Source organism: Puma concolor, chromosome A1 (genome assembly GCF_028749965.1).
Source record: "Puma concolor isolate L17-30 chromosome A1, mPumCon1.1.hap2, whole genome shotgun sequence".
NCBI classification, from domain to species: Eukaryota; Metazoa; Chordata; class Mammalia; order Carnivora; family Felidae; genus Puma; species Puma concolor.
Window position 1 is genome coordinate 204554746 of NC_141667.1, and position 72089 is coordinate 204626834.

At 35.9% G+C, this 72089-nt stretch overlaps 1 long non-coding RNA gene across 1 annotated transcript; it reads left to right on the forward strand.

The window, feature by feature from the left end:
* Positions 1-6259: 6259 nt before the first annotated feature.
* LOC147584721 (uncharacterized) lies at positions 6260-44694 on the forward strand. Its single transcript, XR_015255918.1, has 3 exons — positions 6260-6537; positions 11522-11605; positions 44606-44694. It is a non-coding gene; the product is annotated as an uncharacterized LOC147584721 (long non-coding RNA).
* Positions 44695-72089: the final 27395 nt, after the last annotated feature.

A 72089-nucleotide genomic window follows, 5' to 3' on the forward strand; every position in this document is an offset into this window, starting at 1 on the left:
AAAATCAGGCATGGAGACTTAGATAAAATGAGAAGGCAAATTTATCCCAAATGAAAGAATAGGACAAGGCCATGGCCAGAGATCTAAGTGAATAGATATAATTAACATATCTGATAGAGAATTTAAAGCAAATAATCATAAGGACACTCACTGAACTTAAGAAAATGGTGGGAGACATGAGTGAAACCTTTAACACAAAGATAAGAAATAACACAGCAGAGAAAAGGGCTCAATAAATGAAGTGAGAAACACTCTTAATGGAATGAACAGCAGGCTGGAAGAAACAGACGAAGGAATTAATGACCTAGAAGACACAGTGATGGAAAGTAATCAAGCAGAACAAAAGAGAGAAAAGAACTACGCAAAATGAGAATAGATTTAGGGAATTCAGTGACTCCATCAAACATAATAATATCTGTATTACAGGAGTCCCAGAAAAAGGAGAAGAGAGAGAAAAGGGGCCAGGAAATTTATTTGTGGAAATAATAGCTGAAAACTTTCCTAATCTGGGTAAGGAAACATATATGCAGATTTACAAGGCACAGAGAACACCCAAGAAATCAATAAAAGCAGATCCAACCAAGTTGTTGTAATTAAACTGGCAAAATACAGTGATAAAAAAAAATGTAAGGCCTCAAGACAAAATAAGTCAATAACATATAAGGGAAAACCCTGCTACCAGCGGATTTTTCAGCAGAAATTTTCCAAGCCAGAAAGGAATGCCATGACCTATACAAAGTGCTGAATAAGAAAAATTTGCAGCCCAGAATACTCTATCCAGCAAGGTTATCATTCAAAATATCATTCAAAATGGGAGAGACAAAGAGTTTCCCAGTGAAGTCACAACTAAAGAAGTTCATAACCACTCAACCAGACAAGCAAGAAATATTAAAAGAGACTGTGAGTGGAAAGGAAGAACCAAACGTGAAAGTATGAAAGTAGGAAACACAAAAGGAGTAAAAATTAATATTTCTTTAAAAAAGCAGTCAAAGAATTCACAAAATAAAAGGATGCAGTTTTGACAACATATACCTAAAATGTGGACAGGAGAGGAGTAGGGAATCAATTTAAATGTAAACAACCATGAACTTAATACAAACTGCTATATGCAGAAGAAGGTAGACACAAACCTAATGTTTGGTTTATATCAAAAGCCACAAATAAAGTGTAAAGAATAAAGAGAAAGAAATCCCAAATATATCACTAAATAAAATCAGCAAACCATAAAAGACCAGAAAAGATCCAGAAACAAGACAAGTAATAAAATGGCACTAAATACATTTCTATCAATAGTTACTTTGAATGTAAATGGACAAAACACTCCAATAAAAAGACATAGGATGTTAGAATGGATAACAAAAATAACAATCATTTATGTTTCCTACAAAATACCCATTTTAGACCTAAAGATACCCACAGCCTGAAAGTGAGGGGTTATAAAAACATTTATCATGCAAATAGATGTCAAAAGAAAACCAAATTAGCAATACTTATATTGGACAAAATAGACTTGAAAAGAAGAAGAAACAAATGTCCAAAGAAGGACACTACATAATAATAAAGGGGGAAATGCAATAAGAATATATGACAATATTAAGTATTTATGCACCCAACACAAAGCACCCAAATACATAAAAGAGTTAGTAAAAAACGGAAGGAACTAATTGATAATACAATAATAATAGGGGACTTTAAAACCCAACTTAAGATCATCTAAAGAGAAAATGAACAAAGAAACAAAGGTTTTTAATGACACACTGGAACAGATGGATTTAATAGACCTATACAGAACATTTAATTGTAAAAGAGAAGAATATACATTCTTTTTAAGTGCACATGGAATATTCACCAGAAGAGATCACATACTAGCCCACAAAATAAGCCTCAACAAAATCAAGATGAAATTCATACCATGCATCTTTTCTGACCACAATGCTATGAAACTAAAAGTCAAGCACAAAAAAACAAAACAAAAGAAAAAATCTGTAAAGACCATAAATACATATAAGTTAAATAACATGCTACTAAACAATGAATGGATCAACCAGGAAATAAAAGAATAAATTAAAAAGTCCATGGAAATGAGTGAAAATGAAAACACAACATTCCAAAACCATTGGGACGCAGAAAAGCAGTTCTAAAAGGGAAGTAGCAATACAAACCTACCTCAAGAATCTAGAAAAATCTCAAATAACCTAACCTTACACCTAAATCATCTAGAAAAAGAACAGCAAACAAAACCTAAAACCAGCAGAAGGAAGGGAATGATAAAGAATACATCAGAAAGAAATGAAATAGAAACTAAAACAAACAAACAACCAATAGAACACATCAGTGAAATCAGGAGCAGGGTCTTTTAAAAAAAAATCAATAAAATCGTGGCATCTGGGTGGCTCACTCTGTTGAGCATCCAACTCTTGATTTCAGCTCAGGTCATGATCCTAGGGTTGTGAGGTTGAGTCCTGTGTCAGGCTCCATGCTCAGCAAGGAGCCTACTTAAGATTCTCTCTCCCTCCCTCTGCCCCTTTCCCCCTCTCTCTCTAAAATAAAAAGATTTACTCTAAAAATTTTTCAATAAAATTGATAACCCCTACTCAAACTTATCAAGCAAAAAAAAAAAAAAAAAAAAAAAAGAGAAAGGATTCAAACACATAAAATCACAAATGATAGAGGAGAAATAACAACCAAAACCATAGAAATACAAACTGTTATAAGAGAATATTAAAGGGGTGCCTGGGTGGCTCAGTCGGTTAAGCAGCTGACTTCAGCCCAGGTCATGATCTCATGGTTCATGAGTTCAAGCCCCGTGTCAGGCTCTGCGTTGACAGCCCAGAGCCTGGAGCCTGCTTCAGATTCTGTCTCTCTTTCTCTCTCTCTCTGACCCTCCCTGGCTCACACTCTGTCTCTGCCTCTCAAAACTGAATAAATGTTAAAACAAAATTTTATAAGAGAATATTATGAAAAACTATATGCCAATAAGTTGAACAATCTAAAAACAATGTATAAATTCCTAGAAACATATATACTACCAACATTGAAACTTCCTAGAAACATATATACTACCAACATTGAAACAGGAATAGAAATTTCAAACATACTAATAACCAGTAAAGAAATGGAATCAGTAAACAAAAGACTCCCCAAAAAACAAAGGTCTAGGAACAGATGGCTTCACAGGAAAATTCTACTGAACATTTAAAGAATTAACCTATTCTTCTCAAACTATTCCAAAAAAATAGAAAAGAAAAGTAAACTTCCAAATTCATTCCATGAGGACAGCATTACCCTGATAGCAAAACCAGACAAAGACATCAATAAAAGAGACCTACAGGCCCATATCTCTGATGACTATAGAAGCAAAAATCCTCCATAAATACTAGCAAACCAAATCCAACAATACATTTAAAAAATCGTTCTTTGGATCACCTGGGTGGCTTAGTTGGTTAGGCATCTGACTCTTAGTTTCAGCTCAGGTCATGAGGTCACAGTTTGAGTTCGAGCCCCACAACGGGGTCCGTACTGACAGTGTGGAGCCTGTTTGGGATTCTCTCTGTCTCCCTCCCTCTCTGCCCTGCCCTGATGACACTCTCTCTCAAAATAAATAAGTTTAATTAATTAATTAATTAAAAATATTCACCATGATCAAGAGGGATTTATTCCTAGATTGCAAGGGTGGTTGAATATTCGCATTTCAATCAATGTGATACATCATATCAATAACAGAAAGGATAAGAACCATATGATCCCCTCAAAAGATGAAGAAAAAGCATCTGACAAAGGGAGCATACTTCAACATAATAAAGACTGTTTACAAAAAGTGCATTGCTAACATCTTCCTAAAAAAACTGAGAGATTTTCCCCTAAGGTCAGGAAAAAGACAAGGATGTCCACTGTCACCAATTTTATTCAACATAGTACTGGAAGTCCTAGTCAGAGCAATCAAACAACAAAAAAGACCTTAAAAGCATCCAAATTGATAAGGAAAAAGTTAAACCTTCACTATTTACAGATGACGTGGTACTACATACGGAAAACCCAAAAGACTCCACCAAAAAAACTGCTAGAACTGATAAATTCAGTAAAATCTCAGGGTGCAAAATCAATACATGGAAATCTGTTGCAGTATAATAATAAATAATCATCAAACAGCAGAAAGAGAAGTTAAGAAAACTCTTGCACCAAAAATAATAAGATACCTAGGAATAAACTCAGCCAAACAGGTGCAAGACCTATACTCTGAAAACTATAAAACAATGATGAAAAATATTGAAGACAACCCAAAGAAATGGAAAGACCCTCCACACTCACGGATCAGAAGAACAAATATTGTTAAAATGTCTGTACTACACAATGTGATCCACACATTTAATGCAATCCTCATCAAAATACCAACATTTTTCATAGAACTAGAACAATCTCAAAATTTATATGGAATCACAAAAGACCTCAAATAACTAAAGCAATCTTGAAAAAGAAAAGCAAAGCTGGAGGCAACATAATTCCACTCTTTAAGTTATATTACAAAGCTGTATTAATCAAAACACTACTGGCACAAGAATAGACACATAGATCAATGGAGCAGAACAGAAAATCCAGAAATAAATCCATAACACATGGCCAATTAATCTTGGACAAAGCAGGAAAGAATATCCAATGGGGGGGAAAAAAACAATCTCTTCAAAAAAATGGTGTTAGGAAAACTGGACAGTGACATGGAGAAGAATGAAGCTGGACCACTTCCTTACACCAACACAAAAATAAATTCAAAATGGATTAAAGATCTAAAAGTGAGACATGAAACCATAAAAAATCCTAGAAGAAAACACAGGCAGTGACTTCTTTGACATAGGCCATAAACTGTTTTCTAGATATGTCTCCTGAAGCAAGGGAAACAATAGCAAAAATAAATTGCTGGGACTACATCAAAATAAAAAGCTTCTACACAGTGAACTAAACAATCAACTAAATTAAAAGGTAACCTATGGAATGGGAGAAGATATTTGCAAATAACAACTCCGATAAAGGATTGGTATCCAAAATATTCAGATACAATTCAACACCTAAAAAATGAATAATCTGATTAAAAGTGGGCAGAAGACATGAACAGACATTCCTGAAAAGAAGACCTCCAGATGTCCAATAGACACATGAAAAGATGCCCAACATCACTGATCATCAGGGAAACACAAATCAAAAGTACAAGATACCGCACACCTGTCAAAATGGCTAAAATCAACAACATGAGAAGCAACAGATGTTGACAAAGATGTGCAGAAAAAGGAACCTTCGTACATCATTGGTGGGAATGCAAACTGGCGCACTTGCTATGGAAAACAGTATGGAGATTCCTCATATAGTTAAAAATAGGGACGCCTGGGTGGCTTAGTCCATTAAGCATCTGAAACTTGACTTCGGCTCAGGTCATGATCTCCTGGTTCATGGGATTTAGCTCTGCAGTGGGCTCTGTGCTGACAGTGTGCAGACTGCTTAGGATTCTCCCCTCTCTCTCTGCCTCTCCCTTAATAGCTCACATGTATTCATGCACATGTAGTGTCTCTCTCTCTCAAAATAAATAAACACTTTTTAAAAAAAATTAAAAATAGAACTACCCTGTGATGCAACAATCACACTACTGGGTATTTACCCAGAGAATATAAAAACACTAACTCAAAGGGATATATGCACCACTCTGCTTATAGCAGCATTGTTTACAATAGCCAAATTATGGAAACATCCCAAGCATCCATCATAAAAAGAATGAAATCTTGCCATTTTCTAGGACATGGATAGAGATAGAGAGTATAATGCTAAGCAAAGTAAGTCAGAGAAAGACAAATACCGTATGATTTCACTCACTTGGAATTTAAGAAACAAAACAAATGAGCAAAGGGAAAAGAGACAGACAAGAGGAGAGAGACAAATCAAGAAACAGATTCTTGATTATAAAGAACAAACTGTTTGCCAAACTGGTAACAACTGTTACCAAAGGGGAGGTATGTGGGTGGATGGGTTAAGTAGGTGATGGACAGTAAGGAGTCCAGTGAGGGACATCAAATAGCTATATTCTGGGTTAGGAGATTATAGAGAACACATTGCAAAGCAGAAAACTGCTTTCTGGTCTTGCTGAAAACAGTAGTCATGGTTCACTTACCTAGTTAATGTATACCTAGGGGGCTTTGCTTATCTAGTTAATGTATATCTAGGGGTTAGGTCCTGCCTATGCTCAGAAATTCCTTAGACCATGTTATCGCATGGAATATTTTACCCTGTCTCGTTTTTCTGCACGTATCTATGCATTCTTACTGGCACGTAGCCCACTGAATATTGCGCAATGTTGCCCTAAATGTATGCTCAACAAATACAGGAGCTTGAGAGCAGCTCTGGGAGACTGAGCTCACCTTCTCATCTAGAGAAGACTGCCTTCTCACCTCCCTTGACTTGCATGGAGTCTTGAGTAACACTTACTGCCATCCCTGCCTTTGCTGGACAAAGCTGAAAGCCGAACCCACAGTGCAGTTGTCATGAGCTGAGCACTAGGTAATGTATAGAATCGTTAAATCACTATATTGTACAGCTGATACTAACAGTATGTTAACTAACTGGAATTAAAATAAAAGATTTTTTTAAAAAAAAGAGTGCACGTAAGTGTGTGTTTCAGTGATTTCTGATTTAAATCTGGTAGAGAAAATTTTTACTAATAGAGCTCAATTTCCTTTAACACCTTATTTGCTAATATTGGCATATGTATTATGTCTACTTATTTATGTTATATATCCAACAAGATTTTTATATTCTTATTTTTAAACAAACATATGTCATTTAAAGAAATTAATAGAAGAAAACATGCATATATACACGTGCTTGTGTGTGCGTTTGTGTGTAGGTTTGTGTGTGTGTGTGTACTAACAAATTATAACTTCTGGGGTTGTTCTTTCCTTCCCATAGATCACTGTTACCATCTACTTTACTTCTGACTTTCATAGTTTGTATAATACAAGGCTGATAAAACTGTATTATTTCCATTTTTATTTATCTTTAAATGTATTAATTTAATTTTATTTCTGAAGGATAGTTTCACTGGATATAGAATCCTTTGATAGCAGCTTTGTTCATTTGTTTGTTTTGCTTGTTATTTTCCTTTCAATTTGTCATTCAATTGTCTTCATACTTTTTTTTTTTTTTTTGGTCATAATCAGATGTTTATCATGCTGTTGTTTCCCAATAAGGGATGTGTTGCTTTTCTTTTGGTTCTTCCATAATTTTGTCTTTATACTTTGCTATCATCAACTTGATAGATAATATAGTATGTGTGTGTGTGTGTGTGTGTGTGTGTGTAAAATTAAAAAGTATGTATGTATATGTGTGTTTTGTGTGATTATCCTACTTGAGCTTCTTGGATGTATAAGTAATGATTTTTTCTCATTTGAGAAATTTGACATGTTTTCAAATATTTTACTTCTAGCTTCTTTCTCTTCTTCCAGATTCCATTTTAATATGTGACAGAATTCATTCATAGCATATCATAGGTTTCAGGTCAGTCAAAATAAAATTTCCTTTTCCTGGGGCGCCTGGGTGGCGCAGTCGGTTAAGCGTCCGACTTCAGCCAGGTCACGATCTCGCGGTCCGTGAGTTCGAGCCCCGCATCGGGCTCTGGGCAGATGGCTCAGAGCCTGGAGCCTGTTTCCGATTCTGTGTCTCCCTCTCTCTCTGCCCCTCCCCCGTTCATGCTCTGTCTCTCTCTGTCCCAAAAATAAATAGAAGTTGAAAAAAAAATTAAAAAAAAAATTTCCTTTTCCTGGTGTCTACTTAAATTTTCAGGCTCACTTTGCCACAAATTACCTTTCCTTATTTTTTTTCAATATAGCTTTACTGAATGTATCTAAGTTTTTGAAAAACTGCTCTACTTTTCTCACCATCTACTCTTTGAAAGAGCTACTACTTCTTTATAAAATATTCATCCCCAACTTCCTTCACTAAAATAATAAGTATTTATCCTTAATGTGTCAGCTTAATCACTCATATCTCCAATGAAGCCATAGTTGTCTGTCAAAACCATCCAAAGTAAAAGAAGCCCAAAATTTCAGACAAAGTTTATCCTAACTTATGAAAAAAATACACTTGTGCATTCATAGAAGGTTCTAATTTTTTAAAATGTCCAATAGCTCAAAGTTAGATTCCTAGTGCTTAAATAACAGATACTAGCTCAAAATTTTTGAGAGGAAAAAAAAGTACTTCGTCAAAATTCTCAGTTACATTGACTTTCCTAGTTTTTGTTGTGTAAATTAAAAACCATATATCTAAACCAAGATGATTCACTACTGAGATATCTGTCATGTTCAAGGGACAAGATACAAATAGACCACTGTGATATTTCCATTTTGATCAACCTTAAAGACATTCAACTCACGATTCTTGCTTCTAGATAAAGTATTCTGCTGGAACTCCTGAAGTTTGAAAATATCAGTATGGGGACAGTGTGGTGACAGCAAAGATTTTAGTCATTTTGAAAAGTATTATAGATAAGCATGTTGACATAAACATGTGAACTATATATATTTTGATATATATGTAGTATATATCAAAAGTAAAATCATAGTATAGCAAAAAGATCTTAGAAGAATATATTAAAGTATATTAATATCAGAAAGTAAACACATAAACAGCATAGCATAGAGATCACTTCCTGAAATAGAGTGATTTAACTCCAATGACTAACAAAAGAAAATTCTTTGCCAATTTTTTATTGATGCCACGATTATTATGGATTAAGCAAATGTTCTTTCACTGAAAGCCATACTTTATATCTGAAATAGTTGTTAAAGTTTATCTTAATTTGGAAGCTTAAGTATAAAAAAAGTGACTGCTATAAACTGAAATACACCTCTGCAGAACACTGTTACAGTCATCTCTTAAAACATCAATATTAACATGGGGGATTCAAAGATGTATATATTTTCATTATAATATAGAAAATAAATAAAATAGGGGAACCTGGATAGCTCAGTCAGCTGAGCATCTGACTCTTGATTTCGGCTTAGGTCATGATCTCACAGTTCGTGGGATCGAGCCCCGCATGGGCTCTGTGCTGACAGCACAAGCCTGCTTGAGATTCTCTCTCTCCCTCTCTCTCTGCCCTTCCGCCTCCTCAAAATAAATAAACTTAAAAAAAATAAATAAATAAATAAAATATAATCTTCTATTGATTAAAAAGATTTAGCCAAAGCATATTCTAATTATTAATCTTCTTTTCCTGTGTTCGATATTAATTTTAATAAAGTGATGGACTATTCCTTCTATGAGTGTGTCTCAGGAAGAAAAAATTCAAAAGAGCTAAATAAATAAGTATCCCTAATTTACAATTTAAATAGGAAAATTCTATCTTACCTACAAGTGCTATAGCACAGTAGAACACCATAAAATGGTTGAACTAACTCAGACATTGGGGCTACTGCTTTATTCCATCAAGTCTAGAAAGGTGGAACTTGAGACTCAATTTTATTGCTGTGGTTCTAAATGTAATGATGAAGATAACAAAACTAATCCAAGGTCGAGGATGAACAATTAACATTATCTCCATTGTGAATGATGTCTATCCTTAGTGGAAGGCAATGTCTTGAAGTAATTTCTTTTTTTTTTTTTTTTACTCTAAATTAAAGGTGGTAAGACATGGTAAAATTGGGATTCTATTTCCATTTCATCTTTTTTTTCCCTCATGCATTTATCCAACTGGCCTCTTGTACTGTTTCAGTACAAGGATAATTTGCTTGAATCATTGTGGTGAGCCAAGGAGAATGAAAATAGGTAGATAAATATAACTAGCCCCAAAGTCATTTTGTAACATTGTCACTCTGGTCAATTTCAAAAATTTAAGGCAAAGAATCGGGTCATTCAGGATAATGGACAATGTTAGAGGTCCCTTAAAATTTAGGAGAGCACCCATTTAATATTAAGAATAAAGTCAAGTCACTAAAATCTGGATAAAATTTCAGCTAAGATATGTACTAAGTGTAGTAGACAGAATGACTGAAAAATGTCTACATGCTGATCCCTGGAACCTACGAATATGTAGTGTTACATGGTAAAAAGGATTTTGCAAATGTAGTTAAGTTTACACACTTAAAAAATTTTTTTTATGTTTATTCATTTTTAAAAGACACAGAGAGACAGAGCACAAGCAGGGGTGGGGCGGAGAGAGAGGGGGACAGAATCTGAAGCAGGCTCCAGGCTCCGAGCTGCCAGCACAGAGCCTGACGCAGGGCTTGAACTCACAAACCGTGAGATCATGACCTGAGCCGAAGTCAGACGCTCAACCACTGAGGCACCCAGACGCCCCAAGTTTACATACTTTAAAATAGGGAGATTATTCTGCATTACCCATCATTCAGGCTGGCCCAATCTAATCACATTAAGTCTTTAAAAGCAGAGAACTTTTTTGACTGGGGTCAGAAAGAGGTAGCAAGAGAAGTCAGAGATATTTCATGTAAAGAGTGAGAAGGACTCAATCCACCAATTTTGGTTTGAAAATGGATGAGGCAATATGATGAGGAATGCCTTAAGAATTCGAGAAAGGCTTCTAGCTTATAGACCTCAAAGAATTGAAACTTCAGTCCTACAACTGCAAGGAGCTGAATTTGGACCATAATCTCAATGAATTTGGACGCAGATGCAGCCCCAAAGCTTCCCAAAAAGAACACAGCTCTCTTAACACTTTGATTTCATCCTTGTGAAACGGCAAGCAGAGGACCCAGCTTGTCGCTGTCTACCCTTGTTTTGTGTCCCATGAACTGAGATAACAAACGGGTGTTATTTCAAGCCACATGAGTTGTGAAATTTGTTATATCGCCAATAGAAAACGAATATGTTAACATAATAAACTCTTCATAATAGATTCCTGAACTTTAATTTGTACTTTTGTAATAAAGATATTAATATGCTGATCTAAATAAAATGGGAAAGATACTAATCTAAAATATTTAGCAATATAAGTATCCTGTAATATATCTGTCCAATATACAAAACTTCATTTAAATATATTTTCCTGTATCATTAGATCTACTACATAAATCTGAGTATAAACTAGCTATAAAATAATAACAATCATGAGCTACCACAGTCAAAGGAATAAATATCTAATGGTGTAGCTAGGACATGCTTGATGATGTTGAATGGAATGCTTCCTAACCTTTGCATTTCTGTTAAATGAGGCTTTCTTCCCTATCAGGAAGCTATCATCCCTTTGAAGACAAGAGGAAGACACACTCAACATTCTGAAATAAGTGACACTGCATGGATGAGATAATTACCAAATTGAGGGTAAAGCCAGGAACACAGTCATATTAACAAAATCATCCTCTAACAATAAAGAACGTTTGCCATTTTGTGAGGACCATTACCAAAATCAAACTTGCTTTATTAGCAAAAATGCCAAAAATACTTATGTACTTCAACTGTGAACACATGGTTCAACAGAAATCGACAATGTGGAACTTGGCATTGATAAAAATATCTTTTTGCCAAACAGATGTACAAGACATGAAGAAAAACAGCTGCTAAGCCAAACAAGTGAAAAGAAAAATTGAGGTCAGAAAATAAAATGAATTTTCAGGTAGGCATATTTTTGTTTTTCTCTAAAGGTAGTAGACAGAAAATAGTTCCTGAAGCAAACTCTACATCTTTTAAAGATTACATCGAATGCTTTTAAGTAAGTTCTATAGTAAAAAAAAAAAAAAGTATAATAAAAATTCCATAGTAATGTTGTTTATATTAAAAACAATCTTTTTGTTGGTTTCATAAAATTTTGAATTAGGGAATCTCCTAAGTGTTACATTGAAGTCTCAAGCCCAGATTCTTTTATTCAGATAAGGAAGGTGCTCTACAGAATCTTATTCTATTAAGCCTTAGTTCTTCTTTTTATTACATCAAATATTAAAATGCCTTTAGGGGCACCTGGGTGGCTCCGTCGGTTAAGTGTCCGACTTAGCTCAGGTCATGATCTCACAGTTCATGAGTTCTAGCCCTGCATCAGGCTCCGTGCTGACAGCTTAGAGCTTGAAGCCTGCTTCAGATTCTGTGTCTCCCTCTCCCTCTCTCTCTCTCTGTCCCTCTCCCACTTCTGCTCTCTCTCTCTCAAAAGTAAATAAACATTTAAAATAAATTTAAAAAAATAAAATGCCTTTAAAAATCCCATATAATGTTGACACCGATATTTGAACTTGATGGCTTTTTTTAATGCTTTCAAAATTGTATTGCCTCCATTTGAGGACAAATGTTTAAAAACTTTGAACCTGTTAAAAATACCTAATATGTATGAAAATTTTTTCTTCAATATGTTATATAGCTTTAAACAATGTTGGTGAAGAGATTTTATTAAGATACAGACTAAAAAATTTTAGGTCAGAAAGTAGGCACACGTCTACAAAACATATATATCTCTAATATTTAACTTGGAGAAAACATTTTCAGCTATAAATACTGAGTAGCCCAAAGATTAACACTAAATTCTCCAACATTCAAAAGGCTTTTTCAAACACATTATTAACAGGCCAACTAGAGGCTACATGTAGTCTTTGATAGTGTGAAAGGATAAGTTGACAATTACCCATTTTTGCTACCAGAAGGACTGACATCAGGTCTTATGGAAAGCAGGCTTTCAATAAATATCATTTTATTCATATAAAAATTATTCTTGCTAAGCATATCTTATTATGAAATATAATTCAAGGAAATACCAGAAGAAATAGAAACACTAATGTCAAACCCTCCCTTCCTTTTTTAACTACTTTATAGAGGTATGATTGCTATACATACATAGGATTATCATACAAAGCTGTACATATTTAATGTATAAAACTTAATGAGTTTGGAGATAAGTATATATCCATGAAACCATTATTACAATCCATGCCATAAACATATCTATCACCTCCAAAAGTTTCCGTCCAACTTCTTAGTTATTATCACTATATTATTTTATAAGACCCCTTGGGGTGCCTAGGTGGCTCAGTCAGTTAAACCTCTGACACTTGGTTTTGGCTCAGGTCATGATCTCCTGGTTCATGGGATGGAGCCCCACATTGAGCTGCTTGCTGACAAAGCAGAGCCTGCTTGGGATTCTCTCTCTCTTGGTCTCTCTCTGTCCCTCCCTCCCCCATGCTCCCGCTTTGGCTCTCAAAAATAAACTTAAAAAAAAAAAAAAGAACCTTAACATAAGATCTACCCACTTAGCAAAATTTTAAGTATACAATTCAATATAGTTGGTTTTTTCTTAACTATTTATTTATTTATTGATGTTTATTTTTGAGCGAGAGGGAGAAAGCACAAGTGGGGGAGGTGGGGAGGGGATCAGAAGATCTGAAGTGGGCTTTGTGCTGACAGCAGAGAGCCCGATGCAGGGCTCAAACTCAGGAACTGAACCATGAGATCACAAACTGGGCTGAAGCCGGACACTTAGCCAACTGAGTAATTCAGGCACCTGCTAATTGTTTGTTTTGTTTTTTTAATGTTTATTTATTTGGGGGGGGAGGAGCAACAGGAGATGTAACGAGAGAATCCCAGGCAGGCTTCATGCTGTCGGCACAGAGACCAACAGGGGGCTCAATCTCACAAACCATGAGATCATGACCTGAGCCAATATTGAGAGTCAGATGCTTAACCAACTGAGCCACCCAGGTGCCCCTACAATTCAGTATAGTTAACTCTAAGCATTATGCTAGAACAGTAAATTTCTAGGCCTTTTCCATTTGCATAAGTGAAACTTTGTACCCTTTGACTAAAGCCACTCTTTGTTCCCCACCCTTCAGCAACTGACAGCTACCATTTTACTCTCTGTTTCTATGAATTGGACTGTTTTGGATTCCTCATCTAAGAGGTATCATGTAGTATCCTGCTGTATGTAACTTCTTTCGGTTTTCATAATGACCTCCAGGCTCCTCCAAGTTGTGGCATATAGCAGGACTTCCTTTTTCTTTATGGCTAGATAACATTTCATATCACCTTTTCTTCATTTGTCCATCATTGGAAATTTAGATTGCTTAGCTGTTATGAATAATGCTGCACTGAACATGGGAGTACAGATATTTCTTAGAGATTCTGATTTCACTTCCATTACATATGTATTCAAATGTGGGATTGCAGGGTCACATGATAGTTCTATTTTTAATTTTTTGAGGAAGCTCCATGCCATTTTCCATAGGGGCTGCGTTGATTTACATCCTCACAGCATATAAGGGTTCCAATTTCTCCAAATCTTTACCAACACAGTTATCTTTTGTTTTTTCAACACTAACCATCCTAATAAGTGTGATCTAATATCTCATTATGATTTTGATTTGCATTTATTTCCCTGATGATTAATGATGTTGACCACTTTTTCAAATTGTTAGCCACTTGATGTTTTCTTTGGAGAAATGTGTATTTAAGTCTTTGTTCATGTTTTAATCAGGTTTTTGGTCTTTTTTTTTTTTTTTTTGCTATTAGTTTGTATGAGTTCCTTGTGTATTTTTTAGATAAATTTTTATCAGGTATGTGATTTGCAAGTATTTTCTGTTTTTTTTTTATATTTGTTCTTCCTCTCATTATTCAAACCTTCTTCCTCACCATTTCCTCGTATACATATTTCACATATTAGAATGTTTACTGCAATATGACTGCCCTTTATTCCATGCTAATGAAATCAGTAAAACTTTCAACCTGAATATTTTTGCTTCATTAATATGCACATAATGATTTTTGCCACATTTTTCCTGATGAGAAATATCAGGTGTTCAATCAATTTAAAAATAATTTTGAATTTTAAAAATTATTTTACATATTTTCATTGATAAATTTTTAATTTTTAAATGTAATTTAGAAAAATACATGAAGTTTCCTATCAGGAGATTTATATTGTGATTTGAATTCTGCTCTAATAAAATTATACAAATTTGGTGTAGGAATGAAATCTTTTAAATTTCTAGGTTATTGGCTCAGTCTGTTGAGCATCCAACTTCAGCTCAGGTCATGGTCTCACAGTCCGTGGTTTTGATTCCTGTGTCGGGCTCTGTGCTGACAGCTGAGAGCCTGGAGTCTGCTTCGGATTCTGTGTCTCCCTCTTCTGCCCTGTTCACTGCTTGCGCTCTGTCTCTCTCTCTCAAAAATAAATAAAAATTTTTATTTTATTATTTATTAAAAATTAATAAATCTCTAGGCTATTCTTTCAAATGTAAAAACACTTAAATTCATTTTTTAAGTCATATTTCTATTTTAGCATTTTTGAGGATCAAAAATTAAATCACTACCTATATTTCAGCCTTCTATAGGTTTCTTTGATTTGAAAAGCTTTTAAATTTTCATTCAGAATGATAGACGAATTCAGCATTTCCTTGCATTAATTTTCATTAAATAAAGCTCTATTTTCTTCTTATGTAAAAAGAAATTATAGCTTTCCTCCTCTAAAAAAATAATTAAAAAATTTTTTTTATTTCCCTGCCTTCCACTCAACTAACTATGGATGATATAACACAGCAATTCAGGGGTAATTCTATTCATTCTTCTTAGAAAGTATACTGGGAGGTCAATATTTTTATGCCAGTCAGGTCTGCTTTGTGGTTAGCATCTTGGATTGTCATCGCTAGCTTGCTGAGTGTTACATGTTGATGGCAGAACTCCAGTGTGACATCTGACAGTTTGGGAAAAAAATCACTGAAAATTCTTTACACAGATAAACAAAATGCACCAGAATACCCTTGAACGTTTCTAATTTAAATTTCAAAAACAGTGCTTGTTTCATTCCATATACTTGTCACTTTGCTAGTCATTGAAGAAATGCAAAGATGAATACCTATTTTTATCTTAAAGGCTTCACATCTCTCTCTAGCTTACTATTATCTCTTTGAGTCCCTGAATAGGGAGGAACAGTAATATTCTATCTATTTGATGGATAAGTAAACGCACATTTAGAACAGGACTAACCATAGTAAGGCCAGAAGACCAGTTTTCATCCTTGAGCTGTTGAATAATAGTTTAAGAGGAGACAGTACATTAATTAAAAGTGTTCAGAAACTTTAGAGCAATATGTCAAAGCAGTTGCGTATTTGTTGAATTTAACAGTAAAAATAGTGTTTATATTCTCTATGCCTTTTTTCATTTTTCTAGTAATTATATATATACATATTATAGAATACAATTATATATTATGTATAAATATATATAACATAAATATATATATGATATATATAATATTGCATTTTACAAAAGTTTTTATTTGTAATGAATGGGGGTAACTAGTACTTTATGAGAGACAGTTTAAGGAATATTGCTCTAGAAAGTTATTAAGTATACCCAACGACATTATTCAGTTGTTTATACCTCTAACATACTCTAGAACAATATATGGGTTGTTTCAAAGTAAAAAAAATCCTCAGCCCAACAACAGCAAACCCCGATATACCAGGTACGAAGCTTAGATACATGTATTTGCAAAATAAAACTAAACCCCCAAATCTCCTAGTAAAAAAAATAATGAAAAATAACTGGAACATGTGAATCTAGATTTTAGGTACTAGGATCACCTGGCTGTATTCTACTTAACATTCCTTAAAAGAGTTTTCAATGATCACCAGTCAAAGTCTCCTCCCTCATAAGTGAGCTCCTGTGAAGGCTCAGACTGGAGGGACGGTGCCAGCAGATGGAGGTTCCATCAGGGATGATATTGGCAGTCTCCAAGGTAACAGTTACCATGGCGAAGGAACAACCTCCAGCAATGGCTAGCCTTAGTGTAAGAAAGGGAAGGCAGAAAATGTGACTGCATTTGTGACTGCTCTATAAATCCCTTGAGCAGATCGAGGAAGCACTGGTGCTGCACCTACCACCTTCCCCTTAATTCTGGCATATTCTTCCACAGATTGTTTGTTTGGTTTCATAGTCCACCCAAATGAAAACATCCAAAGCCCGTTTGAATAGTCATACTAAACAATTTCCGTTCTTTATCATCCAGCCTAGATCAAGTTCCAGGAAAATACTTTGAAAGTCGCATCACTTAGAAGCTGTAATAACTAATAAGGAAGTTTTACAGGAAGTAGAATCAAATTAGCAATACTAAAAAATCTAGCATTTTCATATAAAATTAAAAATTTTCACTTTATTTTCACTTTCTCCAAAACGTTGTAGGTGTGACTGGGTACTTTCCAAAGGTTTAGCACTGTTTATTTGAATATCACTTGTGCAAGCTTGATGAAAGGAAATGGAATGAAATTATTATGTACCAGAAATCTTTATTACCACAAATTTGAATAAAAATGAGACAAGATTTTGCTTAATTAATTTATTTTATATTTAACAGGGAAATATAAATTATTCTGAATATATTGGAATGGGAACCAAGGATTTAAGGATCCCTCTCCAGTGTTTAAAATTTATGTATGTATGATAAAAGAAAATACATAAGCTATTGCTGAATTATCCACAACTCAGCATGGAGGTGCTTCAAGAATTATAGGAAGATTAAGAATCCAAGCAACTAGAATACAAACAGGCAAATTTCTGGCAAAAATTACTTGCAGTTATTCTAAAGAAGGTCTGGTTAGCAGGCCATGAATAGACATGGGGAGAATTTTCTTAGTGTGCCCATTTTTCTTGAATTGATGATTAATATCCTACCCCTCCTGCAAGTCAGAAAAAAGTTTTTAAAAAGTCCACCAGAGTCATAGTGTAAACGTAATGCAAGTTCATGCCAGACCTTACTAGGGTGGCAGGCAGAGTGGAATAGGTGGGTCTAGTCTGATGGGCTAGCCACTGGGTATTGTCTCACTTAATCCTCTCATCACACATTTACTTATAGCTGATTTAAACAAAAGGTGATAAAAAATTAAAAGGTGCTTATTATAAATTAGTAGTGCCAAGAAACCCCCCCCCCAAAAAAAAGAATACCTTGTGGGAATGGGGTCCAACAGGAACAGACTGTAATATTCAAAGGACTTTGCCCTGAGGCACCACCCCAACCAACAAACTGAATTCAAATTAGGACAGAGGCTTAGGTGTGGGCTTTTAAACCTCCCTCAAAGTACACCACTTGTGCATTAGATCACATTCCTTCTTCACTACTTGAAGACATATCTCTGACAATTACTCTTCTCTTTCCTGCACCATCATGCTTTTGCCCATAAACATTATCCATAAAGCATTCAAAATGATGATATTTTGGGGTGCCTGGGTGACTCAGTTGGTTAAGCATCCAAATCTTGATTTTGGCTCAGGTCATGATATCACAGTTCATGAGTTCGAGCCCCGCGTCTGGAGCTGTGAGCGTGGAGCCTGCTTGGTATTTTTCCCTCTGCCTCTCTCCCACTTATTCTTTCTCTCTCTCTCTTTCAAAATAAATACATGAACATTTAAAAATGCTGACATTTTTCCCATCTTTAAACAAAAACCTTAACAGCATATTCCTCAGCTTTTCCAAATCCAATTCTCCTCCCTGTTTGAGCAAAAGTCCTACAGAGTTGGCATCACTTATGGTTTACAACATCCTTCCTCTCATTCCCTCTTAAATCCATGCCAATCAGGTTTCACCCTTACTGTTTCTCTGAAATTGCTCTAATTAATTTCACCTTTTCAAAATACATTTCCTAGATGCCAAATCTCAGAGTCAACCCTCAGTCCTTATTTTTGACCAAGCTGCAGCTTGTGGTTGAACTCCTAACTCACTGGTCTCTCCTTAAACTCCTTTGCTGCGACTAACTTTTCTTTTTTTTTTTTTTTTTTTAATTTTTTTTTTAACCTTTATTTATTTTTGAGACAGAGAGAGACAGAGCATGAACGGGGGAGGGTCAGAGAGAGGGAGACACAGAATCTGAAACAGGCTCCAGGCTCTGAGCGGTCAGCACAGAGCCCGACGCGGGGCTCGAACTCACAGACTGAGAGATCATGACCTGAGCCGAAGTCAGATGCTTAACCGACTGAGCCACCCAGGCGCCCCGTAACTTTTCTTTTTAAGTTAGAGTGCTCCCAGGTATTGGTCTTTGATATTCGTTGCTTTTCTGTCTATGCCAAAGTCCAAGGCAGAATTCATCCTCAGAGCTTAAATACAATTTATACAGTTACACCTACATTTATACCATCAGACAATCCCCTCCCAAACACCACACTTCCATCACCTGCTAACTTCATATTTCCTAAGATGTCAATACACATCTTAAACTTATTATGTCCAAACTGATCATCTGATCTCCCCAAAACTCCTTATTCTCTTATCTTGCCCAACTTGATGGATACTCCATCCTTTCACTTGCTTCTCTCCTTCCACACCTCACATAAAATCTACCAGGAAATCCTTAAGTGTATATCCGAAATCTAACCACTGCTCACTATGTCCATTGCTATCACCCTTGTCTGAGTCACCATCATCTCTCGTCCTAATGGTCTCCTTCCTTCCATTCCCGGACCTTAACAGTTTTTTGTTAACAAGTATTTATTTTGAAACTTCTCGTTTCATGTGTGTCTGTGTCTGTGTTCTGTGTTTAACTCTGCTTTAAAGTCTGAAACAGTTCCCCATTTCACTCAGAATAAAAGCTAATGTTTTAAAAAAGCTGACAGGTCTCTGAATGACCTGCGGTGCCCTGACTTCCTCTTCTGACACTGCTTTACTCATTCAATTTTAGGTGAATTGTCATCCCTGCTATTTGCTCTAGGTTTTTCCTTTGCCTAGTCAATTCTTCCCCTAGATATCCATTCTAAATGTCCCATCTACAGCTCCCTTTCTTTAAATGACTATGTGTCAAACTTTTGACTAAACTCAAGTCTCTATTAAAATCCACCCTACCTGTATCATCTATACTTGTAACCTCTACCAAACCCTATCACAGGCATTAGTATACTAAAAGAAAACAAAATCTAAAACAAGAATTCCAAACTAATCAAAAATATTCACCAGTAACAGAAATAGTATTTATGGGTGAATATAAACGATATTTTCTCTTCTATTAATTTCTACAATCGATAATTTTATATGTTTTACAAAAAAGAACACCGATGCATTGTGGACTTTTTAAAGATATGCGGAAATAAAATGAATTAAAATTATAGCACAAAAGATGAATGTGATAGTTAATTCTACGTGTCAGTTTGATTGGCCACAGGGTGCCCAGATTAAAAATTATTTCTGGATATATCTGTGAGGCTGTTTCTGGATGAGATTAGCATTTGAATCAGCGGTCTAGGTAGAGTGCTCTCCCCACTGTGGGGGAGGGGCATCATGTAATCCATTGATGATCTGAATAGAACAAAAGGAAAAGGAAAGAGGAATTCACCTCTTTTTCTTTCCCCCTGCCTTTCTACTTGAGCTGGAACATTTCATCTCCTCTCCTCTTTTCTTGCCTTCAGACTCAGACTGAATTACACCATTGCGTTTCCTGGGTCACCAATTTGCAGATGGCAGATTGTGAGACTTCTTAGATTCCATAACAGTGTGAGTGAATTCCTCATAATATATAAATCTCTCTCATATATATAGAGTGTGTTGACAGATTTATAGTGGAACAAAATTTTTCTAGCACTTAGAATTGATAAATATTGAATTCAAAACATCACAGTAACCCAATATGTACATATATGTGCATTTTATAGGTATTTTACTATATGGAAATATGTGTATTTACCTTAAAATCATACTGTTGAGATTAATAATGAATCAGGAAAAACTGTGCATATTTTATAATGCTTTTATTGTGGAATATATCTAAAGCATTCATCTTAAAATTTAGAAGTGCAACTATTTATATCGTACAATAAAAAGAATACGTAACATTAAAAGCACATATAATAGGGGTGCCTAGCTGGCTCAGTTGGTTAAACATCCAACTCTTGATTTCAACTCAGGTCATGATCTCAAGGTTATGAGATCGAATGAGCCCCATGTCAGGCTCAGTGCTAGGCATGGAGGCTACTTAAGATTCTCTCTCTCCCTCTCTCTCTCTGCCCCTCCCCTGCTCACTCCCAATCCCTCTTAAAAAAATATATATGTATATATAATAAATATATATAGAATTTTATATCATATATACAAATATAATAAATGTATATATATATATATATATATATATATATATATATATATATATATACACACATGTATATTTGTGTATCTCCTATTGATTCTGTTTTTCTAGAGAACCCTAACACATGGGACATGGGAAAAATGCACTTATACAATTTTAAGAGTCTTAGTGATAGGTAAAGTATATAATATACTTTATGGGAGACTATAATGAGTTAAAAGATACATACTTATAAACCCTGGAGTTGCACTCTATGCAATAGTCACTAGCTACACGTAGGAATGTAAATTTAATTTAAATTAATTAACTTAAATTACAATCCTGAACTGGACACTTGCATTTTAAAACATTTCCATTATCATTGAATGTTCTCATATGTATCACTGCCTTAGAGAACCCCCCCCCACACAAAAACCCAGAAAGATAAAATAAACAAATAGAGATAATAAGATGAATGCTAGAAATACTCCGTCCAAAAGATGGCAGAAAAAGAGAAAAAAACAAAGAATGAGACAAAAACACTTACCAAGATATTACAACTAAATTGCATAACCACATCCAGAATTACACTAAACATAAACATTTATTCTTTCCCAAGGAACATGGAACTTTATCAATGGAGACAAATATGATGGGTCATAATAGAAATCACAGTAAATTTAAAGAATATTAAATTATACATATTATAGTATTGGATCACAATAGAATCATGTTAATAATTCTATTAATAATACATATTATTATTAATATATATTATATATACAATATATATATATATTATATATACATATACATATACATATACATATATATACATATGTATATATATATACAATATATATAATTCTATTAATAATACATATTATTATTAATATATATTATATATACAATTATATAACAATATATATTAATAATATAAATAATAATATTTAGAAACATAAAAATACACGTATCTGGCTCATAATTTTAATTACATTAAAATTAAAACAAAGGATATCAAAATTTGTGTGGTGCAGGTGAAGCATTTCCAGAGGGATACTTACAGCTTTTAAAGTTTATATTAGAAAACAAGAAAAGTCTAGAATCAGAAATCTAAGCCTCCACTATAAATGTCTAGAGAAAGAAGAGAAAATTATACCCAAAAGGAAGAATTAGACATAAGAACAGAGATCAATGAAATAGAAGATGGCCTTTCAATGGAGAAAATCAATGAAACCAAAGTGGTTACATTAAAAAGATCAATAATGTTTATAAACCTTTAATTTGACTGATCAACTTAAAATGGGAGTGAAGATAAATTACCAAGATCAGACAAAGAAAAGGGGCACTTTCAATATCCTATACCAATCAAAATGATAACATAATATTTCTGCCTATAAATCTGACAATCTAAATGAAGTAGATAAATAACTTGAAACCACAAATGATCAAAACTGACATAAGAAATACTTAGAAATTTGAAGAGCCATAATGGAACATCTGAGACACAATAAGGCACACAAACATCATTAACTTGGTCTCATTTTTACTGCTCAACTTAATACCTAAATTATCAACCCACAATAGGACATGTGCTCACTCAGTTAAAAATCCTATTTGAGTTAACAAATCACCAGAACTAGTAAGAGTGTTCATAAAATTTGCCAGATAGAGGAGATCTCTTTGAAAAATAAAATAGTTTGGGCACATGAGCAATAGTAACTAGAAAATGTAGAAATAACTTCAGGTAGCAACTAATAAGAGATATTTTTGTAAAAGATTTCAAAACTATTAGATGTAAATTTTAAAGGATCTAGATAAACACGAAGATATGTCAAGTTCATAGATGGAAAAACTTAAAAATATGTTAATGTTCCTCAGAATAAACTATAAATTTAATACAATTTCAAATGCAATTCCAAATATTTATTTTTATATTTCATGAAACTCATACTAAAATTCATATGGAAGAATAAACATCAATAAATACCAAAACAAATTGAAAAGAGGTTCAAAGATGGAGTAGATGCCCTACATGTCATGAATTTTGTCTGGCATAAATATAGCAATAATTACATACAGAAGAAGAGGTAAATCAATAAACTATATTTTAGAAATACAGAGTTCAGAAATACCCTTACTTTCCTGTATATTGTTATTGAGCTTTTAATTCTCATAGCTTCTTTTATTTGATTAGTGTTTCACCCTTCTGCTAGAAAAAATATTGCTGATTATTACTATATTATTATCATAAAAAATGTAGGGTTAGGGCAGGGACTTTGACCCTAGCTATATGTCCAGGACTTCTAACAGTGATTATTAAGTATTTGTTGAAAGAAAGAAAAGATAATGAAAGGCATATGATAGAGGTTGAACCACCAATCAGTAGAAGACTTTGGGGAAGCCACTCACCTTAGGTAGAAAACATAGAGTTAATTATATAATACATGCCAAACATTGAAGCAAATTGTAGATGGATTTAAGATTTAAATATCAGCAGTAAAAATTTTAAAAACTATGGGGAAATAAGAATAGGTAGTATCTTTATTATCTTGGGATAGGAAAGGATTTCTTAAAGAAGAATCCAGTATAAAGAAAACACTTCAAATAACAAAATACTGAAATAACTGGATAGAAATTTTGAGAAAATAAGATGCATATGATTCTTGTTAAAGATATACACTGGAAAATTAATATGTCTTAATTTATATTGGGGAATTGAGAACTAACTTAAAATTCAATATGCACAGCTTTTCAGAACAGAATATCTAATACAATGGGTTTTTTTAAATAAATTTTTTAATGTTTGTTTATTTTTGAGAGACACAGAGAGAGTGTGAGTGGGGAGGGGCAGAGAGAGGGAGAGGGACACACAGAATCAGAAGCAAGCTCCAGGCTCTGAGCTGTCAGCACAGAGCCCGATGTGGGGTTCCAACGCATGAACTGCAAGATTGTGATCTGAGCCGAAGTCCCAGGGCTAACGGCCTGAGTTACCCAGGCGCCCCTGTGAATGTTTTTCTGTGACCTCTTTCTTCTTCTATGCTGTAGACTTATTAGACTATGAACGCTTTGATAATGTATATAAGAAAATCATTCCACAAAGATGCACAGGATAGAAAGTCCATAGTCACCATACCAGTTGAACTTGGAGGTGACAAGTCTCCATTTTGTTTTTGAGCAGCTGCATAATATGCACCCACATTTTATACATAGATTACAGTTTATACACAGACTACTTTAAACAATTGAGAGGTACTGGTGTACTGTTTCTTCTGATTATACATTTTTGTAGCTAATGAGTTATTCTGGGCAGTGATATTTCCTATAGATGCTTTTCATTGAATATTGTAAGTGTTGAAGATACTAAGGCTTTTACTGAAAGCTTTCATGAGGAATCTTGGGATTATAAAGAATGCTTATTTGTTCATCTAATTTTAGTAAGGCACAGTCACCTAAATTGCTTTTGTTGCAAAAGAAGTGAGCATGACAGCTAAAAGAGGTGACACAAAAACCCTGACTTCTTTCATGCCTTTATGGAAAGAATGACAGTTAATGGGTAGAGAAAAAGCATGCATAACTTTTTCAAGGAAAATTGTATAAATGGGGCTTCTAACTGTAATTTAGAAAATCTGCTTGTCATGTACCTTTTCTACTAAGCAACATTCTAATTAATAGCAAAGTCTGGGTAATATTATCCTGTTACTGTAAATTGCAGAAATTGTGTCTATGAGAATATGTGTTAGGAAAGAGGGTAATGTTCAAATTCTGGAAAAGTATTTTGCAAACACAGAAGTCTGAAAGGCTACAGGGTAAGTCCTAGCCTAGCAGTCATAGCAATGTATTCTTTTTAGACTGTCATGTGAAGTGTACATTACTTTGAATTTGTCTTTTTTTTTCCTAGAAAAAATTACATTGGAACAAAGTTTTATATTTTTCATATAGGCTTATTTAACAGATAAATAATGCATGCAAGTGTGAATAGCAGGACCCCAATAACACACATTTCTTTTTAATTTATAAACCTCAAAGTTTACATCTTTAAATGTCTTTCTGGATACATTGGACATCCCAAAATGTTAGAACATTTTTATTTCTAGTCCAAGTAAAGATGGTGAGGCTGTAATTTAGAATACACTGGTAAGTGAAATTACTCCACTATCAATAAAACAATAGCTACTAAAGGACAGATTTTGAAATAAAAGCAGTTACCAAGTTTGTAAACCCAAACACAATGGTTTTAAAGAAAAAGTGATATGTACATATAGCATAAAAAAGTATTCACCAACCCTACTATCATTGGTACCTCCTACTGAATGCTTTGTGCTATACAAACTAGTCTTATATAATAAACAATATTAAAGAAATCAATTTTAGGGGTACCTGGGTGGCTCTGTCAGTCAAACATCTTACTCTTGATTTTGCTCAGGTCATGATTCATGGTTTGTGAGAACGAGCCCCGTGTTGGGTTCCATTCTGAGCATGGAGCCTGCTTGGGATTCTCTCTCTCTCTCTTTTCTTTCACCCTCCCCTGCTCGCTCACTCTCTCTCTCTCTCTTTCTCTCTCTCAAAGTAAATATATAAACTTAAAACAAGGAAAGGGATACTATTTAAAAAATCAATTTTTTTAAACAAAGCTTAAGTTACATTCAGGATAACAGACTTCAAACTGGGAGGCTATTCATATAGAACACTCACTTCTTATTACCTTCTTTACATTCTGAAACAAAGCAGGAAGAGTCATTTCTAGGAAATAAATGGAAAGCAAATTGTAGCAGACCAAAAGTTTGAGAACGTGATTGCTCATGTGAGCTAAAGTTAAGAACATTCTTTTTCTCCCTCCGTAAAAGACCAGAGAAGGAGACTTAGATTTGGGTTAATTATGTATAGGCAATTTGAGCAGCTATCATCCCTGTGAAGAACTAAGATGATGGACTCTTGAGTGTTGTTTTAGAAGGCCTGAAAGAATTCTTCATTTAGAGAAATGAAGGAGGGGTGGATACAACGTGTACTAATGTAAAGAGTGTATTCTGAATTTAGCGTCAGAACATGGAGGTAAATGAAAAAAGCAAAGCTCCTCGGATAGCCTGCATGACCTTGTGTGACCCAGCATCATTACCCTCTCTCCCCTCTCTCCCTGCCTCTTGGTCTCCCCAGGCACCAGGGCTGGCTGGGGGCAGGGGAGCTGGCCTCTTGCTATTGTTAGACTTACCAGGTAGACTCCTGACTTGAAGCATTTGCACTTCTGCTTTATCTGCTTTTTCTAACTGGAGTACCTGTCCTCAAAAACCAGTTTGCTACCTCCCTCACTTTCTTTAATGTCACCTCTTATCTAGTGAGTGAGGCAAAAAAAAGATCATATTTTGTTTGTATTGGTTTTGCCTCAAACTCTAATGTGGTACTTACTATATTTGACGTCCTCAGAGGCTATAAAGATAGGAGACAGGAAAAATGAGAAGTAAACGAGATTTTTCTTCCCCGGAAACCATCGATGAAATTTGGACTTTCACTGCTTTGATAATGAAAAAGTGCAAGTCTAGTGTTCTTTGATTTGACAAATCCATGACAGCATTCATTCTTCGTGCAGCTGAGTTGAGGAGAAGAAGGTAAAGTCGGGGGAAGGGACTTAATCTCCAACATTAATTTTCATGTTCAACTAAGTTTCCTGGTTCTGATAACTGGACAAGAATATATATCTATGGCAATACCATCGGGTTAGCATTCTCCTCACCTAATCTGAAATGCTACCTAATTTGTATCAGCGAAGCCAGTAACTCAGGATTGTGATGGTCCTAGCAAAGTGTTCAGGCCATTTGTTGATTTTAATCACCTGTTTTTGAATAAAGAAACTAGGAATCCAAGCTTAGAAAAAATGAAAGGTCGGAGCAGTTTACTAACATTATTTAAGTAACTCATATTTTTCAGAAACCTCATTCTTCTTTAGATATAAAGGGTAGGAGGAGACTTGCAGGAGACTTTTCTGAAATGAGATGACATAAAGGGAGAAATAAATACCTAGGACAAAAGATGAACTATAAAGCACATCATTTTGACTTTAATATTGTCCCTGTTAATGCGTGTAAGCCAATAGATTCACTATGTGTTTGGCATTACAATTTCCTTAATGATGACTACATTACATCGATAATAAAGTGGCAATGGATTTTGGTGAAAAAAATATCAAAACGTTATAAGCTGACTAAAGAAATAATCATCTCTTACCATTGTGAGCAATTCACAGGCTCTTGAGGTGTCAGCAATTTCAATAATTACTCTGAACTATTCTGTATACATACTAATAGGCAGAGAGCAAATACATTTTTCTTATTGCACATTCACCGTAAGAAAAAGGTTCTGAACAAATGTTGACTGGCAGTTTGTCTCTGACACTCTCAGCTCACCCACAACTTAAATCTTCCTTTTTAATGATGTACTTATTCCATGTGCGTTATCTCAAAGAGATAATGGAAATTAAAATAAAGTGTATTAAATTTTTCTACGTGGTAAAATCATACTGTGTTTCTCGTCAGAGATTTACTCCTATTGATCATGACCTATACGCTAAAGAAGGAATCTTCTCAGTAAACCAGAGTCCTGTCAATAGTTCCCCTGTCATAATAATAAATACATGAAGCCATGGTCATTTTCAGAACACAAAACAATAACATCTAGACTTGATAAGAGTGATACAGTTACAATTGGATTTTAGAGATCACCTATCCCATCACCTCATAGCACAAGCAAGGAAATTGAGATAGCAAGGTCAGAGAGCTCGTTAATGGCCTAACTCAGAATCCATGTTCCTAAGTGACTCCTTAAATATCATTATGTCCTTTGCCTGTAATGTTTCTTCTCTACTTGCTGACCCAAACCACCCTGACTCAGCCTAGTGAGTTCCTTTTCATCATCCAATATTCAAATAAAATGTTAAGGGGAATTCTCTTTACCATGCCTGTCCCCACTCATTATATTTGTCCTCACTGAGCATCTACATATAAGCCCGTAATTCTAAGATACATTTAAGCCTAAATTGCAATTAATTAAAAAAAACTGCCTCTCATTGTGAGATCGGCTTAAATAAGAACAATATATTATTTATGGCTGAATCTCTGTGCCTGACAAGGCTGCTGTCACAGAGGGGACACACAAGAAATGCTCCTTGGCAGCTGAAAGAAAAGTGTATGTCACCAAGTGTGATGGCTCAAATACAAAATTCCCATACTTCACTGGACAAGGAGAGCTTTTGGTTGAATGACGTTAAATATAGTATAGACACTATGAAGTTGTGCTTAGATTGAATACCATTCATGTTCTTTTACAGGCCTCTATGCTACCCACAAAATCTATCTTTCCAGGGCTTCAAAGAAACACAGCTTTCTTGGCAACTGGACAGGTATAAGCGGAATCCAAGTAGAAGGAAAACCGAACCTCATTAATATCTAGTTTCTGAATAGGCAATGTATGGTTGAAATAATGAGAAAAATAAATACAGCAATATTGAAGTCATTGGCAAAGACTGAAATATGAGAAATCAGATATTGAGATTTCTATGTAGTTAGAAATTACATAATAAAATGACCAGCGTGGTAAAAAGTAGCATGGACAGAAAAGTACATTGAGGACCGGTAACACATTGGGAAACAAACAACAAACAAAGAAGAGTCTGAGAAATAGATCACAAGCAGAACAATTTCCATTAGACACACCTACCTAAATTGTCCACTGGTACCATCAGCCTATTGTCCTATATTACCTTGGAAACTTCAGTTACTTTTTCCAGGGATACCATCCATGAAATCCTTCCAACGTGGCTGAGCTTAACCTTGTTCACTCTTTGAGCCTCATCTAAACTTTTACTGACACCCCCTACCCCAAACAGTTACACAACCAGGTTGACTTTAAGTCAAATGAAACATGACTGAACTCCTATTATTGTTGTGAAACAATTACCCATGAGTCTCATATTTCTGCATACCTCTGATTGAAGGCATTGCAGCCTTTTGCTCTGGATTATCCTTTCAAGGTTGTTTACAAAGCAAACAACATTGGTATATAGAGATAGTTTCTTACAGAGGAAAAGAGAGTAGATTTATTTGCTGTCCAGAATAGTAAAGCAAATGTTTCCCTCTGGGATAAAGGCTGAGCAGGTTTGCCTGGCGTTTTTTAGAGGATTGCATTTCCCAAAGATCAGAGTTTCTCAGTTATGCCACAAACACACTGTATGTGCACAATTCATGTAGGCTATCTCATATCCTTCTCATGGTATTTGAGGGGGTAGTAAGGACTTGAAAGTTGGTAGCACATGCTGCCTGGTGTACTGTATATAATAAAGTCCCTTGTTTCTGACCCAGAAACCTCATGTCTTCTGCTAGATCTAGGCCGTGGAGGCAGACTAGTTTGTAAGTTTTCAAGCAGGGAAGAATCTCCCACCCTTCACAGTTCTTGATAATTGTATGTTCAATATGATTCCAGTGCTATAAATACAGTGATGGGTGACCACGATGCTTGTCCTCCAATAAGGTTTGCATTTTACAGAGGGAGAAAAACAAAACCTCGTTTAAATAATGAAGACCGTGGTAACTACCGTTTCACACAAGTACTATAATGGGAAGGCAACAGGGAGCTGTGAGAGAGAATGCAGACATAGAGCGTAGGATAGCGAGGAATAAAGATCTCTGAATTAGTAACTTTTAAACTAGAACATGAAATGTACGAAAGAGTCTTCCCCTGGAAGTATGAGATAGGAGTGTTCTAGGTATGCATCAAAACCAAGGGTTCTAAGGTGAGAAAGAGTTTGGGTGTCAGAAGACCAAGATGGCTAGAATGAGGCAAGAGCACGGGTAAAACTGTTTGAAAATTATATAGGAGAGGTTGGAAGGATCCACAGCAGACGAGAAGTCTGGAAGAATTTGTTAATCATTGTGTTCCTCCTAGCAGGGCACCTGTCGAAGATTTGGCTCCCAATAATCACTACCTCCCAAATTAACACTTTCTTTCTCTGTCAAAAGCAGTGTTTTCTTTAAAACAGAAAAGCTCGCAGAATACGATTTTTTTTTTTTTTAACTTTAGGCTCACTCATAAATAATTTATTTTTCCTGGCCTCGGTCCACTCTCCTGTGAATCACTGCTTCCCTTGACCTCTCAGGGGATTCAGTACATTCTTGTTCAGCTGGATTTTTGCCACCTTCATACAAACTTGCCTTTACTTAGCCCACCCTAAAAACATAAGGACAGTTTTAAAATTCCACTTGGCTCCAACATACCTCCTCCAGATATTGCCCCATTTTATATGACACTCTTCAAAGTAAAGCTGTCAAAATAGTTGTGTATGACGACTCCTTCTTCATGTTCTATTTGTTCTTTATAAACATTGTCAATTTGCCCTTCTCTCTGTTTTCCCAACCAGTAGTAGAAGGGGTATGTTGATTTTATTATTCTTTTTATGTTTTTTTTTTTAATTTTTATTTATTTATTATTGAGAGACAGAGAGATACAGAGCATGAGCATGGGAGGGGCAGAGAGAGGTGGAGACACAGAATCCGAAGCAGGTCCAGGCTCTGAGCTGTCAGCCCAGAGCCCCATGCGGGGCTCGAACTCACGAACTGTGAGATCATGACCTAGGCCGAAGTCAGTTGCCGAACGGACTAAGCCACCCAGGCACCCCGATTTTATTATTCTTTTAAAAGAAGTAGTTTTGACTTGGTTTAGATGTGTTTTATCTTTTCTTAATTCATTTCTGCCCTTATAATGATAAAGGCTAACCACAAAGTTCTAAGCAAAGTCCTGGTGCCCTGTATCTTTTATATATTTTGATTCATTCAATCCTCACAATTCTGCAAGGCAGGTGCTATAACTATCACCCATACATTATAGATGAGAAAATAGAAGAGCTTATGTTACTTTCTCAAGGTCAAAAAACTATCAAGAGGGAAAGCAGAGATTCATTATGTAGACAGTCTGGCTTCAGAGGCAATGAATGCCTCATTATTAAAACCTACCTCTTTCTTTGGCTTTATTCTACAGGTAATGTTTTTTAACTTGAAAGCTGACTATATAACTCATTAATTTTAGCCTTTCTCTTTTTGTCTAATATAAAAATTTAAGACTATATATTGCCGATTGAGTTAGACTCCATTTACATTACGTAAGTTGTGATATGTAATTTTTTAAATCAGCCCCATTTTCTTTTTTTTTATTTTTATTATTATTTTTTTAACGTTTATTCATTTTTGAGACAGAGAGAGACAGAGCATGAACGGGGGAGGGGCAGAGAGAGAGGGAGACACAGAATCGGAAGCAGGCTCCAGGCTCTGAGCCATCAGCCCAGAGCCCGACGCGGGGCTCGAACTCACGGACCGAGAGATCGTGACCTGAGCCGAAGTCGGACGCCCAACCGACTGAGTCACCCAGGCGCCCCAAATCAGCCCCATTTTCTAATATCCATTTTGATTTTTTTATTTGATCTTCCCATTGTTCAGAACAATTTTTTCAAATTTCTAAACTCATGGAAGTTTCTTGCTTTTCTTGTTTGTTACTAGATTTCTAACTTAATCAGAACTATTGTCAGACAATGTGGTCTATGTGACACACCTTGTAAAATTGGTGGAAGCATGTTTTTTTGTTTGTTTGTTTTTAAAAAAAAATTCTTTTAATGTTTATCTACCATTGAGAGACAGAGAGGCAGGCACAGAGTGTGAGCAGGGGAGGGGACAGAGAGAGGGGGAGACACAGAATCTGAAACAGGCTCCAGGTTCTGAGCTGTCAGCACAGAACCCAATGTGGCACTCAAACCCACGGACCATGAGATCATGACCTGAGCGGAAGTTGGTCACCTAACCAACTGAGCCACCCAGGTGCCCCGACTGAGGCATGTCTTAAAGCAAAGAATGAAGTCAATTTTCAGAAATGTCCATGTATATTTGAAGCAAATTGTTGAATCTCTACTGTTGGGTATAATGTCTTTCATATGCTCATTAGATCTAGTTCCTTGACTGTGTTAATTCTCCAATATTCTTACTGATTTTTGGCCTGTTTATCAATTATTGAGATAAGGAAAATATCCAAATGTAGGTGTATATTTTCTCTTTCTTTTTGTGTTTTTTTCAAATATTTATATTATTTACTTTAGAAATTCTTTTGTAAAGGTATACAAGTATATAATTTTTATATAATTTGGATGAATTGAATTTTTTAACATCATGCAGTGACACTTTACCTTCAATAATGCCTTTTATATTAGAAAGTACTTTAATATTGATATAATAACAGATTTCCCTTGGTTATTATTTTTCCTATTTTTAAATTTTTACCCTTATCATTTGTATATTTTTATTATTTTAAAATTACCTTTTATAAAAAGCATATAGCCTGATTTGGCTATAAAGTGGAAACATTTTTGTGGTTTTTTTTAAATATTTAATCCAATTACATTTATTGTCTTAACTGGTAGCTTATTTTTGCTATTATTTTATGCTATTATTTATCTCAGTTTTTGTGTTTTCTTTTTTCTCTCATTTCTTGACTTCATTGGATTAAACACTTTATTTTTCTCATTATTCTTATGCTATTATATTTAGAAAGCTATAAACTCCATTTTTTAATTTTGTTATCCTAGAAATAATATGTATAATTAATATATCAAATGTTCAAATCCATCAATAGATCAACCTCCCAAATAATATAAGGACTTTAAAAAGCCTTAACGCCAATAGCCTCTTCATGATTAACATGGTACCATTTGGGAGGATTCTTTTACTTCTTTCTTGATTTTTTAAAAATTCCATAGGACATTCTTATTATTATGTCTTCATATACGTCCACAGATGAACTTTTTATTCCTCTTTGCAAGTCAAAATTACCAGTTGTGATCACTTTCATTCTGCCTAAATGAATTCTATAAGAATTCTCTTTTATAAGAGGGTTCTATTGTTAAAATCTCTCATGTGTCTCTCATGGAATGTTCTTTTTGAGCCTTTTCACTGGGTTTCACTAGTTTCTGTTCAAATTTTACTAATCATAGAGGTTTTTCCAGACCCCCACACTTACTCTCTATCCTGCTGATTTTCTTCATACCAATTCTCCTCATCTCAGTTGTTTGGGTGTTTTCTCTTCCTTCCCTCCTAGAATCTCAACTCCAAAAGGAATAGTATGTTTTATTCACTAATGATTTTTCAGGCACTAATACAGCCTCTTGACTGTGATAAGCCTTTCATAAGTATCTACTTTAAAATAAAATCTTGGGGGCGCCTGGGTGGCGCAGTCGGTTAAGCGTCTGACTTCAGCCAGGTCACGATCTCGCGGTCCGTGAGTTCGAGCCCCGCGTCAGGCTCTGGGCTGATGGCTCAGAGCCTGGAGCCTGTTTCCGATTCTGTGTCTCCCTCTCTCTTTGCCCCTCCCCCGTTCATGCTCTGTCTCTCTCTGTCCCAAAAATAAATAAAAACGTTGAAAAAAAATTAAAAAAAAAATAAAAATAAAATAAAATCTTGAATTGGGAATCTTTAGGACTTAATGATGTTACTATATGCCATAAATACAGGAGTCTCTTTTGTCTGGTTCCTTTGTATTCTCATTACCTAGGCTGTGTTTATATATGACGTATCTTTAATAAGTAATTATGGATTAATAAAAACAAATCAGTGAACAAACCTTACATACTTTATTTTCCATAAACAATGTTGATGGAATCACAAAGAATATTGGATAATGGAGATAATGGGCAATTGTGAGGCATTAAGCCCCAAACTCTATCTTCTTCCATTTAGATTCTCTGACATGGATAGTTTATCCAAGAATTCTTGGACTCTGCCCAAGATGTGGCAGCATTAGTGAAAGTTTCCTTATATTCAACTAGCTTTTTAGAAACAAAGTGTTCTCGGGGCGCCTGGGTGGCGCAGTCGGTTGAGCCTCCGACTTCAGCCAGGTCACGATCTCGCGGTCCGTGAGTTCGAGCCCCGCGTCAGGCTCTGGGCTGATGGCTCAGAGCCTGGAGCCTGTTTCCGATTCTGTGTCTCCCTCTCTCTCTGCCCCTCCCCCGTTCATGCTGTGTCTCTCTCTGTCCCAAAAATAAATAAACGTTGAAAAAAAAAATTTTTTTTTTAAATAAAAAAAAAGAAACAAAGTGTTCTCTCTTACATTTATATCCTAACAGTTCATACCACAGGGATACAAACCTATTAAGTAACCTAGAAACGCATAAACAAATTAACTGGTAAAAAATGAGGATGTGCAGATAAATTTTAGAAGTTAATTTTGCATTAATTTGGGTGGCAAATCTTCTAAATCTAATGAAATGAAGAGTAACTAGTATAGAATATGTGAAACAAGAGGAAAAAATGTTTTAAAAGTAGCTTAAAAATAGGCTCACCAATAATAGCAATGGTCTTGAGATTTTGGATTTCCAAGACAAGTAAGATTTTACACATACCACCATTTATCAGTAGAACATACAGAGTTGTCTTAAAAATGTTTTGCCATGTGGATATAAAACCATATCAAATTAACACAATATTTTCACACAAGGATAAATTAATGTTAAAATCTAGAAAGGGAAACAATCCCAAAATAAAATATTTATTTAAATTAAATAAATCTAGCTTATGAAAATATCACTAACTTATCTTCCTTATTCCCATTTTGTCTTTGTCCAGAGAAAATTTTATCACAGAATCTAGCAAGCCACAGACAAAAACTGGGAAACAAAAATTAGAAATATGTATTTTAACATCTATTCTCTGGCCTAGCAATACCCAAAATGCTACATCAAACACTCCTTTCACCCATGCTCTGAATAGTCCAATGAGACCTGATAATAATCGATAATTAGAAACTTGAAGAGTTGGATGTTTTGATGTTGTTTTTATTGTGTCCTGATCTTTAAAATCATGCACTTTTGGGGCATCTGGGTGGTTCAGTCGGTTAAGCATCTGACTTTGGCTCAGGTCACCATCTCACAGTTCGTGGGTTTGAGCCCTGCATTGGGCTCTGTGCTGATAGTTCAGAGCCTGGAGCATGCTTTGGATTCTCTGTTTCCCTCTCTCTCTGCCCCTCCCCTATTCATTCGTTCTTTCTCTGTCTCTCCCTCTCTCTCTCTCTCTCTCTCAAAAAAAAAAAAATTAAAAATTAAAAAAATAAAAATATATAAAATCACGTACTTCCTTATTTTTCCAAGGAAAAATTCAGATATTAAGGAACCATGAATAATTTTTTTTTCCTGAGTAAAATTTTTAAGTGAAGACAAAACATGGTAAATATGGGAAGAGCTAACCGAGGAACGTAAGATAGGCATTTGGCTCCAAATGAGCAATTAATAGATGTCTATGATGGAAGCTAGCTAATTCTGTTGTACCAAACTGAAAGCGTTGATGATCCATGCTGCATTAATCAAGGCAGTTTTGTATTAAATGTGTATACAAAGGTTATGATTAGAACTTGTATTTTCCTCTGTATAACAGAATAGGTCAAAAGAGAATAACAAAACTTTAAGAATTTTTAGTTTTATTTGTATAAATCAGAAACAAATTGTATGTGCTTTTAATAAAAAGATATAGTAAGTGTGAAAAATAGGTGTTCACTGAAGAAGTATTTTTAAGCACTTCTTCTATGACATATACTGTTAAGAATGATGGAGATAGGGCAATAGGTGAGATTAAAATCCCACCTTCATAAAACCTAAAAATCATCTGGATCACCTAGTTCCAGAAAATTTTGCAACAGATTCTAAAATTACAGCCATATATAGTGAAGTCCATGTGTTTATAAAAAACAATTGATAAAACATCTCCTACATTTTTCTAGTATATGTAGTGTGCCATTCATTATATATGTGAAATGTCAGAAGTTTGCTAAAATTCTTTCATAAGTATATTTTAGGGTGTGTTCATGTATCATTAGAAGCAGTAGTATAAGAACAAATGAAAAGACAAGTCAATGACAGAACTTACTGTAACAGAAGACCATATTCTAGTATTAAGTCATTAAAAAATTTTAAATATAGTTAACATTCTGATACCAGTTTTCTTAAGAGCGTAATAAATATTTAAAATGTAGATTGAATTATCAGACACTAGCAGAAACATGTTTTATAATTAAAAACAAAGTTTTGATGACTATAGAATGACTTACAAATAAGTATAAAGTCTCTTCTGAAACATATATAATGGAGACATAATTAACTAAACTCTATTAGATTACTCTGACACACTTTGAAAGATAGTAAAAACATGTTCTTTGAGACTGCGCTAATCACCCATTTGCCTCAATTATCCACTCCATTGCACAGAACAAAATTATAGGACTTTTGAACTAAGCTTCAGTACATAAATTCTGATACGGATTTAGAAATAATAACCCAAAAAAACACCCCAATTTATTTCTTTAATATGATAGTTCCATACTCCATTTAGATCTTCAGGAGTTCTATGGCTATAGCTAAATGGAGTGTTTAAGGTATTAGAATGTGCATTATTTAAAACATAATTATCTGACTTCTTAGTTAACTCTTTCCTAACATCCCAAGGACAAGTTAACTGGATTGTTTACTAAAAGTAAATGGGTTTCCAGAAGAGTCAGAATAAGTCTTTACCTTTTAATATGTTTGGATACCAAGATTGTGCCTACTCAACTCCAGAAAAAGTAACTCTCCTATCCATTTTATAATTAGGTCTGAATTCTTTTTAACTGACTCTTACTTTAAAGCCTCTGGGGATTGGATTACATGCATTGAATATGAAGTCTACACTGTTGGATATTATTTCACTTAGTTATCATGACATTGAAATAATGTAGCATGAGTATTATAAATGTATACAGAATAATGCAGTTTTGAAATAACAATACAAAATCCATGAATCTGGTTAGTTGTGTTCATATCTTTCCTTCTGTGTCTATTCCTCCTACTGTGATCCTTGAGTCCCCGGGGATTTGTAAACATTTTCCTGTGAGTCCAGGAGATTTTGCTATAATACACATATTTATAATTTGTATTTTATTTTCTATGAAAACTTGAGGCAAATGGGTGATTAGTGCAGTCTCAACAGAAAATGAAAATTTCTATTTTCAAAACAATTTTTTTATTGACATCTGTATGGTTCTTATATCTGAGTCCTATACACAATTTCCTGACTTACCGGTTTACCTGCTTATGGTATATTGTTCTGCAAATGTGCACCTGTTGTTCCAAACATAACAACATCCAAAGGAAATAATAGAAGTTGCTAAATCTACGACTGACCAGTAATTTCATTTAAATGATAATCAGCATTATCTAGAGGCTCTTTCAGGGCCAAGAACTATCATAGAATATCAGAGACCCTGGTCAGGCTCCAGATACCATGGCAGGAGAGCTATACAAAATGTAGTTAGGCACAGGTCAGATTTTGAGAAGAGCCAATGCATGTGATTTAAAGATTTAGCCTTTCTTCTGTCTTTCTTGCATGGAAAAAGTATAAAAAGAGACGTTATAATATGTTCTTCAAAATTACTGATGATGAAAAACTTACCAAAATATTTATATAAACATACGTACATCCCTACTAAATAATGGCTATCATATAAGCATAAAACTTTTTCAAAACTAAAGAAATGCAAAAATGTACACAGCTATGTTGTTAATGTGGAAATAAAAGAATAACAACACTGCACTTGGGGGATGTGAATTATTTATAATGTGTGATTTTGCTACATGGATACATGGATAATTTCTCAATCTTCACCGATTGTGTACAAATAGCTCTAAAATTTGATAGAGTTTGGAATGAAGTTTGGAAATTCTGAATAACCTCATAGCAATTAAGGACAAAGCAGAGGCCAGATCACACATTCATCTGAGATTCTTTTTTAAGACTCTTAAATAAAGATGTGGTAGCAGGATTAAGCAACAGGCAATACTGAGCCACCCACTGACTAACAATAGCAGTAAGACAATATTGCTTGTAGGTGCAGGTACAGGAAATGGCATTACTAGGATTTTGTTTAGCGCTGGAACCTTAAAAGAAGGGCTGCCTGTCAGAAGCTGTAGACAGAACAGAATTTCTGTAAAGACTGTGAGGCCGTGGAGAAGGAACAAAAGGATTAATTATCCCAAGTCCTCCTTCCTCCTACACTCTGATCTCTTGTGGATAACTTCAATTGGTCAAACCCCACTGGGAACCAGTGTGCCAGGGAGGTGGGGGTGGCACTCCATAAAGAAAAATCTGACAGGCACACAGTAGGGTAATGAGGTGGAGCATAGGTGGGGGGGGTAGGGGGGGGTTAGGGGGCGAGAATAGCCAATAGAATGCCCTCTGCAAGATCTGATTTACCAAAATAAATAAAAGACATGTATAAAATGAAAAACTCAACAGATGGACATGTCATAATTGTCTCAATGGTAAAGTGGTCCTAATGCTTTGATACCCTAAAGTATCCCTCATTAGAACTGCAGCAGTGCACCCTAACCCAGATGAGTTAGACAAGCAGTTATTTTGAAAAATGTGCTGTGGAAGCTTCATCTGTTCCCTTCGCCGATCACATTCTCCTCTCTCCTTGAAAAGAGCCATTTTCCTAATTTCCTGGTAAATATGCTCTTGCTCTCTTTTCACATTTACATATATATATATGTAATATATATATATGTGTATATATATATGTAATATATATGTGTATATATATGTAATATATATGTGTGTGTGTATATATATATATATATAGAGAGAGAGAGAGAGAGAGAGAGAGGCATACCACTGACTCCTTTTTAGATTTATAGGAACGGAAAATTTTGTATATTTTATTTAGTTTTGTTTTTCCATAACACCTTTATTGAGATATAACTTTCACTTCATAAAATTCACTCTTTTAAAGTGTTTTTAGAGGTGCCTGGGTGGCTCAGTCAGTTAAGCATCTGACTCTTGTTTTCAGTTCATGTCATAATCTCACAGTTCATGATTTCGAGCCTGGTGGAGCCTGCTTGGGATTCTCTCTCTCTCTCTCTCTCTCTCTCTCTCTCAAATAAATAAACTTAAAAAGAATAAAGTGTTTTTAGTATATGCACTGAGTTGTGCAAACATAACCAATTTTAGAATTAGAATATTTTCATCATGTCAAAAAGAAAGCCCATGCCCATCAGCAATCATTTTCAATTTTTGCCTTGCCCTGGGCCCTGGCAACCACCACTCTACTTGTCTCTATGGGCTTGCCTATTTTGAACATTTCACATCAACAGGATCACACTACATGGGTCATTTGGGGTCTGACCTCTTTCACTTAGCATAATGTTTACAAGATTCATCCATGTTGTATTATGTATTAGCATTTTAATTATTCTTATGGCCAATTATATTCCATTCTATGGATACATCATATTTTTTAACCCATTTATTAGTTGATGGACATTTGAATTGTTTCCACATTTTGGTTGCTGTGAATGATGCTGCTATAAAATTCATGTATAATTTTTATGAGGACATCAGAATTCCTAGCGGGTAAGAATGCTGACTTGTGGTTTTCATTTGCATTTACCTAATGGCTTATGATATGACTATCTTTTCATATGCATATTGGTTATTTGTATAATATTTGGGAAAATTTCTATTCAAATCATTTGCTCACTTAAAACAATAACAGCCATATTTAATTCACTAATCATACATGTCTTGGTCAGCTACAGCTGCCACAGCAAAATACCACAGACTGGGTGACTTAAACAACAGAAATTTATTTCTCAGAGTTCTGAAGGCTCGAAGTCCAAGATCAAACTGCTGGTAAGGTAGGTTTCATTTTGAGCCTCTTTTCTTATAGAAAACCACCAGCTAGCTGTGTACTCACATGACCTTTTCTTTGTGCATGAGAGATGGGAAAGAGAGAGAGCGATCACCCTGGTGTTTCTTATGAGGACACCAAGCCTATCAAATCAGGACCCTACCTACCCTTATGACCTCACTGAACCTGAACTATTTCCTCAGAGGCCCCATCTCCCAATACAGCCAAAATGAAGGTTAGAGCTTCAACATAACAGATTTTGGGAGACACATTTACCCTGTAACAATACTATTTACTCATTTAAAGAGTAAAGTTCAAGTATTTTTAGTATATTTACAGAGTTATGCAACCATTACCACAATTTTATTTTCACTAGCCCCTCTCCCCCCATGAAAAAACTCATAGCCACCTACAGCCATTCACCATTTCCCCCTGACACTCCTCCCTAACCGTTGGCAACTATTAACTATTTTCTGTGCCTATGGATCTACCTGTTCTAAACATTTAATATAAAGAATGCCATACAATGTGTGGTCTTTTGTTGTTCTCATTATTCACGTAGCATGATGTTTTCGAGGTTCAATCATACTGTAGCACATATCAGGATTTCATTTTTTTTCTATGAACAAATAATATTCCATTGCACAAGACATACCACATTCTTGCTTCTCCATTCTTCAGTTGATGGACATTTGGGTTGTTTCCACTTTTTGGCTGTTGTGAATAATGCTTCTGTGAACATTCATGTACAGGTTTTTATGTGAACATATATTCACATTTCTCCTGGCCACACACCTGTGATTCAAGTGAAACTGCTGGATCGTACGGTAACTGTGGCTTTAGTGTTCTGAGAAACCATCACTGAAGCCCCATGGGCCTGAGGTTTATTTAATGGACTTTTAAAAATTGCTAATTCAGACTCTTTGCTCAGTATAGTTCTATTCAAATTTTCTGTTACTTCTAAAGTCAGTTTCAATAATTTATGCTTCCCAGGAATTATTACATTTCAAGTAGAGTACCTAATTTGTGTCATAAAATTGTATAAGTGTTCCATTTTTATTTCTGTAAAATTAATATTAATTGTGCCCTGCTCATATCTGATTTTAATTATTTGGGTATTCTTTCTTTCTCTTGGGTCAGTCTAGCTGAAGTTTGTTACATTTTTTTTATCTTTTCAAAAAACCAATTTTTGGTTTTGTTGATTCTGTTTTTCTACTCTAAATTTCATAAACTTCCACTTTCGTCTTCATTATATTCTTCCTTTGTTTGCTCAAATTTAGTTTACCCTTCTTTTCCCATTGCTTTAAGGTAAAAAGATAATAGACTACTGATTTGAGATCTTTCTTCTCTTTTAAAACTATAAATGGTAAGGCTGCAAATTTCCCTGTAATTACATGATTCCACAAGTTTTTACATGTTGTATATTCATGTTCACTCATCTCAAAGTATTTTTTAATTTCCCTTGTGATTTCATCTTTAACCTATTAGCCATGTTAAGTAAGTGATGCTTAATTTCCACAGCTTTCTGAACTTGCCATTTCCTTCTGTTATTATATTTAATTTCACTCCACTGTAGTCAGAGGAAAGTAATTTATAAGATCCCAATCTTTGTAACTTTATTTAGACTTGGTTTATGGCTTATCATATGTTCTATCTTGGAGAATGTTCCATGACATGTACAGATCTTGTTAGGTGGAGTATTGCACAGATGTCTATCGTGTCTAGTTGGTTTATAGTGCTGTTTAAGTCTTCTATTTTCTTATTGGTCTTCTGCCTACTTGTTCTAACCATTAGTGAAAACAAGGCATTGAAATCTCAAACTATTATAGTTGAATTGTTGTATCTCCCTTCAGTTCTGTCAGCTTTTTCTTTATATATGCTAGTGCTCCACTGCTAGGTAGGTGTATACTTACAATTGTGATCTTTCTGATAGATTAAACCTTTAATCAATGTCTCTCTTTATCTCTAGTCCTTTAGTTTGTTTTAAAATTAACTTTGGTCTGGTATTAATATAGCCATTTCAACTTTCTCAACACTTGATCTGTTTGCATCTTTGAGTCTAAAGTGTGTCTTCTGTACATAGCATATATTTGGTCTTGGTTTGGTTTTGTTTCCATTCAGTCTGACAATCTCTGCTTTTTAATGACACTGTTTAATTCATTTACATCTAATGTTGTTATTTATATAGTTAGATTTAAGTTGCCATTTCACCTTTAGTTTTCTGTATGTCTCATGATACTAATTTCTCTACCCTTCCTTTTGAATCAAGTAAATATTTTCTGGTGTAGTATTTTAGTTCCTTTAATGATTTTTTTTTTAATAATACATAGATGTATGTATTCATTAGAGGCTATTCTAGGGCATACTATATATATCTCCTCAGAATCTACTTCAGTGTATACTGATTTAACTTCAGCGAGACTCAATCCTATCTCACGCTATTCCCTTTTCCCCTTTGTGTTATTATTGCTACAAATATTTCATTTATATATGTTATAAAACCAATAAGACATTGTTATAATTATTGCATTATATATTATGTCTTTTAAAGAAGCTGAGAGCGGGGTGGTGCCTGGGTGACTCAGTTGGTTGAACGTTCGACTCTTGATTTCAGCTCGGGTCATGATCTCATCATCGTGAAATCAATCTCTGCATCTGGCTCTGTGCTGAGTATGAAGCCAGCTTGAGATTCTTTCTCTCCCTCTCTCTCTCTCTGCCCCTCCCCTGCTTGTGCACACTCTCTTACTCTCTCTCTCAAAATAAATAAATAAATATTAAAAAAAAAATAAAGAAGCTGAGACGAAGATAAAGAAGTATATATTCATAGAGTTTGTTATAATGGCCTTATTATTTACCATTTCTGGGTTTATTCCTATAGATTCAATTAACTATCTGGTACCATTCTGTACTCTAATATGGCTTTTCTCCCACCCACACGCTCTGTACTATTATTGTCAAATCTATTCCATTTCTAAAAGGTGTTAGGCTCTACCATGCACTTAATTACATATATGTTGCTTTACCTAATTGTTTTTTTAAGTCAGGTAAGACAAGATAGGAAAAGAAATATGCATTTTTACTGGCTGTTTTTGTTTTAATTAACTTTACCAGGGCTTTTAATTTTTGTCATGGGTTTGAATTACTATCTGGGGTAATTTCCTTTCACCTAAAAAAAAAAATATTTTAGTACTTCTTATAAGTATGTTTGGCTAGATATGAAACCTCTTTTTTTGGATCTGAGGACATCTTTATTTCAAATTAAATTTTGAAAGACAATCTTGCTGGATATGGATCCTAATTGACTTTTTTGGTGTTTGTTTTCAGCACTTTGAATATGACATCACCCTGCATTCTGGCCTTCACTATTTCTGACAATTAATCTCATTGGAGTTCCCTTGTACAGGATTAGTAAAGGAACTGCTGCTTTTAAGATATTCTTGAAAAATTTCACCTTTCATCAGTTTTACTCTGTATCTGAGTATAGATTTATTTCCTTTTATCTACTTGGAGTTGGTTGTGCTTCTTAGATGTGTAGATTAAGGTTTTTCCACAAATTGGGGAAATAGTCATTATGTTTTCAATTTTTTTAAATGCTTTTCTCTCTCTCATCTCACTCCCTAAAGGGTGTAGCCTTGGGCACACAACAATCATCCAAGGATGACAGTGGTTTTAGCAGGGCTATCTTGGTCTGCCTCTTTATGGGATCTGTTAAGCTGTAGGCCTTTCTTGGTACCAAATAGTTAGGTTCCATTAATTGCTTGCTCATTGCACTATTGTTTTGACAATGTCCTGGGGGCATAAATTGCAGCACATTGTGATCCAATTAAATTAAGGCACCTTTTCAGGGGTAGTTTTGAGGCAAATCTTCAAAATTTGTTGTGACTACAGGAGGGCTCTTCTTAGCTGTATCTCTCCCTGATTCTTTCTTGTATATTAACTGGCCTACAGTTTAGTTTGTTACTCTCATGGAGCTACCAGATTCCTATAATTGCTTAAAAAATAAAGTCAGTGAACTTGGGGAGATCTTCAGAGCTCTCTGTTCTTATAGCTAGGCTCTCCCCCTGGGCTAAATTTCTGCATCACTGCTCCGAAGCTGGAGATGCAAACAGCTGCCTGCTTCTCCTTGAATGACACCGTTTTAAGAGCCGGGGGCTGGGTGCAGGCAGAGGAGGTAGCCTCTAGCCTCTTCTGGTGTGGAACCTCTGTCAAACAAGCAAGCTAGGGCAAGGGTGAATGGGATTTCAGTATTTTCAATCTTCCATGACTGGGGTAGAACTTCCAAACTACAAGTGTGGGCTAGGTGAACGCCCTGAACTCTCAGGGCTGGAAGAGGATGAAAAACAGCTGACAGCTGGGAGAGATACCACACTCACTGAAGGAGAGCTGGGGAAGCGAAGCTCTATATTCTTTGCCACAGCCATCCAGAGTGCTGACTGGGGAGGGGGCACGTAGAGTGGGAGTGGGTGTGACAAGTGCCATGCACTTACCATTCGTCCCAAAATTTAGTAGATGTTCTCGAATAAATAAATGTTTCTACATGTGCTGCATGCCCGTAGGACGATTTCCACAGACTTTAGATAATTGTTTAATTTTCATCAATCATGGCTGCCTGGGGAAAGAGTCCACGGAGTCCTCACAATGCCTTTTGGGAAACTGTTCATCTGTAAGCTTTCTTTCATGACTCTCTTCCTTTCCTCAACATTGGCTGTATTCACCTACACTGACAAATGTAGCATGTTGTGTTCATTGTGACTTTTTTGCATTTTTCCATTTTATGATTACACCATGATTATTTTTCCCTGATCTAATACTGATGGGGCTTTACAATATAATAAATGTTCCTATGAATATTATTGCCAATGTCTCTTCAGGAACAACTGATGAGGTTTTGGGGTGATGGTGTGGAGGTCTGGAGCCGACGACCAAGAAAGAATTCTTGAAGACATCTTTGACGCAAAAAGGTGATCTCAGGGACAGGGCCGTGGGCAGAAAGAGCTGCACTGGGGTTGTGAGGAGTGGCTAGTTCTATAGTAAGAAGTTGGGGAGGAAAAGTGTAAAGGGAGGCCTCCAGAGGGACTTTCATCTGCTAAAGAGGACTCCTAAACTGCCTTACTATTGTCAAGCTAAGGTTGTTTTCCCTCTAGTAAGACATTAACATTAGGACGCTAGGGGGTTCCTGGAGAACTCTGTATTTGTCTCAAGTATTTGGCTGCAGGTTATGAGGAAATTTAATTTTACCTGCCATTTCCTTCTTACCTTTGTTTCCCATATCACTATGAGGAGTGATGTTGGGGCTCCAGGAAACTGAGTCTATAGGTTTCTGGAGAGTAGGCTATAGATGGCCTTTTTCTTGTAATTTAGTAAGATATTTGCAAACTGATGGAGACCCATGTCCTGTATGACTGTGATCTCTATCAGTTAGTCATTTTTTTCTTTCCTTTCCATTGTCCTTGGGCAGCCAAGAGTGCCTGAAGGATATCACACACATCCCACCTGGGGGGAGGGGGTGTGTGCTAGCTTGCACTCTGTCCTCAGCCTGCCCCATGCTCGCTCATCACAACTAGGAGACTTTCTCTAGGTTACATGCCCAGGATAGCAATAGGCAGATTTTATGAGACTAACCAACTGTTATTACCTAAAGCCAAATTCTTTTCAAAATAGACTTTCACTGGCATGTTCAAGAGAGTTCAGGGTGGCTCCCTAACCTTGACATAATTTAGTATTGTAAGCCATTTGTGATTTTTGTCTATATCATTTAGGTTTCATTTACTGACTATTAGTGAAACTAAATGTTTTTTGTTTCACGGCCATGTAGATTTCCCACTTGGTAAAGTGTTTGTAGAACATTTGTTTGCCTATTTTTTATGTTGGGTTATGAGAATTGCTTTAATACTCTGGAAACCCCTGGTACTTAGACTGATACTGAAACACAGTTCTTGAAAAATTTTCAAATCTTTATAAGTTTTGGCTGCCCATTTCATTTAGAATGTGTACATTGATGACCAGAACATCTTAAGGTTATGTAATTGGATCTGTCATTTTCCTATAAGGGTTTATGTCCTATCCACAGTGTTCTTGCATTCATCACCACAGGTAGCACTTTGCCCATTGTACTCATCAAATGCAGAGCATCAAACTTAGGATTCTTCCATTTCTCCCCACAGGCTTTTCACCATGTCACCTTTCCATTCTTCATCACAGGCATGATTCATCTATAGCACTTTCAATTTATTTCCAAAGACACCTCTTTTCCTGCAGTGCTCTGGCACTTGTTACGACAAGCTCCATCTGTAATGGTTTCCCACTGCTCACATCAGGCTCTGCTCCTTCCACAGGCTCTTCATTCTTCACTACTGGCACCGCTCCATCTGCAGTGCTTTTTCATTCTGCATCCTGGTTAGTGTTTTGTCCTTAGTGTTCTTTCTTCCATTGCCATCTATAGTGTCTTTTGATTCTTCACCAAAGGCTGGGTTTCATTCCTGGTGCTTATGCTCTGTGGTCGGTCCTTCATTCACAGTGCTTCCCCATTCTCTACCTTGGGCAATTGTTCCTCTGTAGTGGTTGTCTATATTTCTTCACAAGCCATGTTTTGGTTTGTTTGGTTTTTTGTTGTTGCTGTTGTTGTACTCTTCCAATCTTCACCAAGCACTACTTCATGTACAAAACTCTTTTTCCAAGTCCACAAATGTACCAAGTTTTCTTCTCATTCAGGGTCTATCTGCTATTTTCTCAGCTTCTCTGCTTCATTATTGCATTATACAATTCCTTTGGTTTCAAATGTAATGAGCCTTCCTATGAAAGTCCATTTTGGCCCCACGATGTAAATTTCATCATCCCTTTATATTCTCCCTTGTTATTCTATATTATTTTTATAAAACCTTATGTTTGCCTTGTTCTTATATCATTTCATGTTTTCGAAGTTAAACTATGTGTTTCATGTGAACATTGGCCAGGCCAGTACATTTTTTTTTTCTAATGTTGAACACAGTGCCAGGTTACAGACAATGAATAATATTAATTTTTTTAGAAATGGGTGGGTAAATGAGGGAATAAATAAGTATTAATTATTTCAAGCATGTTTCTATATTTAGCTTTTGCTTAAGCAGGGCAAGAATTTTTAGTGATTTGAGCTTATACTACTTAAATGTATTTCACCTGCCAATCTTTTGATATAGAGGTTAAGTCCTTTTTGTTGATAACTAGTTGCATTCCATATCTTTTTTTTACCTGACTTATGATTTCCCACTTTCTTCTAAGATACATCTATATAAATTGAACACATTTTCCTAGAAGTCTTAGAATTATTCTAAAATTTACAAGGTATTTTACCACTTACAGTTATCCACACTGAATTTTAAATTATTTCAGTTGTCTTGTTTGTATTCTAATCATCACCTTCATCACAAATCTTATGTGTACCGAATATTTAATTAATTTATGTAACACTATAATAAATTCACTTGCATGAACTCAGTTGGGAATAAACAAGATAGACGTTAGTAAGCATTCAACTCAATGAGTTGAAAAAGTAGTGTATGAGTACAGCAGAGTACTATCGCCAGCCCATGTACATATACATCATGTTCTGGGAATCAGTAGTTTTTGCAGACTGTGAAGAATAAGAGTTAATCTAGTAATTCAGTTAACTGCATATCAGCTCGTAGACTTCTACTGTTATTTTATTCAATAGGCTATGGAGACATTTCAAACTTAAAAGATATAGGGCAGTTAAAAGATACCATAAGCAGTTATATAAATGTATCAGCCTTTCGTAGATTCTATTCTGATTTTTTTTCAGTGCTTATAGGATAACAGTACATTAACAGTAGAGAACTATCACTATCTGAAGTATTTGTGATTTTAGCTAAAATGTTATTCATATTATTAAAATGTATGTAATTATAAAATGTGAACTGTTTCCATTGGAACAAAATTATCTTTAAAAATAAGAGTTCCTACATAAGTGATCAGGGTTACACATCACCATCAATAAGTCATGTTGATATCATATACCTCCTGAAAAGATGCGATAAGAAGGGCACATCAGCTTGGGGGTGTTCTTATCCAAAATACATAATCTCATCTAATCATGACAAAACAGCAGATTGGTGGCCATCTGAAAATATATCTCACCAGTGCTCTTCAAAAAGTGTCCAAGTCATGAAGCACAAGAAAAAACCTGAAAAAACAGTCAGCTTGTAGGAGATGAGTCATGACAACTAAATGCAATAACAGTATCATGGATTGGATCCTAAAATAGAAAAAGGACATTGAAAGAAACTGGTGATGTCTGAGAAAAGTCTATAATTTCCTTTATAGTACTGTACCAATGTTAACATCTAAATTTCAATAAATGTACCATGGTTGTGTAAGGTGTTAACATTAGGAGATAGTAGGTGAAGGATATATGGGATTCCTCTGTACTATCTATGCAACTCTTCTATAAATACAAAAGTATTTCAAAATAGGAAAGTCTAAGGATTTTTCCTTCTGCGAAGGTTTTATAATATGTAGCTCTTCACCAAATGTCCATTGAGTGATGAATGGATAAAGAAGATGTGGTATATATATATACAATGGAGTATTACTCAGCAATCAAAAAGAATGAAATCTTGCCATTTGCATCTACATGGATGGAACTAGAGGCTATTATGCTAAGCAAAATTAGTCAGAGAAAGATAAATATCATAGGACTTCACTCATATGAGGACTTTAGGACACAGAACAGATGAACCCATGGAAGGGAAGCAAAAATAATATAAAAACAGGGAGGAGGACAAAAACATAAGAGACTCTTAAAGATGGAGAACAAACAGAGGGTTACTGGAGGAGTTGTGGGAGGGGGGATGAGCTAAATGGGTAAGGAGCATTAAGGAATCTACTCCTGAAATCATTGTTGCACTATATGCTAACTAACTTGGATGTAGGTTAAAATAAATAAATTAATAAAATAAAATATAACATGTAGCTCTTCACGTGTCCCTATAATTGACAATTACTTGAAGAGATCAAAGTCCAATCCATATCATGTGTGCTATTGCCTCAGAGTACCATTATTTATACCATCTCTCATTGCTAAGGATGCCTATTGGGGAAAACGACAAATCGAGGTTCTTCAAACCTACTTCTGGTTAACTATGAATAAGTCATAGAAGTTCCAGTTTTATTATGGCTCTGATCTAATTTTTCTAAAATTATTTTACCCAGGTTAGGGGTGCCTGTGTGGCTCAGTCGGTTGAGTGTCCAATTTTGGCTCCGATCATGATCTCATGGTCTGTGAGTTCTAGCCCCACATCGGGCTCTGTGCTGACAGCTCAGAGACTGCTTCAGATTCTGTGTCTCCCTCTCTGTTCCTCCCTTGCTTGCACTCTGTCTCTCTCTCTCTCTCTCTCTCAAAAAATAAACATTAAAAAAAAAGTTTAAAATTATTTTACCCAGGTTAGCCTTCTGCCATCTGAAGATCATTTATTTTCTAAAACTTGTGGCCAAAGTTAGACATGTATGTATTCTAATGCTGAAGGGAACACCCATGGAGGGGAATAGCCCGGTTCATCTGGTTTGTTTCATGTTTTATCACACCATATAGCACCCAGCTTGATGAAGGAGTTGGACTCCAGCATACTGAACAAAAACCTTGCTCTGAACTTGTTGGCTCATTTAAACTTGTGAGACATCTTACACTGTCTCCCAACTTTGAAATGTATATTGCACTATCATTTGGAAAGATTTGTTAAATGTTCAAATAAACTGACCCTGAGATCCCACGTCCTGGCATACAAATAATAGCAAACTGGTAATTATAAGCTATATTCAAGAAGAAGCCATCACAATCTTGTCAGTAAGTTAAAAATATTGAAACAGCCTACACATCCAAAGGAAGAGTAATAGTTTAGTTAATTAGGTATAGATATATAATTAAATAGCATACAAACATTAAAAAAACCCACTAATATAGACTGTAATTTTATATTTTTGACATGTAAAATAAAAAGATAAATTACCACCTCAACTCTCAGAAATTACAAAATAAAAATTAAAGCAAAATTAAGTAATGTTAAGTAAAGGACAGCCTTGCTACTGCTTTATTTGATTTAAAACTTAATTCACAGAGTTTGGCTCCCATTATTGTAAAAATCTGAATTAATTTTGAACTCAACTTGAAAAATTGCCATGATAAGTCCACACATAAAACATTTCTTATACTTTAATTCTAAATATGAAGAAATTTTTGCATGTTGTTAGATTCATTTCTGTTTTTTATATATAGCCTTTATGAAAAGTAATGTCCCTACATCATTCAGATACATTGAAGAAACATAAATATGTTTATTTACTATATAGGCAACAAATAGTTATCTATAGAAAATGAAAGGTTGAAATGTCTGATTTAGGTCTATTCAGCCATCAACCAATCTAATTTATTATTAGATCTTTTTAAAATTTATTTTAAAGTGAGAAAAAGAGAGACATGAGGGGAGGAGAGGGGCAGAAGCAGAGGGGGAGAGAGAGAATCTTAAGCAGCCTCCATGCTCAGTGTGGAACTCGACACACGGCTCTCTCCCACAACCCTGGGATCAAGACCTGAGCCAAAATCAAGAGTCAGTGGCTCAACCAACTGAGCCACCCAGGTGCCCCTATTATTAGATTTTTTAAGTTATCTTTTTTCTACCTGGATTCTGGGCAAAGTGTGTGTTTCTATTTTTAATTTACTCCCCAAGATAAATCATTTGATTTGGTTTGTGTTATTACCAACAGATCAATTTACTTTAGAGGACTTTGTATGAGATATTCTGGTTAAGGTGAAGATAATTTGTTACCATGGAAGCACAGAAGTAAAAATAGCACCTGATGAGCTGGTACACTTACCCATCATCTGAGAGAGAGATATTTCAAACAAAGTAGCATTAGACTCAGAGATTTCCCTTCATTATTTAAACCCCACTAGTTGAAAGATAGTTGCTCTTTACTTCTCAAACAATAATGCAGTTGAAAGTTTAGATAAAATAAAACATACAACTACTGCTAATATACAAGAGGCTACAACCTGGCACATTTCAACAATGATATATATGTACTGAGGAAAACATCCACACTCACTACCATGCCTTTAAAACATTCACGATTTAATAATTGTTTATTAAAAAGCTCACAATAAATATTAGTGAAATATTTCAATCTAATATGAATTTCCCACTAGCTACAGTTTTAATTTAGTTTTCCACAAGAGTGACTGTTGCACCAGGTAACATCATATGATTTTTAGGGATCACTAAATCATATATGATTTTCATGACTTACTTAAAAACATATAACATAAAAATTTCACAAAGTTTTTTTAGTCTTTTGAAGTTAGGAGACCATTAAACTTTGAACCTATTCACTACTCTACATTAGGTAGTAAACTAATTAGGACCCATTTATTAATCACCAACTTATGTCTATCAATAAGGACAAGTAGCAAAATAATTACTGTAAAAAACAAACAGCACCTTATGAGAAAAACTGATTTTCATGTCTAAATATCAAAGTACCCAGGAATGAAATGTCCTACTCTTATTTAAAAGAAGAAGAAGAAGAAGAAGAAGAAGAAGAAGAAGAAGAAGAAGAAGAAGCAGCAGCAGAAGAAGGAGAAAAAGCAGAAGAAGAAGCAGAAGAAATATTTCCCAGGTTTTTTGTCACAATTTTCTCAGTCATTTATAATTCCTTAATCAGTTTTGTATTCTATTTATATTTTGTTTTCAATTTTCATTCTTTCCATTCATAAAGGCATTATGAACATTCTTTTTAAACTCAGAGCTGGATATTTAAATTTACTCTGGTGAACAAATTTCCTGAAGAATTCATGTAGGCATACATAGAAAATTAAACATATCCCCTGGGTGGCTCAGTAGATTAAATGTCTGACTTTTGATTTAAGCTCAGGTCATGATCTCACATTTCATGACATCAAGCCCCATGTCATTGAGCTCTGTACTGGGAACATGGAGCCTGCCTGTGATTCTCTCTCTCTCTCTCTCTCTCTCTCTCTCTCTCTCTTGCTCCTCCCCTAGTCTCTTTCAAAATAAATAAAAACTTTAAAAAAAGAAAAATTAAAAAAATTAAACATATTAGGTATTTTATAAAAGTTAGAGACTTTTAATTAAGTTTAAGAAATGTTTTTAAATCCTATTTTGACCTTCAAATTTACACCTGATTTTAGGAACAGTTGCCAGTGATGTTTACTTTATTCTTTTAGTCACTATAATCACCTGTAGTGGGGGCAGTGTCACATTAGTTTCTTTAAACTTTTGAAAATATCTGTTACTTAATCTTTTCAAGCATTAGCAGTGTCTTAAACATTATTATTGATTTCTTCTGTCCCTGCATGACTATCCTGCACTGTGAACCATACAAAATTCCTCAAAAAAATATTTTTCACCCAAGTGACTAACAAATGACTGTCACAGAACCTACAGGGCCTGGGCAGAGTCATCTAGCTGATACACTACGTGGGATAAAAGTGAACATACTGAATTCTCTTAATGGGTGTAATGGTTATTTTCCCAATTACTATTTGGATGAATTTCTAAGGATGAAAATGGGGACACGCACTTTGAAATATCATTTATTCATTTATTTAATGTTTGTTTAATTTTTGAGAGAGAGAAATCGAGAGCAAGAGTGGGAGACAGAGAATTGCAAGCAGGCTCCACACTGTCAGTGCAGGGCCCACCCGTGGGGCTCAAACTCACAAACCGCGAGATCATGACCTGAGCCAAAATTAAGTCGGCTGCTTAACTGACAGAGCCACCCACGTGCCCCTGAAATAGACAGCATTTATAGTGGACAGCCTAAAATTTGGGAAACTGGGGAGATAAGGAGAATGTTACTGATCTTTTATGAAATAATAAATAGTTGCCTTCTGCGAGGTTCTGTCAGCCCTACAGACAGCAGCTTTAGCAAATCTGTTTGGTTTTTTTCATTCTCATAAAGAAACACCTAGCATTATTTGATATTCCAACTTCTGATACTAAATCTCTACTTTCTCATACTTCCTTGGGAAATTCTGATGCTAAATCTCTACTTTCTCCTATTTCCTTGGGAAATTCTGGAGAAAATGGGGAAAAAAAAATGCTACTCTCCAAAGAATACAGGAAAATAAAAAAAGTAGAGAGACAGGCATTTGGGAGAAGGTAGGTAAGAAAGAAGATTGCAGGGAAGAGATGGACTAGAGCAGAAAAATAGTGATCTTGCTAATACAGGATATATACTTGCTTTATTACCAGGACAACCTTTGGTCTAAATTACTATACCCATTCAGGAAACGGAAGTTGTGAGATCACCATCGCCATCAACCAGTTTAATTACTATATACAGATGAACTACTTTGCAAGCATTTTTCTGTTCATTTGCAAGAAATTACCATGAATTTTTGCCATGTGTCTCTGTGTCAGAACTACTTAGAGTGTTTTAAAATTTAACAATTAAAAATACTTTTTAATTCATAACGTGAAGAAAGTTTAGCAAAACTTATGAATTTTTAAAACCTTGACACTGTAATTAGGTCCCTAATGTGACTGCATATCTGCATTTATAGCATCTGAATTTATAACATATCTGTATTTCTGACAGGGTCTATCGGTGATCCTTCTGCGACAAGATCACCAAATATTTTCTTTACGTACTTAACACCGGTATGTTCTATGAAAAGTTGATTTATTTTATATAAGAGCATAACCACTCTGTAGAACTAGACACTTTTCTGTGCTAACATATCATTACATAAATCTCATTGAATCTGTCTTGTACTACAGGTAATTCTGGGCCTACTATAAACTTTTATTCATGTGGATACAATCTATTTGCTCTTTCATTTTTCTAAACTACAACTGAATATTTCCTTTATAATTTGAAAGGTAGGGCTTTGATGGTATTTACTTTAGTTTTATAATTCAACTCCCTGAGGGTATTATACAGGGAACTGGGAAAATGAATACTTATAACCTGGGAATATGTGTATGTGAATTTATTTCTGTACCTCATGCCAAGTCTACTATGTAAATGTCAGTTTGTTCCCTGCTTTTGGGTGAGTAAGTCACTTTGATTAGAAGTCAAGCTAAAATAAATCCTTCAACTCACAGGCCTTGTTTTTTTCTTTTTGTTTCTAGGTCAATGCTTATTTTTCTGCAGGTACTCACCTCCGCTCTGAGCTGCCAAACAGGCTTGTCTCCAGGATTCATCTCCACTAATTAAGAAGCTGAGTCCGAGGAAAAAAATAGGCCCCGCCCCCCACCAGTTCCTCCTCCAGCCGCTTCAATCCTGATGATTGCCCCTTTGCAAACACTTCGAGTTGCAATCCAGGGAATCCTGTAAAATATCTTCCACTCATTTGCTAAAGCTGAAAGTATGTTCATATATCAAATCCCTGGAGATGTCCTGTCTTTCTCTCCTTTGTTCAAACTATACTTTATTTTGTGAATATGGTACAGAGCTTGTTAAGTGGTGATCAGATCATTCTCTAGTTGGATTTAAAAGACTTTTCCTTTGATAGATGCACATGCACTTCCTCTGCCAATTCTCTCAAAAGCTTTCTTTTACATTAAAGAAGATGGTAACGTTAAAGAAGAGTTGGTGTCTGTTAAGACTGCACCACTTGGATTAAATTATTCTGTGTTTTCAGTCTGTTTTACATATGGTTGTACACGAGACTCCATGTGCGCAAAAATAGCCAGCATTATTAAACAAGACACGTGAAATGAGAACAGGTAAAATGATGCAAATGGCAGAAAACTATTCAGGGAGTTATGACGAATCTAAACCAAAAATATACACCCAAATATTACATTACTACTTTCAGGGGCAACAGAGACGAAAACGAAGTTCACAGGTAGTTCCGTATTACATTGAGTATCAGGACTATTCAGATTTTGAAGAGTTCATGAGAAATTGCAAATTAGAAAAAGGGATAAGCTTTTCTTCTACCCCATACCTCTGAAAAACAGTTTATATTTCTTTCATGAGAAAATGCCCCTAGAAATATTATTTTGATTAATGAGATTCTTAAAATCACTTGGGAGCCTCATTGAGATACACTATCGCAGGATTACTACTTTACAAAATGTTCAGTACTCTTAACAATAAGGACCTTAGGCACAAAGTACTAGGGTTTTTGAAATTTTCTTATTAGTCAGAAGTATTTGTTTAGTGCATTAGACTGTTTCTCCAGTAACTCTGGAAATACCTTTTAAACTTTAGTCCCATATGTTTAAAAGTTAGGAAATATCCTATTTATCCTTATTTAGTAAGCAAAGAACACATAAACATTCTCATTTAATGTAGGTATGACATTTGAAAAAAGTGATTAACAACCAATCTGCAGAGCTAGACAAGTTTCTGTATTAATATAGCATTACATTAACCTCGCTGAATCTTTCTTTTACTATAAGTAATTCTGATAAAATAAATTTGACACATGCTTTAAAAGATTAAAGAAACAAATCTGACTTAATCATTTTGGGCAATATACAAAGTGGAATTAGGTGGAAACAAAGAAAGCTCCAAAAATAAGTGTGCATCTATCTGGCCAGGTTATATTCAGCATTTTCTCACTTCTACATTTCTGTACTTCAGAGAATCCTTCTAAGAGGTCTAGGGTCCAGCGGACCATTCAAAAAATGCTGCCACATATTTAAAAACTATCAATAGAAACCCCCAATTAAAATTTATCTTCCTTCTGCTTCATTTCCTGGGAAACTTTTTCTATCCTAATTTTAACTAAGTTAATTTATATTCAAAATTTAACTAATTTACTTTAGCAACTCTTACTCAGCTCTTTTCTTTCTTCCAAACATTACTATGTGCTCATGATATTTTTGTTTTATACAGCCTATGATTAAAGATATAAGGCACATTTAAAACACCTAGACTATCAAAAAACCAGTAAGTGTCCCAGAGAGATGTGAATGTCCTCTTTGGGCAGAGATGACGTTAAAAGGCTTCTGTAAAACATGGATGCAGAGAAAGAACACTTTCCATAATAATTTTTTTAAAAACACATGATACAGGAAATTAAGCATTTCTTGAATAACAGAATATACTATTGCAGTTTGGAGACAGAGGACATTTTTTATAAAAGGGTTGTAAACAAGGCAAGAATGTACATACGTAAGAAGAATGTACTGGGAAGCATCCTAAGTGAGACAGTAGGGGATGATAAAACTAAAGTTTTTGTTTTAAAAATAATAACAATAAATAAAGCTTTTCTTGCTTTTGTTTTTTTTTTTAATGTTTATTTATTTATTTGAGAGAGAGAGCATGAGCAAGAGAGTGGTCATGAGAGAGGGAGAGAGAGGATCCCAAGCAGGCTCTGTGTGTCAGAGTGGAGCCCAACACGGGGTTCAGTCCCACCAACTGTGAGATCATGACCTGAGCTGAAATCAAGAGCTAGTCATTTAACCAACTGCACCACCCCTGTGCCCTGCTTTTATTTGTTTTTAATTGATGTACTCATTGTGTAAGCTTTCAGGCAGAGATTTTATTTTATTAGTAACTTGGCTCACTTAAAACCAAAATTTCAATGACAACAGAACTAGTGCCTCTAAGAGTGAGATTTCCCTAATTTTTACTGTTCATTTTAAGATAACTTTTTACTGGGGCACCTGGGTGGCTCAGTCTGTTGAGCTTCTGACTCCTGATGTCAGCTCAGATCATGATCCCAGGGTTGTGGGATTGAGCCCCGCACTCAGTGTGGAGCCTGCTTAAGATTCTCTCTTGCTGTCCCTCTGCCCCTCTTTCCCTCTTGTGGTCTCTCTGTCTCTAAAATAAATAAGATGATAAATGATAGATAGATAGATAGATAGATAGATAGATAGATAGATAGATATAGACAGACATAGATATAGATAGATAGATGATATATAGATATAGATATAGATATAGATAGGTAGATAGATAAAGTAACTTTTTATTGAAATACATTTCACCACGGGTATCAAAAAGATTAAAAAATCATGAGCATACAGCTGAACGAATGTTAACCAAATAAACACATATGTGTAATCACAGCACAGGTGATGAAACATGACATTTCCAACATTCCATACTTGGCTTAATCTCCTTTAGTTACTGTATCTCCTACAAAGGTAACTGGTATACTGCCTTCTATCATGACAGATTATTTTTGTCTATTTATACATGGAAACCTATATTCTGTACTAATTAGTATCTGTTAAGTAGGCTTGTAATATTCATACTTTGGGTAGCAAAATTTCTTCTTTTTAAAACTTTTTTTAATGTTTATTTATTTTTGAGAGACAGAGTATGAGCCAGGGAGTGGCAGAGAGAGAGAGAGGGAGGCACAGAATCCAAAGCAGGCTCCAGGTGCTGAGCTGTCAGCACAGAGCCTGACGAATTGTGGGTTCGAGCCCCACGAACTGTGAGATCATGACCTGAGCCGAAGTCAGATGCTTAACCGACTAAGCTACTCAGGTGCCCCAAAATTTCTTTATTATTTATTGTTGCCCCATAGTCCATACTAAGAAGGAAAACAAAATACAATTATCGATTTTACTGTTGGTGGTTACTTGGGCTGTCTCCTGTTTTTGGCTACTGTAAATAGTATAAAAATAAACAGTCTGTTGTGGACTGAACTATGTCTCCTCAAAATTCATATATTGAAGTCCTAATCCCCAAATGTGACTGTATTTGGACATAGGGCCTTTAGGGAGGCAATTAAAGTGAAATGAAACCAAAAGAGTGGGGCTATAATTCCATGGGGTCGACATCCTTGTAAGAAAAGAAAGTGAGAGAAAGACATCTTTCTCTCTGCCTCTATGCCACAGATGTGGTGACGACACCTCAAAAAGGTGGCCATATTCACACCAGAAAGAGAGGTTTCACCCAGAAACCATCCCTGGCACTTTGGGCTTAGACCCTGGCCTCCAGAACTGTGAGAAAATAAATGTTTGTCAGTTAAGTCACCCAGTCTGTTGTATTTTGTTATAGCAACCCAAGTAGACAAATAAACACTCATATATAAATATTATAAAATTCTTGTATTCATTTTAATATAGAGGTTTTGCAAATATCTCATTAGTTTTATTTTTAAGTAAATGAAGTTATTTACTACTACTATGCTATCAATCCTTAAATTTCACGTTTGAATTTTCATTGCCAATTTGTAAAAATATAATCATATTTTTAATTGGCCTGGCATACAGTTCCCTGGAAATTTTATCCTCTTCAACTGTAACAGTTTAATTCTAGATTATCTTGGATTCTCTACATATACTCTAAGTCATTTCCAAATAAGGAGCATTTTATTTTTTCCTTTTCTAAATCTTATAATTTATATTTTCCTGCCTTATTATGCAAGCTAGAATTTATAGTAATATAATAAACAGGAGTGGCAATAGTAAGCACACTTGCCTTATTTCTGATCTTAAGATGAATACTTTCAGGGAGCCTGGGTGGCTCAGTCGGTTAATCATCTGACTCTTGGTTTCAGCTCAAGTCATGATCTCACAGTTAGTGAGTTTGAGCTCCACATTGGGCTCTGCTCTGAGGGCACAGAGCCTGCTTGAAATTCTCTCCCCCCTCTCTCTGCCCCTCCCCTCTTGTGCTCTCTCTCTCTCTCTCAAAATACATACATACATACATACAACTTAAAAAAAAAGATGAACACTTTCAATCTTTCACTGTTATGTATGGTATTTAGTGGAGATATTCTAGAAATACTCCTTAACAAATTAAGGTAGTCCTTTGCCATATCTACTAACTACTAACTCTTACACACACACACACACACACACACACACACACACGCACACACACACACACGATAAAATGCATCTACTGAGAGTATCATTTCTTTTCTCTTCCTTTGATTGGGTCATAATTTGATTAGAGAAGGAGAACTACTAAAAGTGATGTCAACTAAGGGGATTATTATATAAATTTGACCTAAAATAGTTAATTAGATAAGCAGTTTATGTAATTCTGTTGACTTGATGTCTGGTCCAGCACTGGGTAGCAACTGCATCTGCAGTGCAGGCATTTGGGAAGGAAGATGCATGAAAGGCAGAGAAAATGCAGCATAAACTGGAACCCATGCTACTAGTTGGAACTCACAAGGATAAAATGAAACCCACATTAGCCTCCCACCATATATCTAAGCTTCCAACTTCAAAGGTCTGAGTGACCTGCAGGAGAAAATGGTGATGTTTCAACTGGTCCAGTAGTCCGAGAGGCAGAAAATAGTGACCTAGATGAGGCTGGAGGACCTGCCACCATGTACCAACATCGAGTGTCAGCTGACTGACCATAGCATACATGAATTGCAACAGTGGCTAAACTTTGATTCCCAAGCATAAAAATGGCCGCTGTTTAAATTTCCACCTTCCAAATACTGTGCAGATTTCTTATAACCAATCTGAGAGAAGCTACATATGAGGAAGGAAGTTCTGTTGCAGTTGAGCTACACTGACACAAAACAAATCCATCTTGGCATCCATACATACACAGCCATCCATACACAACCTCAAAATAAAGACAAAAGCCAAAGCCTGATTCCACATAACATGATAGTATTATAGCTAACATAACTGAAAACAGTCTAATTGTGAACCTTGGCCTCACTTTTAAGCATCTTCCTCCTTAAAGTAGCAAACATCAATAAGAGTGGGTAGGAGGGAAAGAGGGTGTGAAGGGAGAGAAACACTTCATGCCAGTCAACAAGGCATTACATTTAATTTCTGTTGTAAGAAGCTGCCCACACAGCTCAATCAAACCAACCTCTCATGTTTTCAATTCCCCTAAAGCTCTATATCTTCATTCCTAACGCCATGTATTTCAGCTTTGGGGACTTCTTGATTCAACTGGTATAGCCACATTGTGCTTAATCTGGGGTTGCAGGACTTACTTCCCTGTTGTCATAATAACATACCTCCTCCTTCCTGCCTGAAGGAGAGTGCGCAACGATCAAAACACCATTTGGGCAACCTTTTCCTCTCACTGTTCTTCCTTGAAACATTCATTAACAGGTGGCAAAGTGGGGGACCCTTATCAACACTCCCACTCACTCCCTGGTGAACATTCCCACTCACTCACCACTTAGGTGAGAATATTTGCTAATGGCTCAGAATGAGAATTTTCATATTCCTTGCACATGCTCACAAGGCTTCCATCCTTTGTCTTTCACAAAGCCATGTCTCTGGGAGCACTTTATTGTCAATGCAAAATCTCTCATTAACTACGAAGGATCTGAAGTTTTACTCTGGTTGTAAGCTCACAAGTTACTCTCCCACACTTTGATACATAGTGGAGAGAAATGTCAGTATACTAGGTCAGAGGTAAATGAGTTATTAGTCACAAAAATGGTAGTAGCCAGAGTATCTGCATTTGTGCAGGTTCTCTGAACCCCAATTCCCAAAAAGTGATTCAAATGGGATTAGTTGCTACCTGCACACGATGGATAGCCTTTATCTTCCAAGGCTCTATGCTCTATAAACATCCTTTGAAAAACTAGTCAGTGCCGTTTTTCAAAAGGTATATGGAAATACTGGAGAGCCATGGAGAATTGTCCCCCAATATTCAACTGAATTCCACTGAGCTCACAGGTGTAGATTGATAAGAAAGAGGCAATACAGTAGAAGAATGGGCCATGGACATCTGGGCCACAGGTCATGCCACCTACTTAAGACTTTAGGACCTACTCAAGACCAATCTTGTATCTACCATTTCTGTTTGATCGTGGAATATTACCGTGCATATCTGCCTTTAAGGATGGGTAGGTCACAGAACACCCAATTCATGATGTCAGGACACATGGTAATTTTAGGTTGTATGGTCAAGTGTTCTGCCCTTCCTAAAGCCCTGAAGATAGTCAGAAACCATATTTCAAAAGAAGAATTATTTTTTTTTATTTTTTTAATGTTTATTTACTTTAGAGAGAGATAGAGACAGAGTGTGAACAGGGGAGGGGCAGAGAGAGAGGGAGACACAGAATCTGAAGCAGGTTCCAGGCTCTGAGCTGTCAGCACAGAGCCCGATGCAGGGCTCGAACCCACAGACTGCGAGATCATGACCTGAGTCGAAGTCGGACACTCAACCGACTGAGCCACCCAAGTGCCCCTCCAAAAGAGAATTATTATCTGCTGAGTAAGGCATACATTACTACAAATTTCCAGGGAGCAGCCAAAAGGTCCAGGTAATATTCCTATTTTGCCAAAAATACTTCAAGGAAAACTGCATCTTCTGGGCCATATGCCCAAGTGGCAGAATAGTTTTTATGGATCACCATACTGTTGCAGGGATGTTTATTGTTCTAATTCCTGTTCAAAACTGGTAACAAGGATTACTTGGTAAATGGGGCAGAGATATCCAAAAGGCCCACTAAGCACTGTCTCTTTTTCTTGTAGTACAAGGTGTCAGATGCAGAAATGTGTCCATTTAAGATATATATCTCCAGGTCTTTAACAACTGGACCCCACGATATTTTACCTGGGTGAAAGACCCCTAAAATTTTATGAGATTTATTTCCCACTCATCGGCATACATTTACCTTACAACTGATTCTAAAATATATGCTACTTTTTGCTATTAGGTGAAAAGAACATGTTATAATCAATGTAATAGGGGAGCATGATGTCCTGTAGCCAAGACAGGCAACCAAGAATGGACAGTTGAGACAGCCCCAGTGGAGGACAGAGAGGTTGTACTGCTGGCCTTAGCAGCTGGGAGAAAATAGCTTCCGGTATCTTTTAACGAACAAGAATAAACAAACAAACAAAAACATTTGCCAGATGAATAGCCACTTACCAGGTCCCAGCAGAAGTGTTGATCTGTTCCAGCAATGAAATCACATCTGGAAGAGCAATCGTAATGAGAATAAAGACCCAGTTAATTTTACAACTAGTATCTAAAATTTCTGTCTTCTACAGAGACCAAATAGGTAAGTGAATGAGTATGTGGTAGTAATCATTATCCCCGCATCTTTCAAGTTTTTAATGGTGGCACTAATCTCTGCAATCCCTCCAGTAATGTGGTATATATTTTAATATGTTTGTAGTTGAGAGGAATTTCTGGTGGCTCCATTTGTGTGACTCTAACATCATATTCCTCACTCCATAGGTTGGAAATACTGCATTCTGTAAGTTACTAAGTATGTCTATCCCTATTAGGCATTCTGGACTGGGAAGATAATCACACAGAGGATTCATCGCCCACTGGGTCGACTGTGAGAAGGGCTCAAGCCAAAACTCTGTCCACAATATAACCTCCAAAGGTGCCTGGGTGACTCCATCCATTAAGGGTCTGACTTAGGTTCAGTTCACGATCTCACAGTTCATGAGTTCGAGCCCCATGTCGGGGTCTTCTGATGAAAGATCAGAGCCTGGAGCCTGCTTCATATACTATGTCTACCTCTCTCTCTGCCCCTCACCCACTTGTGCTATGTCTCTCTTTCTCTCTCTAAAAAATATATGCACATTTAAAAAAAATTTTTAAAAACCACATAACTTCCCTAAGGCCCTAGAATGACTATGGACCATGACAGTGTCACCAATAATTGTCAGCTCAGAGCAATACATATAGCAATATCCAAAATATCTCATTATCCCCTTCTTTTCCCCAATGTATAGTCACCCTAGTAAATGGTTATATGTCCCTTTAGAGAAGGTTGGGGAGAAATGCAGAATGTTTCGATCTATAAGCAGGATGCTTCCTCAAGTGGCGCCATCATTTCTTTATTTCAAGGTACTCTCAGGTCGTGAACTTGGTTAAGTCTGAAATTGTTTGTGGGCCTGTAACTTGTTATTGCGGTGTTTCAGGTCAGATCTCTGTTCATCAAATCTAGAGATTTTCTGGTCATGCAAATCAAGTAAGATTTAAGCCACCCACCCAGGAATTTCAGTCCTTGGAAATGCCAACGGCTTGTGAGGGTCAGAATATCCTGGTCACTACTCCCTCCCTGCTGCCCAGGACTGAGAACAGTTCACTGTGTCTTTGTTGAGTATGAGTCACCCCTCTGAATCCTGTAGCTTTTGTCAAGTCTACTTTCAGTCCTAAATTTATTGTGGCTTTTCCCCTATTTGTGTGTGTGTGTGTGTGTGTGTGTGTGTGTGTGTGTGTGTGTGTGTTTTGACAGCTACACACTATGAAAAATAAATATGTTTGTATTCAACACACAAATATTAAAAATTATGAGATATTATGCCTAGAAGAGTACTTTCCACATAGTAGAGTGTCCTTAATAATTTTTTCACTTTAATTCCCACAAAACTAGAGATGCCTCTGAAATGCAAATCAATTTCTCACAAAAATTAATTGTGATGGAAAATCAGCTCAACATAGCTTAGGGATAGAGAAGAATATATTGTTTCCTGTAACTGAACTGTAGGAAAGACAAGTATACAACTTAACCTTAAGTGTATTGAGAACTATAATTTATACTACAATCTAGCACTTGTCTCCACTCCTGTTTTTATTTCTCTCTGTATACTGACTTAATTCTCCCCGATTAGCTTTCTCAATTTTGGTCATTATAATGGCCATCAGCATATATTAGAATCATATAGTTCACTTTAGCTCTGGAGAGTAAACACAGGGCCAAGTGAGCAAGGTAATAAAACAGGTAGCCCATTTCTGGAATATATTATTGACAAAGAATGGAGAATATTCTCCCCAATGTACGCTGTTCTATAACAGAGAAAAGCTCAGACCAACAAAATAAGAAACATTAGTGATAAGAAAGACCTAATACTCAAATGTCTCAGAATTTCATATACATTACCAAAATGAGATTGAACAAAGACGTGCTTTATGCTTATGGGAAGATACATATGAACTGTAAAATAAATGTTATGTATAGATGTATAAACATATACATGCATATGTGTGCCTACATGCATATATGCATACAAGTCGATAGAAAGTTGCATTTAAATATAGTAAGGGGGGTGCCTGAGTGGTTCAGTTGGTTAAGTGGCTGACGTCGGCTCAGGTCATGATCTCCTGGCTCGTGGATTTGAGCTCCGAGTTGGGCTCTGTGCTGACAGCCCAGAGCCTGGAGCCTGCTTGGGATTCTGTGTCTCCCTCTCTTTCTGCCCCTCCCAGCTCATGTTCTGTCTCTCTCTCTCAAAAATAAATAAACATTAAATTTACTAAGGGAAACAATTATATATAAAGAAAATGCAAACAACTTAAAAAGAATGTAAACATTTGTTATCTCTGTTTCATTCAATTAACTAAGAAAAAATCACCCAGCAAAGTAAATGATGCACATTTGAAAACTTATAACATTTAAATGTATCTGTGTTTTTGTTATATGATGACTAAGTCATCCTGGAAACTAAGTTGGAAAATTGACTCCCAATATGAAAAGACAGAACTATAAACTGACATTAAATACATGTGTGTACATACAAACATTACAGGTAGAAAATGCATAGAAGATAGATGACAGATAAAAAGAGCAAACATTATTTAAAGGGGAAACAGAAAAATCAGATAGCATTTATATGTACAATGGTTTAGTATGTGACTGTGCAACATTTTTGACCCAAATCTATAGATCTATGTACTACATTCTGGCAATGCAACAAAGTATGCTGTGTATTAGAACCCATGTTGAGTTTAGCAATCATTTCAATGTGCCATATGTCAATTGAGTTGAAAATGTGTCTTTACACTTTGACCTGACCATTTCTCCTATTGATTAAAGACCTTGTCACTGGGATCTGATGCACAAAACAATGACTATGACAAAGATTGGTTAGGACATTAATTTTATGTCTAGGTCTTTTTCAGGTCTAAATAACCTGTACCCATTCAATGAGATATTTTAGATTTTTGTCACACAAAGATAGGACAGATTAGGGAATACGTAAGTAGAGAAATTTTATTCAAAGTAAAACTACTTGGCCTTTCCTAAATGGCAGTAGTCTAGATTTTATAGCTAAATTATACTCCCCGTCATAGCCATACAGGATAGGAGAATGGATGATCAATTTTATGGTTTGGACATAATTGTTGCTTTCCTCTCTGCTTGGATATGCTTACAAGGCTCTTCTGTTTTTTTTTGTCTTGACCCCTTGCAGTCGGCGTTGCCTTGTCTGATATTAGTGTTCTATGAAATTATGTTCGCCAGGAGACTATGACAGCCAGACCTCTGGCTGACAACTTCGAGGCCAAGCTGCTAGTGCTAGGCCAGGTCACAGCTGTCAGGGGTTGTTTTCCTATGCAAAGGTAGATATGCAAAATTATCTACAGGATCGTAGAAGTAGAAATAAAAGTAAAGATGGCATTTGAGTGAGTTGTAAATCTCGCACATCAGCTGGATTCACTTAAAGCATTTACCCCTATCTAGCAGAGAATTTCACAAAGGTATTAAATTCTGGAAATATTTGTGAGATCTCAGGTTATGACAAACACTTCAACTATATTACCAAGTAAACATTTTATCTGAGATAATTATACGCTGCAGAATACTGTCTTAAAATGCTGTCTTTCGTTAGGTATTAGTCATACCTTCCATTCAATATTTTCAGTTTTTTAAGGGCAGTGACTGTCCCATAGCCTCTACATACTGCCCACTGGGTGACAGTCTTAGCATTGACATGAATAAACACTTAAGTGGTTGGTTATAGAGTGTAAAATAGAAATGGATTAAAAGGAGAAATGGCTTCTTCAAACTACTCTAATTCATAATACTAGTCAGCAGCTTCAGGAAAGCATTTTCTTCTGAAATAGATTTAAAATGCAGGGGCGCCTGGGTGGCGCAGTCGGTTAAGCGTCCGACTTCAGCCAGGTCACGATCTCGCGGTCCGTGAGTTCGAGCCCCGCGTCGGGCTCTGGGCTGATGGCTCAGAGCCTGGAGCCTGTTTCCGATTCTGTGTCTCCCTCTCTCTCTGCCCCTCCCCCGTTCATGCTCTGTCTCTCTGTCCCAAAAATAAATAAAAAACGTTGAGAAAAAAAAAAAAATTAAAATGCAATTTATGGAATATATTATTTTTATCTCCCTCCTCTTTGAAAGCCTACCTTCAACAACTCTCTAAGCTGCAATTGGAGATGATGACTTTTTCAGTTGTTTCCAACAGTCTCTGAAAATATAATGATAACAGGGATACTCAGACATCCAGCTTTTTTTTTTTTTTTTTTTTTTTTTAATTTTTTTTTTCAACGTTTATTTATTTTTGGGACAGAGAGAGACAGAGCATGAACGGGGGAGGGGCAGAGAGAGAGGGAGACACAGAATCGGAAACAGGCTCCAGGCTCTGAGCCATCAGCCCAGAGCCCGACGCGGGGCTCGAACTCACGGACCGCGAGATCATGACCTGGCTGAAGTCGGACGCTCAACCGACTGCGCCACCCAGGCGCCCTGAGACATCCAGCTTTAATAAGCACTTGTACACTGACCTTCTCTGATTCCTAGGATTGCTACCCAGCTGTAGCGCTTCCTGTTGAAAAATAATTGGATTACCTCAAACTCATGCAGCTAACTCCTGGAAGCTTGCTAAGTATAAGGATGGTTTAGAATGTTCTCAAACTTTATTGTATATTAGAAACACCTGGAAGGCTTAGAAACAGAGTTTGCTGGACCCACCTCTATAGTCTTTGATTCATTAGGTTCTCAGGTGATGTAAACAGTGTGAGTCTAGGTTTCCACATTTTGAAAAATATTAGACATTAACAAATTTATATTGAGAACTGCTGATTTAAATATTGTGGTGGGGAGAATAATGGTCCCCAAAAGATGTGCACATCCTAAACTCCTACAGCTGTGAATATGTCACCTTACATGGTAGATAAGACTTTTTGGATGTAATTAAAGCTAAGGGCCTTGAGGAGAGAAGATATCTGTAGGTTATGAAGGGGGACCCAATATACTCACATGGGTCTATAAAAGTAGAGAAACTCCCTAGCTGTGTTAGAGAGAAGGCAATGTGACTGCAAAAGAATGGTCAGAGCAGTGAAATGACACTGGCTTGCAACAGGAGGGAAAGGTGCCATGAGTCAAGGAATGTAGGCGGCCTCTAAAGCTGGAAAAGACAGACTTTCATGTATAGCCCCCAGAAAGAAACTCAGCCCCACCAACACCTTGAGTTTAGCCTAGTGAGACTCATGTCAAACTGACCTAAAGAGCTACAGGATAATAAATTCCTCTTTTTAAGGCACTAATTTGTGGTGACTTGTTACAGTAAAAACAGAAAATGAATATAAGGAATTAAAAATTCTATCAGCCAGAATTGCACATCCCTATCTGTTCTTTGTGGACCCTCCACATGCCATTAAACAAAAACAAAACCCAAGAAACAAAAAACAAAAGTATATAGGTAGCCATAATAGCAGAAAAAGCCTTAAAATTGATATCAGAAAATCAGCATTTATGAACCACTTACTACCTGTATTATTTTAGACAAAGACATTTCATTTAATTGAGAAACATTTGAGACCATCCTATGTAAAAGGCCACATGCTATGTGTCAAGACAGAAGACCAAGTCAAGAAACAGCTGGTATTTTTAAGTGGCTTTACTTTTGGAGAAGGCAGAAAATCAAGACAAAGAACACTGTGAAATGATCTAGATATTGATATTCAGAATTGTGATATTAAAGCCCACAAGAAGGGCGTTTCGACTTTTCTAATCCCAAAGGTTTTTCACATAAAATTACAGTTTGGGGCACCTGGGTGGCTCAGTCAGCTAAGCATCCAACTCTTGATTTCAGCTCAAGTGACGATCTCATGGTTTGTGAGTTCAATCCCCAGGTCAGGCTCCATGCTGACAGTGCAGAGCCTGCTTGGGATTCTCTCCCCACTCCCATGCCTCTCCAACTCATTCTCTCTCTCTCTCTCTCTCTCTCTCAAACAAGCAAACAAACTTTAAAACTACAGCTTTCACAAAGAAGACCTAATATTTATTGAGGGCTTGTAAGAGCTGCCAGGCATTTAAGTGGTCAATTAGGACAATGACCTAAACTGAAAATAATAATCAAGCCTTTATTCACCAATTGAAATAGTATAAGCAAGAGGCCAAAAAGAAATATAGTACTGGCTTCTCCCTATTACATTTTCCCCACAGGTTGGGATCAGTGAGGATCAGGTGATTTGCAGTGAGGACCCGGAGCATTTCGGGATGGGAAAGAGAAAGGACTAAGAGTGGAAAAATAGGAGTCAGCTTAGTTAAAGTCCCAGAAAAGGATGTCTTGGTGGAGGGGCCTGAAAAGTACATCAACAAAGCCCCATGCCCCCAATAAGAAAGCCTCAAATTGCAGGTGTCTGAGCTAGTAATGCCGATATGTGCAAGAGAATGGTTGGCCGACGGTGGAGAAGGGGCTGAGAACTTGAATACAACTTCCTCCAAAGACTGCAATGCACTGGCTGAGCACCAAGTTCAGAGAGAGGATGACAGCTTCTACCATGAGGCCTGACCGGCAAAACCTTGTATTTGCCCATGGTTTGGCCTTAAAGATCACACAAAGGATTTCAGCCTGACAGAACCAGTGTTATCCAAAAGAAATATAATGTGAGATTTTTTACTAGCCACATTCAAAAAAAAAAAAAAAAGAAAGAAAGAAAGAAAGAAAGAACCAGATAAAATCCATTTTAATAATGTGGTTTATTTAAACTCAGCCAAAATGTTATTTCCAAGTGTATTCAATACCAAAATATTTTAAAAGTATTAATGGGATATATTACACTCTTTTTTTCCCAAAGCTAAGGTTTCAAAATCTGGTGTGTATATACACTCATAGAACATCTCAACTGGGACTAGCCATACTTCAAGTGTTTCATAGTCAAATGTGGTCCCTGGCTTATACTGGACAGTGCAGACATAGGGCTTTCTCTAAGTACTTTGAAAAAAGGCACAAAGGTATAGTCCAAAATCATGCAGTCCTAGTTTTGTTTCAGCTCCCCTCTTACTAGCCATGTGGCCATAGGCAAAATTCTTAATTTCTCTGAGTTAATGTATTTAAATTTCTTAGTCAAGGCTCTGATACGCACATGGGACTCAAAACATAACAGTTTCCTTTATCTCAAGTTTCATTCCTTTTACACAAATTGTCTCAATTGAAGAGAATCATTATGGGGCCTTAATGAGATAAAACATATTAACATTTTAGTGAGTGTTCAGAAAGAGTTAACACTGCAGATGTGAAACGGCTATTTTTAGAAGCGTTTGCTTATACGGTTGGCCCTTGTCTGGTACCTGGGAACTTAGCTTTTGACTGTTCCCTGATTAAAGGTAAATCACTGTGTGTAGACTAACAAAAAGAAAATGCGATTTATGGTAAACTCCTGTTTTCCTTCTTGGAATCTGGAAGTTTGAACATACAAGGGACAGAATACCTATGTGATCAGCACAATAAAATCTTGGGTGCTCAATCGCTAATGAGCTTATGTGGTAAGAAATATTGCACACATTTTATTGAATTTTTCACTGCTGAAGAAAGGGTCATACTTAATTTGCCCCATCAGAGGAGGAAGAAAAAATAAGAAAACCTGTATATGGATTGCTACAGATCCTGTCTGTCCTATGTCTTTTCTTCTTGCTAACACTGTCATATATCTTTACACTAAAATACACCTTAGTTCTGAGTCCATCTAGTGAATCACTAACCATGAATGGTCTTGAAGACCTCTGAAACAAGGAACATTCTAGATACTAAATAAATTTGTATTTGAATTTAAATCTCTCTAATAAAACTATTTCCACTTGAGGAGCACCTGGGTGGCTGAGTCGGTTAAGCTTCTGATTTTGGCTGAGGTCATGATCTCACGGATCCTGACTTCGAGTCCTGAGTAGGGCTCCACACTGACACTGGAAAGCCTGCTTGGGATTCTCTCTCTCACCCTCTCTCTGTGCCCCTCCCCAACTTTCTCTCAAAATAAATAAATAAACTTATTAAAAACAACAACAAAATCCACTTGAGAAATGCATTAGGGCTTGGAGGACAGGCAAAATTAAATGAATAAAATACAATTTTCATGTAAACAATGTAGAAAATAGCACTTAAGAGTGTTTCTGGCAGAATTTCTGGAAGACTCAAGAGCTCCCCCCACGACCGTTCCACCTCTACCAGAGACTGATTTGGTTCAAAACTATTCAGGTCCACGTCTATGAGAGAAAATCAAATTTCCTTCTGGACCCTGATACTAGCTTCATGAAGGTGTGTGTGTGTATATGTATGTATGTGTGTGTGTGTGTGTGTGTGTGTGTGTGTGTGTGTATTAATAGGCTCCATGCCCAACGTGGGGCTTTGAACTCACCACCCTGAGATGGCACCCTCATGAAGGTGTATTAAAACAGCTAAACTTAGATCATCACAATACATTTACATTTAAAAGTCTCATCAAAGTAGAAGCAGCCAATGTCACTGTGCTGCTTGTGGACAAGTCTTCTCCACAAATTGCCGACCCTTGCCACGGTAGACATTTGTTGATGGGAACTTCCAAAAACTGGGACTGTGAATCTGAGTCTCCCTTTTATCCTGGTAGGACCATATAACTTTTTTTAAAGTTTATTTTTTTTGAGGGAGAGAGAGTGAGTGAGTAGGGAAGGGGCAGAAAGGGAGGGAGAGAGAGAATCCCAAGCAGGCTCCATGCTGTCATCGTGGAGCCCAACGCGAGGCTTGACCTCGCAAACTGTGACACCATGACCTGAGCCGAAATCAAGAGTAAGATGCTTAATGGACTAGCCACCCGGGTGCCTCTATTTCTTAACAGAACATGATGGAAGCGGTGTAGCACTTCAGGTCCAATTTTCTAAGAAGTAGATTCCTTCCGTCGCCTCCTGCCTTGTCACCTATGTAGAAGCAGGAGACTCCAAGATCACAGTAGACAACAAAACCAAAAAAATAGAAAGAGCCCATGCTTTGAACTGTGTCACAGGATAGCCAAGCACAGGATGACAAGCGGCAGTTCAACTCAGCCTGGCAGGAGATACCGAATTGTGCTTCTCCAAGAAAAAGAAATGAATGCTCATTGTTTGAAGATTCTGAAATTTTAGGGTTATTTGTGTAGTTGTTGTTATTCTAACACAGAAAGATCTCAGGATATAGAAAAATAACTGTCTTACAACCCCCCTCCATTTGACCTCAACCAATAAATACACCTTGACAAAGTTTTAGCTCCAAACGCAAGTCAGTGCACTGCCTTGACAAGACAATAATGAGAACACTCTATGCTGATCACCTTTACTAAAGGATGAAATACTGCACAGCTCAGTCCCAAATCAGTGCTGCTTTTAAAGAATCTGAGGCCAAACAAGAATATCCAATATTTAATCTAAATTCTTCCATAAACACTGAAGGGGGTTTTACAATAGACTCACTACAGCTGTCAGTACTGATGCCTCACCTAATAACTACTTCTGCACAAGCTATAAACATTCGCTCCCTCCCTCATATTGTCAAAGAATTCTCTCTCATGTTCTCTTGGTGTTCTGTCCTCAACATGTTGATTCCTTCATCCCCCTACCAACTCCTGTGCCAAAGCATGGGCTGTATCAGCAGAAATGTGAACCCCTTGAGCATTGCAATTTTAGAAAGACATCTGTTAAATAGAATATATTATTTGGTAATAGATTTTATACATGCAATGAATTATATTTCACTTGCCAAATTGACATATATTTATTTTATTTCCATATTTCCACAACAGGAATTTTAGTCATTTCTAGAACTCTTCTGAAGAGTTTCAAAAACAAAAGCAGTCTCTATCTGTAAATGCCACAAAATATTAATAATGTATGTATGATATTATAAATTACAAGTTTCAATAAACTCAGTCTTTTTTGGTAAGAGGGGGATATTTTTGCCTTAAGTATCTGCAATTAGTAGAACAATATTATTTACTAAATGGACTACTGTGAGTTGAATTCAACATACCAACTTGTTGAATTACTAATAGGATATGGTCTGAGTTTTGTTTATTGAAAGCATACAATATTAAATTTTGTATTAGCAGCTAAATACTTATATAATATGATATGTATTTCTTACCTGATATCACTTGTACTAGGTAAAATTATTTTTACCAGTTGGAATTCTGATTTAATGACTATCAATGATTTATTTTATTTTTAGTTGACAATGTTAAATTAGTTTCAGGTGTACAACACTGTGATTAGACAAGTTTATATATTTATGCTAGGCTCACCACAAGTGTAAGTACCATCTGTATTAATGATGTTTTTCAAAAACATAACTAAAGGATTTTTTTTCAAATATAGATTCAAAGAGGCAAAATGGGTGATACTCAGACTGGGTTGACTTTTATTTTGTGAATATGTAAATCTATGAAAGCTTCAAAATGACGACTCTCGAGTAATGTGAAATTTATCTACAGCAGAATTGAATTTATGCCAGAGATGTTTCAGAA